Here is a 52,500-nt window from a genome sequence, read left to right on the forward strand (position 1 = left end):
TACTTGTGTTCCACGTTAAGTAGCGCTATGTTCCAGAAGTAGTGTTAATGAACCACTGTACATAAAAGAATGTTTTCTTATTTCCATCCGTCCTGACCCTTAAAGATCTGTTAAGCTACCAAGTTTAAAAATCTCCGTTAATATTCTGTTAACTTATTTAATTAAGAATACAGTTAGCTGTAACAACACAAAGGTTATTTGACAAAAGCGTTTGTGTTATTTTCTAAATTCATTGCGAAGCTGTTTGTAATTTCATATTATGATGTAAATATTACTAGCCTATAGTGTTTAGATATAGCAGCTAATAATAAATCAATACTAATGCTGATAAATTACAATAATTGTAAAAATGATACAATTGACACTAAATAAACTTTTACTATTTAAATCAGCGGTAGATGCTATTTATTTTTACATTGACCTTGTTACACCTTATGTGAGCATACTAATATAATTTAGGATACATATGTCTATAATTGCATGCAAACAAACCTAAATCCTCATCCCAACCCTAACCACAGCAGCCCAAGTAGTGCATATAGTTCATTACTCAATGCCAAATGTATAACTGTATCACTGTAACAAGGAACCTCTAGCCTAATATTAAAATAAATGCAAAATGTGAAGAAAAAGTCTCTTACTTTAGATACTTCTTTCTGCATCACTCCAACAAGCTGAATATTGACGGGGTGCCTTTGCTCGCCCCATGCTGACCAGGTTTCCTGTAGGGAGATGAGTCGTGGTGTCTGATGTTTGACTGATATGGCTCTCTCGACGCGCGCTTTTATTTGTGGCGCCTCCCGTCAGCCAGAGCCCGGGCTCCGCAGTGGCGTCGCGTGGCGTCGCGTCGCGTCCCAAAACGCTCCCCCGTCGTCTTTCACAAACCGGAGTCGCTCTACGTCCGCAAATTTCTTTTAAAAAAAAAGCGCGGCTGTCGTGGGAGTGTCGATCAATCAATAGTTAGATGGATAGCCGTTCGTTTTTAAACCAAATCATTTTCTGAGGTATGTCTAAACGACAACAACAAAAAATTTGGTACATATAGCCAGCTGTAACCAATTTTGCCATTAGTCAGCCTGTAGCCTACTTAAATAACATAGCCTTTATCAAAATACTATTTATCGTGCTATAATTAGGTTAGCATCCGGTTGGGTTTATATATTCTGGGATATTTTGATTAGCATAATATTTTGATTAGCATTACAGTATTTTCATGTAGCCTAACCTTTATTTAATCATTAAACTTTTCTTTTCAATAGCAATACCAATAGGATAATTAACATCTACTTAAAGACATACAAACACATTTACAACACACACACACACACACACACACACACACACACACACACACAAAGTTAAAACGTTGTAGAAGCACGTTGATTTCAGTGGTAGTTCATCAAGAATATAGGTAAGGTGGAGTAATAAAACTGATAGTCACTGGTCCGTCAGTCAACCCTTTGCTTGCCAAAACTATCATCTTCATGTTTTGAACAATCTGAGGGCAAGTGCAACGATGACAAAATATCGTTTTTGGTAAATTATCCATCTAATACTTTATTAATGCAAGTGCGCTTTTAGAAACCTTTAACAAACAGCAGCAACATTCTGATGTTTTCGTTAAAATCACTGACGGCATTAAAACGAATGATTTTCTCAATCGGTGGTGCAGGAAAGGAAATGAAAGTTTCAAACGGACTTATCAGCCGTAATGGGAAATGAAAACATAACGTTAATGATGTAGTAGTTCAGACTGGAAACGAGCGGATTAGACACTTGCATAATAAAATGAGTTATAGCTGCTATATTACGCACTTGTAGTCTTTCGTAATCAGTGCGTGTGATAAACTGCGCCGAGAAACGTAATATCAGGGCGTGATGTGCCGACGAGCACGTAATACAGCCATAAACCTAGATATCTCCATGTGGCCAGAAGACATAATGCTAAAAGAAAAAAAAAAGAAATGGATTCCTCTGGGTTGAGGCGAAGCCTGCAAAGACGTAGGCCGGCTTTCCTCTCAAATCACATCGAAAACTGACACTTTGTTTATTGATGCGTTTTCACGTCTATAAAAACGAGAGTGATCACTCAGAAAACCTATCAATAAAATAATGAGTGAGCTTATGTAATATACGCATGCAAGTACACCCTACACTGTGAATGCGATTATTAGGAATTTGAGGCATTTTGGTATATTATTGATCGTATTAGGTGAGCAAAGCTCCTAATCACACAATGTCGTTATGTGACATACTGTCATTTACAAAAGCATCGAAAATATCATTTTCCTTCTTTACTGTATACTTTTTAATACAGCTATTTATTGCTATTTAATAATATCAGAACATGTAATTCTAATCTATTAATTTGTACCCGTGTGGTTAATCTAATCTTTCTGGTAGAGGTTCTCATGTGGGTAACATTATTTCCTTCACGGTTAATGCTATAAATACTAGAGATTATAGGTAAATTCTGTGAAAAACTACGCAAAGCCTGAATAATGAAAAACTATGAAAAACAATCAAAAAAAGATGTTTTATTAAAATGCTGAAATACCAAATAACAGGTAACGTTTTTTATTTCAATGTTGGAATTTTTCCTAATATTTTAAATTACTCTTTGCTTTCTCAGAGTTTTCTCTGTCATTTTAGTTTAACATGTACCCACTTTTGTGTTTATTTAATTGATATGACAGCAATAACAAATAATAAGAAATAAATTGAAATCATTTTGTTCTCAGAAATAAAATAATTCATAGTTATCTGGGGATAAAACACACTGGAACCAGACAAGATAGAGAACCTTATTCTTAAGAGCACCTGTTTCGCTTTCCATCCTCAGTACTGCCAGCTGCCAGCGATTGTACTCTTTACCGTATTTCTGAATTTCCTGGAAAGAACTCTGCTAGCACATTTGAAGTAAATTCTGTAAATGTTTTAGAACCACACTTCCAGTCAAAAATGTTGTGCTAATATATCGACTACCCAATACTGCTCTAACTTATCTACAACTACTAGAGAATATGTATTGTTGTATATCACACTACAGTCTATCAGATAAAACATTATTACTGTTTATCGGTTCACTAGCCAATGCTGTGGCCTCTACTGAACGAAGCAGAAATTATTAGCTATTTATCTAAACCCCAGACCAGAAACATTAACCATAAGATAACATTTACGCTATATCATCTGATTTATCAGACTCAAATGGTTGTGCCTTTCCATTATGCATGAATCCGTGAAGTCCGACTGCAATAATATATTCCCAGAGATACTGCATGAACATCAAACACACCGACCGTCTGGCGCATTCGCGATTCTCTCAATTCAGGCCTTCCTTGAATTCCACCTGCTTTATCTCTGCGCCCTTTGATCTTCAGAAGCTTAACTGTTGCACCGTTTGAAGCCATACTAATAAATATAGTTTATTTGAGCATCTGACAGGTGGAAAACAGGCAACATCCATTTCATTATAACTCGATCTCTCCTTTAAGACTGTCATTAAGAAAAAGGAGTTGATCCGTCATTTCTGTTGTGAATCATACGGGTTGCATACACCTCTAGGATATCATTATACTGCTATTACTTTAAAGGGTTATTTTGGGTACTGAGTTCATTGTGAAATAGGCAATGTGCTGTAGTTATTTGTTGGTGGTCATTGATGGTTTACTGTTGTTGGCCATATGACATATTATAGTGATGTGATAGCTTATGGAACAACAGATAAAAGTCCGAAGTACATTGCTTGAATTGGCGTACGTATTTTTCACTGGGGCTCTAAATTCATGCGCTGCATCAAAACGTATGCGCGTCTAATTTATCGAAAAGGCAATAGTGAAGGCTTTTGCATTCGTGGGACATGAATGCCGTCCTTTACTACGTTTTTCGCAAAATATTAAGCAGCACGACGGTTCGTACACAGACGGAAACTTGAATTATTCCTTGAGCAGCGGATCAGCGTTTCAAGGACTGGTGACTTGAAGATCGAAGTAATGATGCTAAAATCCAGCCGCATCACAGGGATTTAAATATTTGAGTCATTTGAACTTACTATATTAGATTTTCTTGTCGCATTTTTTTTAACTCAAATAAATACAGCCTTGGTACATACGGCAGAAGGCTGATCTAATGAATGTCTTCTAATTATTTTGCATGAGTCACAACAGTAAATCTGATAATCAATCATGCTTTATTGCTTGATATAATGCATTGTCGGCATGTAATTCTGATGACTGGAAATTTGGGCGTACTGTGACTACAAAGCACATGGTACACTGCATCCCATAACATTATGTGAGTTTGAGCTCATAGATTGCATTGCACAAGAAACTGTCATGCAGGGTGGGAAAATATCGCTACACAGGCTACCATTTACCATAGTCTACCTCTGCATCAGTGACTCACATCTCATATATTCGAGGAGAAAGCTATATTAGAGCTGTCTGAAATAGTCGAAAAGAAAGGAAACATGCTGCATCAGATCAAATACATTTTCACTTGTTCTTGAGTTGTACCAGCCAAAGCAAGCGTCTTCTATCAGTACAAATGGCATGGGTGATCATGCATGCGCTGGTACCACTAGTGTATATATTGGGACATTACAGGATATACAGCCATCAAGATGACTTTTCTACGGGCCTGTGGGTTGTTAGGCTTAAGACAATACTTCAGCGTTAGACTGGTCTGCAATTTAAACTTTGTCAATTCACTCATGGCAAAATCGATTTGTTTTTTGCCGCTTTGCTTTAATAACACGCCACTTTAAAAATCTAAAATAAACAGTAACTCCTTTTAAAACGGTTTAGGTTTTACCATTTTGAATCCATTCAGCCGATCTCCGAGCACTTAGAAGTTGCAAAGCTTAGCACAGATCATTGGTCTGACATTGTTATAACTCGTTTTGCGCGGACTAAAAGAGTTTCAATATCCTATTAAAAAACTTCTTTGGCCGCCTTTTTGATGAGTTAAGCAACGGTCTAATCGAGCCACGATCTATGCTAAGCTATAGCTAAAAATGTGCCATGTTACTTTAAGCAACGAGAGTGTATTAATTGGTCCGCGATGGCCTATGGTGAGAGTAAGAATCAGGCTGCACAAGTCTTGTATCATGCACGGGAAAGTTGGTAATGCAAATCTTAATAACAGTATTCTCAATCCTGATATTATTATATTGTACACCAGGATAGCTGATGTGATGCGCCTCCGTCCTAAATTCTCTTTGTGCTGTTGCAGCCATTAAAATCTCATTTCTGCTATATGAATAAAATACAATTAAGTTTGGCAAGTGAAACCTTCTTTGACTTTTGCAATAGTTAAAAACAAAGAGAACCAGAATCCAGTTGTTTAAAAGAGATGGCACGCCATCTAGTGCTTCAGAGACTTAACAAAAACGGTAGAACAACAAACTGTCGGACAGATCAATAGTCTTTATTTTCATCCTTGTGCCAATAAAAGAACACTCATAATTGTAGAGAATAAAATACCTAAATTTACAACAGCCCTATTATGTACACCTCCTTCTGTACTGTAACAGCATGTGCAGTGACTTCATTTGCTTATGCTTGAAATAAATCTTGACTTCCAGGCAGCAGATTATTAGGTGCAAGCACAAACATCCTACATCTCACAAACACGCTCCGGTTTGAAAGGACAAATAAAAGAAGTCAAATAGAAAATATGTCAAATTTATACACATTCGCAAACATCTCAATTTATTAAAAGTGAGGTATTTAGAGTTCATGTGGAAAATAGCGGATTACCACGGATGAGCGCGCAAATGAAGAATTTTCTACGCACAAATGTCGTTAGACGCCTCAGCATAGCTGTGCTGAAATGCCATGAACTTTGTAGCAACACTTCCACTAGTCTACAATTAAAAAGGAGGTTTGGGCGTGATGAGGTACAGCAATCATTCATTTCTAACGCTTTTTGTAACTCCTCTACATCTCTTATAAGTCTTCTTTCTTTCTGTACAGAGCTTAAAACTACTGTTTAGAAAAGTGGTTTATAGACAAATCTCTGACTTTAAGGCAAAGGGTCTACCAAAGCTTAGTCAATGAATATAAATTTGTTCCTCTAATCTTTCAGCACCGTGAGAGGTCCTTTGAAGTTCAGCCACACATTTTGTGCGCTGTTAGGCTATGTAGACGCCAGAGCTGCCGTAGCATCAGATCATCACAGCCGCCAAAAAAATAAAACGCCATACCAAGCTGATGGGTAGCGAAAATAACAGTGGCCGCCCACCATCTGGACTGTTCGCTGAAAATCTTCCTGAGCCTCCAATAAAACACTCGCGCGATTCACTGCGGATATCTTCGCAAGGGCTGCAAGCCTGCTTTCGACACGCCACACAATGACGCCAATACCCACTAATACTTCCTCTGAGCTGCTTTCAACATTAAAGTGAACAAGCGAGAAGTGATTCTTCAGACCTAAGAGACGGAAGGAAGCCCGCTCTACCTCAAAAGAAAAAAAAAAAAGTTAATCGTGAATTTTTAAAATAATAAAAAAAAAAACACAACTATTAGATGTTAATTTAGAATTCGGAAAGAGAATCACTATGATGAAATAAAAAAAAAAATAGTCTTATATCTTTTGAAATTCAAATTCAAAAGTTGCACGGTACAAAACTTGAAACTGAAGGTGAGAAAAATCTGATTTGCAGATGTTCATTTTGAATTTAGAAAATCTAATTGCATGATATAAGTTTGAAATTCCTGGGAAAAATAATTTAAAATTGAGAGATATAAAATCTAGAATCTAAAAAAATAAGGCCATAATTAATTTGGTAAAATAAATGTGAGATACTGACCTCGACTTTGAGATATAAATTATGATTATATATATAAAATTTGAGATTCAAAGTGGGAAAAAAATTTAACCGCAAGATCCAAGCAATTTCTGGGTGCAAGATACAGATTTAGAACGTAACACGTAAAAATGACTGATCGAGATTATATGATCGAGATGTACTCATTTGCCAAAAATAAATGAAGAATTGTGTCTGTCCATGACGATACTTTGGCAATTGCCATGGTGAAACAGGGCTTCCAAGTATACTCTGAGACTTCTTAGCTTGAGATTTTTCAGGTTGTATAGGCAAAACAAGGAGCGCAAACTACTGAAGATATATATATATATTTTTTTCCCAAACTCAGAGAGAGAGATGTTTCATCCAAAGCATGCTTTCATAAATAGCTTTTACCACTATCGGAGGTTGATATATATATATATATAGCAGTGATATATATATACATATATATATATATATATATATATATATATATATATGTATTCATATATATATATATATGTATATGTTATTAATAACACCTCTTTTCCAAAACACCTGACTCTAGTTTGGCACAATAAAAATATATCACATGGTAGCCGTAAGGACCCAGCTACATATACGTCTTTTTGATGATACAACTACGTTAATAAAAAAATACTGGTCTGAGGCTGCTTGAGCCACAGATGACAACAGAGACTCTCCGCATCCGGCTGATGCTCTGACACGCTTTCAAAAGACGCCTTCCAGCGCCCCCGCCTGGTCTTTTCATACAGAATGATTAAAAACAAATTAAAAACCACCTCAAAACTTCTAGATTACTATGCTTTTTTTTTTTTTTTTTATCAAAAAGGGCGAGGAAAAAAAAAAAAAAAAAAAAAAAACAACGAGAAAACATCACCATTGGTTTCCTTCTTTTCGATCCAGGGCAAAGAGAAAATTGATTTCAATCCTCAAACTTTTAAGCAATAGATATAACAGTTTTCTGAGGTGATGATCGGCTGACAGAGTACGCTGGAAAACACAAAAGGATAAAAACTTAAACGCCACACTGCTGCAGTGATCCCTAATCCCGCTCGCTTGATCTAAGCTTTTGTGCAGAGAGTCTCTTAAAGAGTCCCTTCCTCTTATCGTCCTGCACTGGCTTGTCTCTTTCGCTGAGGGAGAGGACAGCCGAGTCTCTGGGCGGCGACTGGAAGTAAGACAGTAGCCCTCCTCATCTCGTGTCCGCTTTCCTCTGTAGATCTACCTCCAGGACTTCGCGTGTCACCGGAACTCGTGAGATGGGTGCGCTTGTGTTGGACGCAAGAGGTCTCAAAGACTGATACCTGACACGGATTTAGAGAAAATAGGGCCACTCGAGGTGAGATGCGCTCAAAACATCGGAGGCTTTATGTGATTTTTCGAGCGATATACCATCCGGGAGCTTCCTGTGGTAGTAGCCTCTATGGTGGCTTGTAGACTTCTGGAAACAGATGGTAGAAGCTCACAAGGAAGCACCGCTGATGTCTTGATTGTGTGATCTGGAACTAGAATCCACACTGCAAACTAATGTCTATCCATTGACAATTTAATAGATGGGCAGAATCTGAACTTTTATCAACTTGTAGATATACACTACATCGAGGTTTCCTCTGTTTCTGAAAAGAGGCTTACTGCTTGGATTTTAAAAAAAAAAAAAAAAAAATACTGTGAAATATTATTACAATTTAAAATAATCATTTTATAGTTTATAATTAGTGCTTTTAAAAAACAATTAACTATGATTGATTTTTATTTTTATGAAATGTGTATGCTAGATATTTATTATGTATATAAACACATTGTGTATATTTTTATAAATATTTACAGGTATTTATAAATATTTTATCATATATAAAAATATATTTAATATACATAAATAACTTTTCTTAAATATATGCATGTGTTTATATACATAATATACATAGAATAAAATATATTTATTATAATTAATCATGTATAATCATAATAATCTAATTTGTCTATACATTCACACATTACAGTCTTCAAAAATACATGATCCTACAGAAAGCAGAATAAGAAGCGATTTTCTGCTCAAAACATTTTTATAATTATTATTAATGAAATAGTCGAGCTGTTTATTGATAACATTTTGATAAATATATATAAAAACAAAACTATGTATTTGATATAGAAATCTTTTGCTGCAAATGCCTTTGACCACCCAATGCATCCTCGCTTGAATAAAAGGCTTGATTATCTTTCAAAATCATACAAACGCTTGAACAGCACGCATCCACTGCCTAGAAATGATAAATGACTTTCCACCGCGCATGAAAACGAGTCACTGTTCTTTAGCCCTGCGGCAGTCGAAATCATCCGAATTTAAAACTTTTTTGCGCATTGAGGCTAAAAGGTTTGAAACTTCCCTGGGGATGAAACAAAAGAGAGAGAGAGAAAAACGTGATTTAGTGGACTGTGGCTCTACTCGTAACTGAGCTTAAGATCCAGCAAAGATTCACACCACAGTTTGTGTACACATTATTCATTACCTAGTGCTGGGTCAACGTCCCCATCAAGGCCCCATTTCCCTGGTTAAAAAGGCTGCTTCTTGCTTTGGTGATCTCCCAGCGAAGAATGTAATAAGCGTGGGATATTCCTGCAGAGGAAACAGCAGAGCGGGATGAGGTAATGCTTTGCCTCTGATCTGAAATACACATTGCTCTCATTCAGCCACAATCATTTGAATTAAAAAAAAAAAAACAGCCACATCATTTTCTAGTGCACTTAAGTATTTGCCCATTATTCTTCCTACTCTCATGTGAAGTTTTGATGTTTTAATAGCATTATTAAAGTTGTTAGAGTCAATTCATTTCACTAACTGAAAGCTCTGATTTAATGGGTTTAATTAAGCCAAATCTGCACTGAAGTGTTTATTTGTATTTTTATACTCTCGGACTGTTTTAATAAATGTATTCTACTGTACATGTTCATTTATTTATTTTGATTATTTCATGCTTTCAGATAGGGTTTGTTAAATGGATCAAAAAGCCACAGTGAAAACATTTATACTAATCTACGCGTGGTTTCCTCTGTTTCAAATAAATGTTGCGTTCTTTTCAGCACCTGCTCATCAAAAAACAAATTTGTGTCTAGTTTTCAAAAAATAAATACAAATGAAATAGAAAAACTAAATATACGACATTGGATTGTTTTAACATGTAATTTAGTACATTTTTAAAAAAATTCAATAATACTGCAGAAAACACATGAAAATTATTAAATATCATACTTTATCTGACAATTTTAGGAAAACAACAAAAATGTATTATTTTAACTCATTTTATTCCATTATTATATATATACATATATATATATATATATATATATATATATATATATATATATATATATATATCTATATATATATAAATAAACACATACACACATACTGTATATATACTGTACATACACACACACACACACACATACATATATATACCACATATACATATATACATATATATACACATATACATATATACATATATATACACATATACATATATATACACATATACATATATATACACATATACATATGTATACATATACATATATAACCACACCACATATATATATATATATATATAAATATAGGTACCCTTCAATGTTGACTGAAAGCTCTTCATATCAAAATAAATACAATTGTAACATCTGGTTTATAATTCCCTTGACACAGATCAATAAAGATTAGTACGCCAGCTTGTATCTGTGAAGAAATCACTAGCAGCTATCAGGTAAGCCTTGGCCTCTAAAGATCCTAAATCCAAACCACTGCTGTGTGTGGATCTGAACAAACCACAAACTCTCAGGCGAATAAAAGTAGTTTTTATCATCCTACTCTGACTCAGCAGCTACTAAAGGCAGGATCCCAGCATCAACATCCCAAACACGCACGCCCTCACCTCGGCTCAGACCTTTGATCTTGAGGCCTCCACACTGGTGCGTAGTCCTCCATGGTCCGATGCTGTGGGTCCCAAAAACAAAGGTTTCAGTAAAACCACGCTCAACACCCTTCAACACTGCTAGAGAAAGCGGCAACTGGCCTCAGGCGTGAGCTAGAGCCACTGGAAGGGAAGTCCAGAGTCACCACGCGAGCATCATGAACGGAATCACACACACAGGCTCACACACACACACACACACACACACACACACACACACACGTGAAGCGGTGGGCCATGGATTACAACACTAGTATTTCCGTTATGCAAGTCATTTCCTATCTTTGCTGAAGAACTTTACATTTTCAAGCTTTCATGCTTGATGTCGAAGTGAGATTTCTGACAGCCACAGGAGATCTGATCTGACCAATTCAGTCTATCTGAATAGCGTAAAAAAGCTGAGACAGACCACGATCCTGAAGAACTGTGTCAGTGTCTCCAGGGCGCTTCAAGAAACCTCCCCTGAAAAACTAGGACAGAAAGCTGGCTTTAAAACAAACAAGTTAATTAACAGGAAAGAAAATACGTGTTCATGTGGCATTGTTTTAGAGAGCGTCTTGGAGACATAGTATTTTTGATGATGATGATCAGATCAGTGTGGACTAAAATAAAATATCTCTGGATTATTAAGGGAATCAAGGCCAAAATGAACGTTTCTACAAACACAAACTGACATGTCCTACCCCGTTTCCTACTGACTTTTCGGCAAGAGATAGAAATGACTGGACTTAAAGCCCATTTTAGCTGCCTAATAATAAACGTCCTAATAAGTATTTTGCCCGCCGCTGTACGTGAAACTACGCAGAATAAGCGTTTCTAGGCTCGAAAACTACCTTAGTAGCATCCGCCCACGAGCAAGCAAATAACGTTTTAGGACTTCCCACTCGCAAGTGAGCTCCCTACCTAGACAGCAGTTAAGGACAGCGCAGTCGTTTGGATTCGCAGGTGCGCTGAACTCCACAGTGCTGCCGTGGCTTAGGGCTCGCTCGTCGCTAAGCGTGCGTGTTTACCTGCAGGACACCTCGACGTCGTACGAAGTTTCCTTTGCTCTTCTGGTACCACGCGGAACTGGGAGCCGCTGTAGAGCAGAGGGTGTTGACGCCGGGCTGCTGGGTATTGATCGGCGGGGGCGGAACGAGAGAGGCCGAGGCCAAGCAGGCCAGCGGCGAGCCCTGACAGCAGTCGGTACGGACCGGCATAATCGATCGCTTTCGCAGGGCTCTCCCCAGAGCTCGAGCAGCCGAAGCGGCGCTTATCTGACGCGCTGGGACGGGAAAAACGCGACGCTAAACAGCGCGATGCGTAAGTTTAGGAGTTCTCCCGCAGGACGCGCGGTTACGTCCCTTCACAGCAGAACGAAGGCGCTCAACGGCGAGTCATGTGACCCAGCATGCTGTTAATTGATTGGACGACGGAAGTCGAGTAACGATGACGCCGTGCGCTCATTAACTGGCTTCTGAAAAAAGCGTTATGGGATTTGTAGTTCTACTCGCTGGAAGCGTTAGTGTAGAAATAACGTAAGAGCAAGTCAGTAATGTTGTAGATATGACAGCTGTTTCTCAGCAGCGAATTTGCCAGTATAACATAGTAAACTGTCTCTCTTGTTTGTATACATATATAAGCAGTGACATTCTTGTTAGTATTTTGATATGTTTTTAATGTGTGATATTCTGACAAACAAAGTACATTAAACACTTTTTTTGCAGAAAATATTGTGTTAGCTATGGGAATTTAAGTACATTTAGATATGTGTAATTGTAATATATATAGCTGCTAACACCCCATTTGAGAAATGTCCTTTTATGTACAGCTCTCTATTACAGTCAACAAATGAAATTGCTGTAACACTGGTGCTTCCCTGTAGATGGCAGGATTGCATAAAATAAAATACACTTAAAAACATTAAAACTAATCCATTTCAGTACTTAAAACTATAAGAATACAGAAGCACACTTGTTTACTGACAACAAAATATATAAATTAGTTTACAGGTTTTTGTTTTTTTTATTAAGAATCTGACTTGAGAAACATTTTAACGGTGCTCAGACGACTGCATGTCCTCCAGCTCATCCTTCACGTAACCAAACGTAGTTTCGGATCTCTACGATATCGCTTGCGATTCCTCTTCACTTCTTCATCATGTATCTAATAAGCAAACACACAAAGGTTCCAACATTAATAATAAAAAGTCTTGCATGATAGGCTACCCTGTGACAAACTGTATAATATTAATGTATATAAAAAAATGAAGTTAGGGAAGTGTGATCCTAGACAGTTTGCATGGTAGGCTACATGAACAAAATCAAAATAAAAGGGCCTACAATATAATATAATGTATGTATAATTATAATTTTGTACTGAATTCAGCAGTGCGCTCATCCAGCTGTTGATCCGTGTCAGGAGCTCGTCCTCCCTGTTATCAATCTTCAGCAGGTGGGTGTCATGGGAAGCTGCTGACGTTGGTCACTGTGTCTTTATCTACCAACAGCTACATACTGAAGCATAAGAAATGAAGATGAAATACAGAGTCTGGGACATGAATAGTTACCATGGAGTCTTCTTTCTTACACAATGTATATAAACACAAATGTTTTTTTTTGTTTCCAAGTTATGCGGTCAAGATCGCTTTCCACTGACCATTGCTACATCATCAGATATTTCCTCCTCTAGCTCATTTTTTGACCACCTTTCTCCAGCGTTGCCAAGGCAATCTCAAGCTGTTGTTCATGGTGCTGGTTTTCCAGATCTCTGCATTGTGCAAATGTGCATAAAGTCAAAGAAGTATTTTTTTTTAAAAATGTATGTGTGTGTGTGTGTGTGTGTAGGTGTTTAGGATTTATTGAATAAAGGATATATCCCTTGCACATATTCAATAAACCCTCCAACCATGTCTGAGATGTTCCTCTCAAAGTCTTTGAAGATGTCCTTAAAAAAGCAAATTTGTAGGAAACTTAAAATTGCAAATATATCCATATATAATGATACATTAAAGGAACATATCTCCTAGAAATGAAACTTATATATATATATATATATATATATATATATATATATATATATATATATATATATATATATATATATATCTACTATATATATATTCATGAATTCACTTGCTCAGCGATGGATCCTCTGCAGTGGGTGCCGTCAGAATGAGAGTCCAAACAGCTGATAAAGCCCAACAGTTAAGATGCATGTTTTGTCATAAATAAACCAGATCCAAGATGGAAATATCAATAATATTGCTTTCTCTGAATTAGGAGAGAAATATGGCAGGCTGTTAGGGAAAACTGGACCGGAGTTGCTTGTGGATTATTTCAATGTCTTATTTCCTGACTGTTTGGACTCTCATTCTGAGCGGCACCCATTCACTGCAGGTGATCCATCAGCGAGCAAGTGCTACAGAACCTGTTTAAATTAAGATTTTCACTAAACGTTTACATTTTTAGGTCTCAACGATTCCTGTAAAACATACACGCCCGTAGGTTTTTTGTTCTGACCTCCAGTTGGTCCACCAGCTGCAGTTCCAGACCCATGAGGGTTTCAGAGAGCTGGCTGGCTTGCTCCTGGCAGGAACGGATGTGGTCTTTCGAGTAGCTCGACGCTCTGCGATCTGTTGCATCTCCGCTTATATTCTTCAGCGGAATGGGAATTCATTTGTGAGTATATTGCTTGCATCGCGTTTCCCAGCTTGCCTGAGGGGGACCGACCTGCCTCCTGGAGCTTTCAAAGTCAGCTGCTATTTGTGCTGCTTTCTGCCGATTGTCAGCCGCTGCCTCACGGGAACAGGTAAAAAAGGATTCCACCTCAGCCTTTCTCTGAGCATGCTGAGTCAAACCGGAATCAAATATCTGCACACACAGAGCCTCCATCTTGCTCTTAAACACGTACCATGGTCATCAAGGTAAATATATATATATACATAGGTTTTGAGGCCTTTTAGTGTTTTAATATAGCACAGCTTCTATTATATTTGGCATTGCTGACAAGGATATGACTCGACAGAGCTTCCATTCCAGGAGAAGAGCCAGTTTCTCCCCATCAGGATCTTCATCAAACATGCTGTTGAAGAGCTGAGGTCCATTCAAGAACTCCACAAAGCTACCCTGTCAAAAGAAGGAAGCAGCATTTATTCAGAGGCGCGTACCACATAGACTAGCCTCGAGAAAAAAAGTAAAGACCGAAGAAGATAACGGTGGTCACCCCTGCAAGCTGAAGCTCCGTCGTCAGCTGACCTTCTCAGCCTCCGTTGCCTGCTGCTCCATGGCTCGTTTTGTTGCATTCCCTCAGCGGCATACTTATACTTTGCATTAGCAGTTTCACGCTTCATATATGTAAAACATATTCATTTTAATCATTAAAAAAACATTAGGAAAAATCTGTCCCTTATGAAAAAGAAGTGTGCACTTCACAAGTATAATTACAGATAAAAAAAATTTAAATTGTGTTACATTTTTAAGCATAACAAATTACAACTTCATACAGCAAATGTGTAACTAAAATATTAATATTCGGTTCACACTTTTTTTTTTAAAGCATATTTTTGTAGCAAATACTCTTTGCAAACGCATGCTTCCTTTTCACAAGAGATATCAATACGTCCACAAAATTAAGCCAAACAACCACAGTTATATGCAGGTCTTATGAAGAACTGATAAACGTCTTCACTTACCGGGTCTGTTCATCCAGCAGTCTGTAGTCCAGATAAACTAAATCCCCGGAAGATCGCCGCCACAAACGTCTTGTACCTCTCCTCATCTCACAAATGGGGTTTCCCGCAAGATTGAGAGTGCGCAGGTTCTTAACTTTCTAAGTACAACACCTGGAGGACGGGGTGTGATTTTCTTTCAGCTTTACGTTTCGGTGACATACGGACATGCAGAATCGCCTAAAACGTGGCTGGCTTACATTTTTGAGTTGCTGAGCGATCGCGTTGTTTCCCAAAGAGGAGGACGTGCAGGTTTCTGCAGCGTGTCCAGGTTTTCCACGACGGAAATGCGGTTGTTGAATAAACTCAAGTCCTGAAGCTTTGCTGAGAGAGGTCCAGGCCTTCGATCAGCTGATGCTGTTGAATGACCAGGTCTGAGGAAAACGACAAAGGCGGATTATTAAGCGTCCTTGCTTTGATATCGAGGCGAGCTGAACTCACCGAGCCAGACCAAATTAGTGAGCTTTCCTAATCCTTCAATCCTCTCGATGAGGTTATTGTCCAGCTGAAGTTTCGTTAAAGAGGTGAAAGTGCCACAGGTGGTAAATCTTCAGCACGTCTACAAAAATGTAATATATAAATAATAACAATAATAATTTCTAATGCAGTCTCGTTAACGTAACGTGAATTCATTTTCACTTAATTTATTTGAAACGTAATTAGTACTAATTAATTCAGTTTAGCTGCGAAACGATCAGTGATGCTCGTACTCCTGTAGTCTAGCCTTAGTTGTAGCACGTCTTCCTACTGGATGCCTCTTTCCTGGCAATGTCTCAGCACCTGCCCCTGAGGTCCCTGTTCCTCAATTGCTTGTTTTAGCATCTCCCTCGTCTATTACTTTAGGTTCATCCTGTTGCCAGTTCATTCTCCGCCGATTCTGACGACTGAGGTCTTTTTTTTCCTGCAGAAACACATGGCCTCACGGAGGTCAGAAGCGGAATCTAGCGCATGTAAAGCAATTGCTTATTTTGGAACCTGTCAGCGTAAAATCAGTCATAACTTTTTGTATTGCAAAGGTTATTTTTCTGTATTAAAAGCTCACATTCGGCGATAAATTCTCAGTTGATAACAGACCTGCCGGAACAAGCACACGTCTTCTGGACGCCGACGCGCATTGCGTTAGCAACAGCAGACCAACGCACAACTTCCGGAGATTTTAGTAGCTTTGGGGCGGGCTAAAATAATTGAAATATATTTTCGTTACGATGTGATATTTTTAAACCTTGAAATTTAAATAATTTGATATGACAGCAGCAACGCTCGTGTGGCATCAGTGTATCGCTTGTTTTGTTTAATTATTTATTTACGAACCATACAGCGATATTTTTCGAATAAGATTTTATTTATATATGTTGGATAATTTATGACATTAAAGCAAATTCAGGCATTTATTACATACATTTTACAATAATATTTGACAATGTACCAGTCGTACAATATACAACAAATGCTGTTTAAATAACATAATTGCCTAAAGCATTCATGTCCATAAATTAAGTTGAACTGGAATTAATGTTTTATCAGGTAACGTCAATTTACACAGGTTTTCGCAAATCGGGAGCGCTTTTTAGGTGGAACCTGATTCCGTGATTGACTTACGAGTATTGATCAATCAATTAAAAGTTTCGCTTGTTTAGGCCAATCACAGAGCGCTCTGGGCGGGGCTTACGCGCGCCGTCCGCCAGCTCTCCGTGTGTCGGCGGATTGTTGTTGTCATCAAGATGGAGTTCTTGTTGGGGAATCGTAGCAGCACTCCCGTTGGCCAGTGCATCGGTGAGTTGGCGGCTTTTAATAGCTTCTTCTTTAATAAAATTGTGCTTTTAATAATGGCTAATGGTCGATAGCCATCCACCGCTCGCGTTGGAAATGCTTTAAAGTCGTGTATTAACTGGCAGCATCATACAGTCAGCACTGTTAGCTAAATTAGATGTTGTGCTAGCCTGCATCTTCATCCTGGTGCAAACACACAGATGTTACTAGAAAACTCTATTAATTAGTTTTTTCATTATTAGGAAATTCATAACTAGAGAGTGAGAGCGTTTCGCCAGCAGGACTTAAAGAGAAACTGAAGCCTCTGTCTGCTCTCAATGAGACCACCTTTTCTCTAACATTGAACATTTAGGACATTTATAACCTTTTATTTCATATTTCATGCTACTGACTTAGATTACACGGTTATCTCTGTCTGTATAACTCCTTTGATTTGACTCCTAAAAGTTTTCATACTTTGTTGTAATGCATCGGTTTGACAGTTAGTCATTTGCGGTATTTTCATAATCATTACGTTTATTCAAATATATTATTTTTACATGTAGAATACCAACAAAGCCGAAGTAGGGTTTACAACATTTGGACAATGATTAGACATAATGACGAAACAATAGAATCAACCAGAATAAAATATTAACGATTCTATATATACTTTAAATATATATATATATATATATATATATATATATATATATATGTGATTAAATAATAATACATTTTAATCTCAATAATGATTAGTAAACATGAAAGCATTATTTATGTCAATAAATGCCTCTTAAATTAGTCTAATCTTTAATTTTTGTGTGAAATATACACAGTATGTATACAGCCGCTATCAAAAATATTCACTCAATATTTTGTACACTTTTAAAAATGATCATATTATTAATTAATAATATATTTTAATAACATATTTTATTATTAATATATTTTAACACAGTGTGACCGTTTTTTTCACTTATTGACAACTGGTATTCAGTTATAATAGCTTTCACTGATGGTCGACGTGTGATTTATTGATGAATCTGAAACCGTTTTTGCGTTGACATGTCTGGTCCTGAATTTGGTTACAAGCGCCATAAAGCAGGAAGCGATCCAGTCATGTGTGACTTTTGATTCGTTGAGAGCGCAGGTGTGAAAACTCGGTGCTCTCTGTAGCGTCTTCTTTAACCGCTGGGACTTGGCTTTTTTTTTTTTTTTTTTTTTTTTCTCTTTCTTTTTTTAGTACATGAGCGGTCACGCGAGCCAATCTCACGTTCTTGCAGTTGCTTTGCATTTGGGCGTGTTTGCGGCGTCGCATTTGACTGGAGTTCCTAGGTAGCGTTGAAATCTGTGAGACCAGAATAAGTAGCATAACTTGCCTGCATCTAAACAATGGTGTTCTGTATGCGTATGCTGCACTTTGGCACCATGATTTTAAAGCAAACGCCACGTTTAGCTGATAGAATAGTTTCTGCTTGGTTTTACAACTTGCTTGTAAATACGGCTGAGCGATACATCCACGCATGATATACCATGATTCAAGCCCAGATATGCACACGAAGTCTCTCTCAGCTGTCGTGCAGCATCGCAAGTGCGTAAGAGAGTGGATTGTATTATGGACACTGATTTGATTTCGGTAACAATTTGTGAACAGCGCCTTGCTTTTTCTCCTGCCCCCCGGGGCCTGGAGCTCATAAGTTGATCCTGCAGGTTCAGGATGTGCTGACCGCAGGACAACATCCTAACAGATGAGCATTTCGTTATGAGTCAGGTATTGTTTTTTCCCCCCATCGCTCAGCGCTTGTACAGAAGAGAAGGGCCTTCCAGTTAGCTTGAGAGACAAAGTGACAGCGGTGTAGTCGAATGGGCACGACTTGCGATTGCGAAATTTTTATAAATGGCTATTTCCTTTTGAGCGCCGTTCAGCGGCTTCTTAAACACCGCTGATTGGCCAGTTGTTCAACGGATATGACTGCGATTGGCTACAGTGTCGGCAGATGCATAATATATCTGCACGTAGGTGGAGGGTTTCTTTACACGACGGCAAGTTTGTGAAGTATTATTATTAACTGTTTGAATAAATGTAAAAAAAAAAACATTCCTGTGACGTGAAGTTGTATTCCCAGCATCATTTCTCCAGTCTTTAGTCTCACGTCATCCTTCAAGGATCACTCTGATGTATCGAATGGAAACATTTTGGAAACCTTGACACAATTTTATGATATCTTGTTCAATAGAAACAGAGATAAATCAGTTTAATTGATCAATAATGAATTCTTGCCAAATAAATGCAGTAATTTACACATAAAAAGATGTCTTCAGAAGCATCATCTCTGAAATAGATAAGGCTGTCAAAATAATAAAGTCAATGATGCAAAGAAAATAAAATGGAGATCTTGGACCTTCTACAGACTGAACCAGTATCACCGATACCTTAGTGTTTTAATATATTAGATTTATTACCGATTATTACTTGAAAATGTCTTCCTCAAACATGTCTTGCTGTCATTTTGAGCTGTTTGTTAAAGTGGCGACGACAAGATTATGTTTGTCCTAGAGAGAGATCAAGGTGATGAAGTAAAAAGTGTCGGGTCCCTCCTTTCAGACTCGGGTCTGAACCTGTCCCACCGAGGCATGAACATTTAAGGAAGGAAAACACGGACGAGGGGGCTTAATGAGGCTTCACATAAGTAGCTTTGGAATCTGAAGTGTTTGTTAAAGGGCCGGTAAAACGCACTTTCACACGTTCAGAGGCGTTTACGCTGTTAAAAAGTTGGATTCTCAGAGAGTATTTAGTGCATAGTTTTTTCGATCGTTGGTCTCAGGCTATAAAAGATCCTGCTCCACGAATAATTGCACTTAAAAGAACATAATATACGAGTGCGTACTGCGTATTTGTTTTATTTTACAAACACGTGCATGTAAGAGAAAAATATGTTTTTGTTTATTATATACATTTATATAAAAAAAAAGACACATTCATATATCATGTAAACAAATGCTTTTATTTCATCTGATGCTTGACCGTACTCGTTTTCAAGTATCTCGTCACTGATTTAAACCTCGTGATCTTAACATCGTTATTGTTGCTGACTAAAACAGAAACTATTAAAAATGGCATTACCACAAATACACCTGGAAAAAATATTCATCAAAATATTCATCAAATAAGTTAAAGTACTAAAATTACGCAAATTAAAACTGAACGGCTATAAAAAACAAACAAATGCAAATTAAAAGCACAGCAAAATTGCTAAATCTTGATTAAAAAAAATAAATAAAAATGTAAATAAAACATAACTGAAATATGAATAGATATTAGCATTCGATGAATAGTGCATTGCTTTCAGTTCATTCAGGGATGGATTCTGATTAGAACATTAGAGCATTTTTGACCGGTTCATCAAGAAAGTGAATGAATCTGATGAACATCAGGAAGCGCTGCTGTGTACAGGTCTGGCTGTATACGGCCGTCGCGGTGTTTAGCTGAGGTTGGTACGGCCGGTGCACGTGACCCAGCTGTCCCGAGCACTCGCTGTGTCTCCCGCCGCAGGGCTGCACTCGGGCGTGTGTCCACGCTTTCTCTACCTGTCCAGCGGCGCCATAGTGTCCGTTTCTCTCCTGTTCATTTGCTCATTGCCTTCAGTCTTCCACTCCGCAAATCTTCTTGAGGAGATTACTGGAGGATTTCCCGTGAGAAGTTGCTCGGTTTGTTTTTGGAATATTCTAGGCTTGGTTCAGTGAAGCCAAGTCGACAGCATTTGTGGGATAAGGCCGATTACAGCAGGCGCATATTTTCATCCTCTCTTTTTTTCCTAATGAAAAGCGAAAATGTAGATTACGTGGAAGTCGATGAGGATTTCAAAGCAGAAATGTGAATTCTAATATTATTGAGGCACTTGCATTAATTGTTCTGTTAAAATGAGTGTCAATTGAAGTTGTTTTATTTATTTATCTATTTTTTTATTATGTTATAGTATTTTGAAAAGTTTGGGATTTAAAAGAAATCTCTTATTCTTACCAAATTTATTTATTTGATCAAATATATATTGAAATTAGTAATGTTGTGAGATATTAAAGTAACTATGGTTTTATATTTTAACATATTTTAAAATTAACATATAATAAAATACACTATAATGTAAATGTATATAATATAATTGTATAAAATAATAATTATATAAAAAATTAAATAACTTTTTTTTTTTTTTTCAGAAAAACTGGTTTGATTCTCATTTCTTACATTTCCTATTATTATCAGTATAATAAAATACTCCATTCATATGCATTATTTTCGTTAAAATATTTTCTTTTGGTTTCAACATGAGCAGTCTTGGGGTTTGGAGCGAAATTGCCCTTTTGTTCTTCTTCTTCTTTTAAGCTAATCATCTCAAAACGCTACCTATCGAGAGATCAATATGGTGTACAATATGGTCATCCAGTTTTGCTTCAGTTGTAGCGAAGCTCTCCTTCCTCTTCCCGCCACGCAACTCACACGGTGAGTCTGCGGCTTTTTTTCGACGAGCGTCTCCTCGACCTTCGACCCCCAGCCGGCCGGCGTGCGCGGGACAGGAGAGGAAGACGAGCGCCGCTGTGAACCCTGCTCGTGTCCGGTGAGCGAGAAGACAGAAGCAGCAGTCTTCTCTCCGCCTCGTCGTCATCTGTCAGTTTGACAGAAGAGCAGCTCAGGGGTATGAATAAGGCATGAAGTATTTCCTGCGGCTCCGCAGACTACAGGAAGAGGCCTCACCCGGCCGTGAAAGCCGCGTCATGCTCCGGACGCTTCCCAGTTTGCAGAGTGAAAGTTCACTGGTGCTGCCGAGCTGATGTCCAGAGCTTTGCTCCGATTTTACAAGACACTTCCCGGTGCGGTTTGTGCATTTGAAGAAACCGCCAAAAACGCTTGCTGAAAGCCTCGGGCCATCCGTGAGTTTGTTTCTTGGTTAGAAGCGATCGCGGTTATCGTAGACTTGAAATTGAACCGTTGCATGTTCTATATTTGGTTTGGTTTCGCATATGTGGTCAAGCCACCCTGTAGTGACTCAGATATAGTCAAACTTGGAAACGTAGGTGAACGCGGACTCGCTGTTTCCATCCAAAGTTACGAATCGGTTTTTCGAAAGCCTGCTGTTTGAGACCTGCGATTTTGGATCAGTCCATTGGTTTGTCCAGTTTTGCTGTCTCATGTCACATGTCATGTCTTTTTGATACGCATTATAGGAACTTATTTGGTAAAATATAAGAAATTTATCCCATTTAGTTGAGTGCATCTTCTTTTTTTAACGTGCATATGTACGATTCATGCATCTTGGCATTTCCATCCTGCATTAAAAAAAAAACATTTTGAAGAATTCCCCAACCCCATTGCCAGCTATTTTTTCAAAGGACCTCCAGATCTGCAGAAAACTCTTTGGTTTACCCCGCTATCTCATATCTACTCTTTTCCATATGTAACACATTACTGAGCTCGTAAGCCACGTCTCAAATTTAGTTGCAAAATTTTGGTCCACATCAACAAAATTGTCTTCATCTCGTATTGATCTGCCTCTATTTGGTTGAAACCTAATATCGCAAACAAGAGTGTCAGGAGGAAATCAATATCAGCATGTTAAATCCCAATATTGCTCATAAAATAGGTGGATGGAAATATAGCTAGTGTGTATTTCCATTGTTTATACGAGCTGTTCATTGGCTCTTTGTTACCTCATGTACACACAATAAAAAGACTAAAAATAGAGCCCAAAGTATTGCCATAATGAAAGAATTTCCATGTTAAGGTTTCACAGATGTTTTACCTACAGTTTGGACTTTGCATTGCGTGTGTTTTGCTTTAGGGTTAATTGAAACGTCTGCAAACTTTTACCACGTTTTCCCCAGTGAGGGCTTTTCTTGATATTTTGGTTTCAGCGGTCTTGGTGCACTTAGCATAGAATTTTGTCAGGGCTTCAAATAGACACACTGGTTCAGATATATAGGCCTAGTTCACATATATATGCTCATTTTATTTTGACCGCTAATATGCATTTTAGGGTAAATCTAAATTAACTAACTAACAAACAGACGCATGCATCCAGTATGAATGAATGAATGAATGAACGATATGAGTAAGTTTTTGAGACCCCCCTTCTTGAGTCAGACATGTGTTTTAACGCAGCCTTGCTGAGCAGAATTCCTACAAAACATTATAAAATATTACAGATCCCAACTGGAACGATATGTATGAGTTGTGTAATTATTATTATTATCTTTTTCTTATTTTCGTTTAAAAATGCCTGAAAATGTCACGGAGCAGCCGGCTAGTAACAATGATTTGACCTTTGAACCCTGGCTAACAAACAGACAGAGCCGTGTGAGTGGGCTGCATGCAACTCGTATTAGAAAACATAACCGTCTGCATTTATTTACTAATCATTTACTAATTCAGTCATAAGACAGTAACCAGCCACCCTTCCTCTTCTCATCTGATCACGTTAGTCATTGTTCGGCATAATTCATTCGGTCTTTTCAGTTATTATAGCTGTTTTTGTTGTTTTCGGTTTGCGAACATTCGGTCCATCCCTAATGCTGAATCTTTGCTCGTTTTTCATATTTCATTTCATTTCGGACTTTTTATTTCGCACGTGTTCTCGGAAACAGGCTGCAGCATAGAAAGCACATTTTTGCAGCTGCAAGCTGTACGAGAATCACACCCATGTTACTTCACGGCTAATTACAAAGACCGGGTTTCATCACACTCTCCTCTAAAGGAGACCGTGATACTGAACCGGTGCTGGTTTGTTCTGCGTCGGAAAAGTACTACTCGCTGTCCTATTGCGCCTTTTTCTAACTAAAAAAACACAATGGAGTTTGACTTGAAGCCTCAGCAGCGAGGAAAATGACATCTGACAATGAAATAATCACCCAGGCCCGGTCAGTTCAGGTCAAGCCTCAGTAAAGCTCTTCTGCTAGACGCTGATCTTGTCCTATAGCGTCTCAGAAAGAAGTGTTGCATCTCTCATTTTTGTGACCGCGTGCCTTTAAGTATCAGTGAGGTTGCACGTAGCTTACATTTTCATTTTCGATTTTATAATTTTTCTAACTTTGTTGTATCTTATCATTTTATATATTTTTTTATATATATTTATATTTTTATTTATTTTATTTAATTTTTTTATTTTTTAGTTATTTTAGAAAAGCCGGAACTAAAATTAAATCGAAAACAAATAATCCAGATTTTTAAAACTATCTTGTTTTTTATTATGTTAGTTTTTATTACGTTTTAATTTAGGTTTTTTGCAATTTTGTACCTAATCAAAATATCTCGGCTCAGTTTGATCGAGGTGAATTGGAAATGAAATGCACGATGAAAAAAAAACATGATTTTTGAAAACTGAAAAATCTGTTTTTTGCTAATAAACCCGTCATATATTTGTTAGACTGACCGTGGGAGGAACTGATTTTGTCTAATCCTCACTTTTTAGTTTGATTGTACGTGAGATGAGTCGGGAGCAGTGAGATCGGGGTCATGTGACCGGCCGTGTGTTGCTGAGCCGCCGGGGATTAAGTGTTTTGTCTTGCGTGTGTTTGTTTGTGTCAGCGATTGAGACGACCTGCTGATCTGTGTGTGTGGTATGTTTCTCCCAGAGAAAGCCACAGATGGCTCCCTGCAGAATGAAGACTGACGCTCAACATGGAGATCTGTGACATCATCAATGAGACTGAGGAAGGGTGAGAGACACACACTCCACACACACACACACACACACACACACACACACACACAGCGCCTGCTGATGACTCTCACTGACTCTTCTCACAGTCTCACACGGCCCTGACATATATATATATATATATATATATATATATATATATATATAACAATTATTATTTTTCTCACTAAGCTTCATCAAGAAATGGTGTTAATGGTTTCTGTATATATTTGATCAAAAAATACAATGAAACATATTGCGAAATATTACAATCCTAACACAAATATTATTCAAACGTTTTATTACGATTAATAAAATGTAATTTATTCTTGCAATGACACAGCTTTTTTTTCCCCCATCAGTATCTCGGTCTTCACTATGATATGCTGATTTGCTAAAGAAAAACTATTATGATTATAAATATATAGAAATTTATTTGCTGCAAGTGTGTATTTACATACTAAATATACAAAGCGCGCACGCATGTATTATATAAACAAAAACATTTATTTTGGATGCAATTAATCCCGATTAATTGTTTGACAGCAATTATAGTTTTAAGGTTTCCTTTATGAATAGGAAAAGCATTTTTTTTAATATTACAAATGCATTCGGTGTCATATTTGGTCGATTTAATGCAGCTTTTATAAATAAAACTATTAAATAATAATAAAAAAAAAAATCTTATTGACCCCAAAACTTTATAAAGGTGCTGTATGTAGTCAGGTAACAGTCACAAGCAGTCACAGTACAGTTTTATTTGGTAACTGTATCTCGGTTGATCGTTTGTGACTGGTTCACCTGAGATTAATGTTCATACCAGGTATACGCAGAGCCTTTTCAGAGTGCTGTTTATACTCCATATGATTCTTCACTCTGTCTGTTTCTCTCTATCTCTCTCTCACACACACACACACACACACACACACACACACACACTCTGTGGTCAGACTGGCACTACAGGCTAGTCTCTGTTCTGTGTGAGGGGAAAACAGTGCTCTCCTCTGTTTAGGCTGGGGTTTTTTTTATTGTTGCATTCAAAATTGTGGGTGTTTTCAAAAATGTAAACAATCTTCCTTGCTTTTTAACGATTCCTTTATCATTTGTGTAGATGCCTCTTCGAACGGATTATGCCAGATTAAGTGCACATTTGGACTAGAACAGTGTAGACTTACCGTATTGATAGAAAGCGTATTACTCAAATTGCCGGTCCGTTCTGTGTCATGCAGTTTGGATTTTCACTTCTGCTATTGGGTAATTCCCATAATGCAAGATAGTATTGCTGTAGTTCCTTCTCTGTGATCGACGTTTCTGCACGTGATGACTAACTTCCTTAGTATCCAGTAGGTGAAAAACAGTATGTAAAAATGTAGCTATTCATTAAAAAACCGAACCGGACTGATTCCAGTTTTTAGAGGATTTGTGAACAATGACCGCATAGCAAATTTTATTCATCTATATATTTTATTGGTTGCAAGGTACTTATTCAAAAGTAGTACTTAGCGAGCGAGTATGCTATTTAAATCTGAGCAAATTTCCTTTTTAAGACAAGTCAGACGGCGGACATCCTCATGGCATTATCATAAATGCTAATTGCTTCTTTTAAATATGGTGAGATATTGAGCATAATTTCCCCTATAATTCATTTTAACAATTAAATCGTCTCTACGTTGAGTTCAGTTTTCAGTTGCCAATGTTGTTGTTCTTACTTATAAAGGCTCGGAGATATGGGAGCTTTGATCCCACCATGGGGGGAAAAAACAACAAAGCTGGAAGTTGATGAACTTCCTGGCAATTAATTACAGTGTGTTTGTAAGAGGGCTTTCAGTAGTGGTGCTTTGGTGCTGTCTGGTCGGATTGAGTCTTTTAATTCCTATCTTGAGCTCACAGAGTGCTCTGCTTAATTGCATGTTATGATCCTAAATACTGATTGGTCGGTCCACTCATGCTGAAATGCACAACTCGAAAACACGAAACAATTTTGAACTGTAGCTACTTCTCGGCCATTGTTCAAATCCCAACGTCTGAGCAATACAACTGGAAATGGTCAATATGTTATACAGCTGCTTCTACAGAGTGTGTTCATATATGTAGCTCTAAGTCTGTCTAAGTCTCATGTCGTTCCAAACCCGTAAGACATTTGTTCATCTTTAGAACACAAATTAAGATATTCTAGATGGAATCTGAGAGCTTGCTGACCCTTCAGAGACCGTAAGACAATTGAAAGCAGTCGAGACCTAGAAATGTAAGGACATCGGTAAAATAGTCCATGTGAGATCAGAGGTTCATTTATTACATTATAAAACTACGAGAATGTCTTTTGTGCTCCAAAAAAAAAACCAAAATAAAGATTTAGCAATTTCTTCTCCTCTGTGTCAATGGACCCTATATATATATATATATATATATATATAAGAAAAAAAAATAAAAATAATAATATTATTACACACAGACATATATATATATATATATATATATATATATATATATATATATATATATATATATATATATATATATATATATATATGTATATGTGTGTGTGTGTGTGTGTAATAATATTATTATTATTATTATTATTATTTTTATTTTTCTTAAAATACAATAAAAGAGAACAGTGGAGTCATTTAGAAAGTAGAGTATTTTTTTTTCCAACCAATGAATGCTGAAAACATTGACAGCCAATCAAAATTCAAAGTGTGTCCTGTAATGTTGACAGAACACAACTAAAACCTAAGCTTTAAATAAATATATTGTTAATTTCTGCTGTGCATGTGTTAGCGTTATAATTATTCTTGGTGGGAAGAAGCCTTTAAGCTGTTGATAAATCATCTAAACTGTGTGCTCTCACAGGCCTAAAGATGCCATGCGTATGGTGAAAAAAGAGGCTCAACGGCAACAGGAACTTCCGTGAAGTGATGCTGGCTCTTACCGTGAGTGACACTGTGCTGGACATTCACATAAACCCTTAATGAAGTCATAAAACGTCATAAATGAAGGTGGAGGAGCAAAATCTGGTGTTTAGTCTGCTGCTTTGCGGCGTTAATCGTTAATGACAGCTGAGTACTTTGTAAACCCCCCACCTTCAGGCATGCCTGAGGCTATTTTGAAATTTGAAGAAGGTTTTTGTGAGGATTTGAATGCATTAAGTTCCTGTTTTGTGTGGGAGCTTTAGCTTTAGTCTAAATAACCAGTAACGTTAGCTGCTTGTATAATTGTCTTTTCTAGGTTCTGGAGACTTGCGTGAAAAACTGCGGCCACCGTTTTCACGTCCACGTCGCCAATAGAGATTTCATCGAAGGCATCTTGGTGAAGATCATCACTCCGAAGACCAACCCTCCGGCTATAGTACAGGACAAAGTGCTGTCACTGATTCAGGTGAACTGAGTGAAGCGAACTTCCTCCTCCGCTCTTTCTTTGTTTCTGCAGTGAAACCACCACAGCATTTTCATTCAGAATGGGTGCGGGCTGGAAACTAGGTCTGATGGACTTGGTCTGTGAGGCTGCGTGGGATTGCATTAATTCTAGTTGACTGGAAGCCATTACTTAATCAGATTGACTCAGTTTAGAGTAGATCGCTGACAGCTTCCTTGATGGTATACAGAGCATAGCTGCATTTAACTGTCTCAAACCAATTGGTTACATTTTAAAATTGTTACACAGAATCGTCTTTATTTTATTTTTATTTTAGTTTTTGATTTGACAGTATTTCATCTATTTGTTTGCTTGACCCTCTAACTCTCGCACTTTATATTCATTTAGCTATTTTTGTAAAAAAATGCCTTCCTGTTGGATAGTTCCACCTGAACCGATGGCCTTTCTCTGTCTTTGTGTTTCGGGCCCAGGCTTGGGCAGATGCCTTCAGGAGCAGCCCGGACCTCACTGGAGTCGTGCACATTTACGAGGAGCTGAAGAGGAAAGGAATTGAGTTCCCGATGGCAGACCTGGATGCTTTGTCGCCCATCCACACGCCACAGCGGGTCAGAAACCGCACAGCTTCCGCCCACACCAGGCTCTTCGATACGATTTCGTTCATTTGGCTTCATTCTGTCTCGTTTGTCGTTCTAGGGTGTCCCAGAGGTAGATCCAGGCACGCACAAGTACAGAGCGTCTGCTCAGCCAAACGCGGCGTCTCAGACGGGCCCTACACCTGCAGCTGCCGCCACAGCTGACTTCAACCCCGCCCAGATCCCACCCGTATCAGGACCCATCACAGCAAACCCAGAGCAGGTCGCACACACCTCAGGATAGGCTTTGCTGTATTCAGTGTTAAGGCTGTGTTCAAACCCGTTCCAAAACCAATGAGCTGACTTACACTGCATCTTAAGATACCAAGATACCGCAACAACAATCAATCTGGATCACTTGTTCCATTCACGGCAAACGCAAAGCGACATAACATTTCACTTCGCTGTCAGGACTTGGACTAAAACACAGATGAGCGTAGATTTTTCTGAATAATGCTTTACTGTGAATAAAGTTTGGGGCATTAAGCAAGCGTGCACTAAATTGGTCAAAAGTGACCGTAAAGACATTTATGTTTTTAAAAAATATTTAGTGTCAAAGCATCACGGTTTCCACAAAAATATTAAGCTGCAACTGTGTATTAAGAAAAGCTTCTTAAGCAGCAAATCAGCATTTTAGACTGGTTTCTGAAGGGTCATGTGACGCTGAAGACTGAAGTAATGATGCTATAATATTCAGCTTTGCATCACAGGAATAAATTACGTCTTACAATATATTCGCAGTTTCTTTTAAATTGCGTAAAATATTCGACAATATTGCTGTTTTTGCTGATGTGGAAGCGTTTTGTTTGTGTGTACAGATCGCAAGGCTGAGAAGTGAGCTGGACGTTGTGCGTGGGAATATTAAAGTGATGTCGGAGATGCTGACAGAGATGGTGCCGGGCCAAGAAGACGCCTCTGACCTCGAGCTACTCCAGGTCGGAGAGTTCTCCCCCGGCGTATAAACAACGCCGTATTTTTACCTAGAGCAGCTGAACACAAATGAAATCCAGCTGATCTGTGGTCTAGCGGTTAGCTTAGCTTTCTCGGACCTCTGCGGTGCTCATGTTGGCTTTATGGGTTCTAATCCAGCATGCAACTTCCCGTCCTCCTTTCTTCGCCACAAAAATGTTCGTGTTCTTAATAGAGAACATAGATATTTTCAATCTAAACAGCACCACCAGAGGGTGTAGCGATACAGTGTTTTAAAACAGACAAGCAGCTCATCCACCGCACGTCTGTTCTGTGCGTTGTGTAGGTTTGTACTGTACTTTCTCTACTTGTCCGTAATGATCTCGACTGCATGTTGTGCGTCAGGAGCTGAACAGGACGTGTCGAGCCATGCAGCACAGAGTAGTGGAGCTCATCTCCCGCGTGTCTAATGAAGAGGTCACCGAAGAGCTGCTGCACGTCAACGATGATTTAAACAACATCTTCCTGCGTTACGAGAGGTGAGAAGACGTGTCCGTCAAGTTTCTCCCGTCTGCCTTTATCTAACGGCTCTCGGAGGAAGCTCTGACTTCACTCCGCTCAGGTTTTCGCTTTGATTTCCTGCCCTTTGCTTTGGAGCAGAGCGCACAGGGTCTGAAAACGCGTTCACGTCTCTTTCATCTCCATCGTGTTTTTGATCTTTCACAGGTATGAGAGATACAGAGTAGGCAGAGCAGCACAAAACAACGGGGTGAGTTTGATACTGCAGTACTGTCTTCTTAAAATACTGTAATGTTTGTCTTTTATTTGTTTGTCTTTGTTGAGTATTTTATTGTTTCTTGTATGGTATACACATATGTCCTGTGATTAATATGTGTCTGTTAATTGCATGCTCATGTTTTTTTTTTTGTTTTTTTTACGTTATTTTATTTCCTTGTTTGCATGATGCTTAGCTGAGAGAGGCAAGTATAATGCATCTCTGTTGTGTAGATGTGAGTGAAGTGGAGTGGTAAATCATGGCTGACTGTCTCTCAATTTTATAGCCTTTCCATAAAAAAAAGTATACTCCTCTCCTTTGTATGTGAATTTGCAGGTTTCTTACATTTCATTTAACGAATGTTATTAACATAAAGTATGGTAAATCAGGATATATAAATATTACTATTATTAAAGTATGTTAAATAAAATAATAAAAAAAATATATATATATATATATATATATATATATATATATATATATATATATTTATTTTGTTGGATATGATTAATTGCATTAGTGCTATCAAATGATTAATTTTGATTAATTGCATCCAAAATTTTCCATCTAAAATGTTTTTTTATTTATTTATTATGTACAGTGTTGGGAGTAACGCATTAGAAAATTAATGAAATATCAGCACGGTTCTGTCAGTCAGATGCACATGAGAGTTGCATGTGTTACTATAAACACTTTTCTTGCAGAATTATCACTGGCTGGTAGAAAGACAAACATCAGTTACATAGACATTTTTTACCTGAAAACTAATATACGTAGGTGGGCCAAAGGTGTTAGAAGGGCTTAGAAGAAATGTTGTGCGTCTCAGATCGACACGCAGTGGCGTTTCATTACGAATCAGTGTTTCTTAATCGATGATTCAGTGAGCCATCAATCTGAACGAATCCACGAACGACTGCCATATATATGTGCTACGTAACAGGTGAAGTAAAAGCGAGTTGCTTTGATTCTGATTGATAACCAAGCGTGTATTGTGAATGCACAGGTCCTGAATGAGGCTTCAGAGGAGGATAATCTAATAGATCTGGGTCCTGCTTCTCCAGCAGTGGTCACTCCTCGGGTCAGCACTACACCCACTCGTACACCCACATCCACCCTTCAGCCCGCTCCCCCTGCTCCTGCTGCAGCGTCTCTCTCCACGCAGCTTGCTGGACTCGGTGAGGGCCTCACACGCGCATCCTAATTAGGATAGCAACATGGATTAAATACAGCCAACGAACCTTAAAGTCAGTTGATTTAAATCCATATTCATAAACGGTAAAGTAATCAACGCCGTGATTTCCTTCTGGTAGATGTGGGTGCAGACAGCGTCAGCGGCACTCTCAGCTCTCTGAGCGCTCACAACCCTCAGGACGACTTTGACATGTTCGCCCACACCAGGTCCAGCTCTCTGGCCGACCAGCGCAAAAAGTGAGTGCCATTTCCACACCGCTACAAGCAAACCACAAAAAAAAAAAAACCAACATCTCCAAACTATCCTCTCTGCTTACTTCCAGCGTTAAATATGAAGAACCTCAGGCTCTGGTGGGCCTGGCATCCGCTTTGGACATCAGACAGCAAAATGCCACTGGGGTGAGTTTCTTACAGCATGGGTATTAATGGTGATGAATTGTGATCACTGCATGTTAATACTTAACTTAAACCTCGTTGTTTCTCAGAAGGTGGGGAATCGCGCTAATTTCGAATGGCAAATTTAACCCATTTCTTTGTCTTTGCATGCCATTGTCACTTTCGGCATTAAAATGCTCTTGTTCTTCCTGTGAGGTCTTCATGAAAGAGTATTAGTTGCCGCCTTCATGAGACTATATATAGTGCTACGTATATTCCTTACAAAGTACCACTACAAAAATTGTTGCTGTAAGTAAAATGTGATATTTTGAATTAGCCACCGTTAAATATAATGGCATTATAGTTGTTCTGAGTGTCTAAAGGCACAGAGCCGTCTCTGGGGTGATAACCCAAACTGATGTTTGTACCATATATTGCACATATCAGTACTTTTTGTAAAGGACATTGCCCCAGTGACAGCTTTTGTACTGTACCTTTTTTTGTGTAAGGGGTCAGTGACAAATAATGGTGCCTGCAATAAAGGAAAACTAGATCTTTGTCGTGGCCACACCACAACATAACACAACATTTTGAGAACATTAGATATTAAAGCACTATTTTATAAGGTTTTCATTCTTTTAAAGGTATAGTTCACCCAAAAATGACTCTCTATTTGATTCATTAATTACTCACCCTCAAACCTGGAAGACGTTCGTTCATCTTCTGAACACAAATGAAGATGTTCTTGATGAAATCCGAGAGCTTTTTAACCCAGAAAGGTAGTAATGACATTGTTAAAATAGTCCGTGTGACATCGGAAATTGTTGACTGACGTTATTTATCATTTTCTTTGCACACAAAATGATTCTCATAGATTCACGAAAGTAAGATTGAACCGATGGCGTCACATAGAATATTTCAACAATGTCTTTGCTACCTTTCGCGTCAGAAAGCTCTTCGATTTCATCCAAAATATGAAGGGGAACGAAGGATGGGCTTGGGTTTGGAAAAAAATGAGGGTGAGTAATCAATTACAGAGTTTTCATTGTTGGGTGAACTATCCCTTTAAGAAATCAATTCCTTCAATGAGGCTTTTTCCCATTATGAAATAAGGACAGTTTTATCATCTTGACAAAAAAACCCCTTTGAATTTAATTACAATGAATTTAAACTGAATTCACATGTGATCGTCATCAGTCAAGTGGTGTGTTCAAATTATCGTGTGTATCGTTTTATATTTATTCATGAATAAATGCATACATCTGGGTACAAAAGGAGCACCAGCTCTTACATATGATCCCTTATTATTCTGTTAGAGGTGTTTTTGAGCAAAGTATTGTTATGAAATCTTTGAGGGATATTAGGAAATCGTTATAGACCGATTGTATCTCTGGTTCCAGACATATGTAGAAATCATCCAAGGTTACATAACGGACGTGGTTTCGAGGTGCACCTCATAGCAATCAGCCCATGGGTCAAAGTTTACACCTTTTTCCCCTCTTTGTTTGTTTGTTTCTCCACTCCATCTACCTTAGTTCATTGACTCGGAGTTACTTTCCCTTGCCTTAAATGACACCCGCTTCAGTTCTTCTGAAGATGGAGGTCTATGTGTTTGTGGTGGGTGCTTTGTTCTTCTTCTTCTTCTTCTTCACATCTGTAAGGTGTTTTCTGTTGTTGATTTAGCCGAATGTAAAAGGTCCTAACGCTGAGTTGGAGCCCATAGACAGCTGGCTCATTACCCAAGGAATGGTGAGGATTTCACCAGAACCACTGTCCCCCCCGTGTCCACCCACGTCCGTCCACTCAGCCCTGACCTCGCTCTCCATCCCTCGCCTCCCACCACCACTAAAACATACCCACAGTAAAAGGGAGAGGCGCTCCCGTGATCCTGATCTGATACGCTGCGGAGGAGATCAGCCAAACACGAAAAATCTGGTTTTATTTACCCGCCCTCACGTCGTTCCAAAGTTCTGTGCCACTGCTTTTCCAAGAAAACGTCTCTTTTTCGTGAGATTTTTATAACGACAACCGCTTTCAAACTACGCAGAAGCGCTATAAAGGTATGGAGCGCAGCGGTCGGGTTAAATAAGTAAAAACTACATTCGTTTTATCTGGAGGAGAATGGATTTTTGGCTGATGAGCCTTAAATTGAAAGCTTCACCCAAAAAAAATGAATGTATTCACCCTCAGGCCATCCAAGACGTGGATGAGATTTGTTTCTTTATCAGAACAGATTTGATGAAATGTGGCATTACGTTACTTTCTGCAGTGAATGGGTGCCGTCAGAAGATCGGCAAACATCACAATAATCCACAGGCGGTCCACACCAGTCCAGTCCATCAATTCACTTCTTATGAATTAAAAAGCTGTCTTTTAGGAAACAAATCCATTATTCAGACTTTTTTTTTTGGCTATATTTGTTGTGTGTCCACAATAGATAGATTTTTTTTTTTTTACAAACATGCAGCTGTTCATGTTAACTGATGGACTGGAGTGCTGTGGATTATCGTGACGTTTTTATCAGCTGTTTGGACTCTCGTTCTGACGGCACCCATTCACTGCAGAGCACCCATTGCTGAGAAAGTCACGTTTTTATTTTACATGATGGGAAACACGGCCTCTTTTCCTTCAGAATCTCTTGAGTGGCTCTAGGGCCGTTTCTTGGCTCTTCTCTTTGCTCTGTTCCTTTTACTGTGAATTTCTTCATCACCCCATTTACATTGTTCGTCACAGGTAGGAAACCCCTTTTTTTTTTTTTTTTTTTTCAGTGAAAAATCAGTAGATTTCATCTCATACGTTTCATTTCTAGCTAGACCCTGGTCTTTAACACGAATTAACAGAATTAAAACCGGCCCTGCTCTCATGGAAGGTTCCAGAGACGTTCACACTGATAAAAGTTTCACACTGTAAAGTTCCCTGAAGTCAGTCGTTTTTATCGAGGGCTGCTGATTCCAGGTAACATGAGCAGCGGTGACTGTTGACGATGCGGTGTGTGGATGTGTCCGGGGGTGCAACAAAGTTTAACTTCAACAAATAATCTGCAATTCCAATAAGAAATTAAGATCCGTCTCCTACAGGAGAATGTTAGGTTTAGTGTTCAGCCCATCAGTAACATTACGGCACCCAACACATTGAAAAAATGCACTACCGTTCAAAAGGGTAGGGTTTGTAGGAAGTTTTTATGCTGTCTTTATTTGACCGAAAACATAAAAAAAAAAAAAAAAAAAAAAATTAGTGTATGTGTATATATATATATATATATATATATATATATATATATATATATATATATATATATATATATATATATATATATATTTTTTTAATTATTAGTCTTCAGATCCTTCAAAAATCATTCTGATAGTTAGTATCAATGTTGGAAATATTTGTATGGCTTAATATTTTTGTAGTATTTTTTTTTTCCTCGGAATCTTTTTAATGAATACATTTTAAAGAACATTTGAAATAGAATGTTGTGCAATATTAGAAGCATATTAAGTGTCTGAAGAATCCAATATGATAAATAAATCTTACTGTCCCCAAACTTCTGAATGGTAGTGTGAGTAAAGTCGCTGTCAGTGTGAGCAGGCTTTATGCCGTCCCGTGTCTTATCACTTCTATTGACCGTCACATAGAAAAACTCTCCTCCTCACCTCATTAATTCACTATATTCTAATCCGAATGAGTCCTCTTCTCACATTTGTAGATTAAACTTAATCAAAATAACCAGAAAATATAACCTGGCACTAAATAAATATGAATGAATGCATATTTTTATTTATATATTTTATTATATTATTGTTTGGCTGCTTTTGTGATGTCTCTCGTCACTCTCGTAAAGGAAAGTCATTCATTTCTGCAATTAAAATATGTCCACAAAACAAATTTCATACAGGTAAATAAATCATTTACCTTGATTTTTAACAGATAGAAGAAATGTCACACTTTCTTGTGGATCTTGCCTTTGATTTTTTTTAAATAATAATAATAATAATGTACAAAGTACGACCAATCCTGTCCATAATGTCGACTGTAGAGGGAGCTCTTGTGCCGCTGTCATCAAGCTCTGATTAAAGAGCTTCTGTCACGCAGTCTTTCACCACAATCCTGTGTTCTTGATCATAAACGCTTCTCTATTCATTCATTCCTTCAGTGTCTTTTCATTTTTCACCCTCACAGCATGTGAAACAGTGTTGCTCCAGTTCTATGTGCAAGCCACATAGTGTGTGTGTGTGTGTGTGTGTGTGTGTGTGTGTGTGTGTGTGTGTGTGTGTGTGTGTGTGTGTGTGTGTGAGTGAGTGAGAGAGAGCGTAGCATGCGTGTTTTGGCTCGGTTTGACTTCGATTGCATTTTTCTGTTGTTGTTGTTTTCCTCCTAGACCTTCTGGTGATTTTATTGTTTGTGTTTTTGTTTGTCGGGGGTCTTTTTTTTTTTTTTGTTCTTTCGTGGCTTTGGGGGTCTTTGGTTTGTCCATGGCTTTGCTCCATAGATCCCCGTATCGCAGTCCTCTGTCATGGATGACATTGAGGAGTGGCTCTGTGCCGATGTGGTGAGACTTCTTTACCTTGATTTCCATTCTCTCTGTTTTTGTTTCCATGGTAACATCACGTCGTCGTCGTACTCGCTTTCATTTAACCGAGTCTTTTTTTGTCTTCTACCTCGGTAGTATACTAATCGTTCATTCCCACCAATCACCTTGTCGGTCCATCATACGCCACTCAGTCACGTGACGCTAATGAACATTAACTAGGGATGAACTGTTAGCAAAGCTGCGGCGTTGGGTTGGTTCAGATGCACAGAGGAGTGTTGTTGTCGAATGTTGCAGCTCGCTGGCGCCGGATGCTTTCTTCATCTGTTGTTATACGTCATCTTACGAAGTCGTGTTTGTACCGATATTCAGATAACCGCGTAGTCAATAAATGTGATGTACGTCCGATGAACAGTGTTGGGGAACTACAGGGATTCAGAATCTCGAAGGAAATTTGTTACGATGTAAAACTGAGCCATGTTTGCTTTTAAGCAGCCAATACTTTATTTAGTCATAATACCTTAGAGAAAAAAAAAAAAAGCTGATCCATATTTCCTTCAAAAGTGACAGCAAACACATTTATAATGTCAGGAACCATTTCTATTTTAAATGAACGCAATAATCCTGAAAATATATATTTAAATATACGCAATTTCTGCAAAAGTATGAAGCAGAGCAACATGAACATTGATAATAAGAAGAATAATTTTATTAATCATATTAGAGCGATTTCTAGATGATCACGTGACACTAAAAAAAGGAGTAATGATGAGGAAAATTCAGCTTTGCATCACAGGAATAAATTAGATTTTTAACACATATTCCAATAGAAAACTATTTTAAATTTCATAAATTTGCTGTATTTTTTTTTTTATCAAACAAATGCAACCTTGGTACTTTCATAAACATTAAAAATATTATCAAGCACACATTTTGACCGGTAGTGTAAATTTACATACAGCTGATGGCAAATCTGTAAAACAGTAGATTTTTTTTTTTTTTTTTTAAATCCGATCCTCATCGAATACAGGGCCGACATATTCACTGAAATAAAATCACTTCACTAAAGAAATAAGCGAATGGTCACGCCGTATTTGTCAGACTATAACAGCTTACCTATTGTCACACTTGGTTAAGTTAATGTCATCGCTCCCCGACACTGATCTATTGTCATAAATAATAAGGGAAACGCATACGTACATGTGCACCTCTGTTTCTAAAAATGTCCCTCTGTAAAGTGCTTTTCCAGCTGAGTGGTAGGTGCTTGTTGAGTCTGTGTTGAGCGGTCTCTGAGGGGTCGATCATTTCATTCTCTTCACTTCCTCTCACAGAAAGGTGAAGAGGCCGAGGAAGGAGTCACGAGTGAAGGTACGGTGGTTTTAGGATTTACCTGCTTATCCGTACGTTACGGAAATATCTCTTAATCTCATCCAAAATAAAACGTTTTTGTTCACATAATATCTGTGTATTGCTGTGTATAAAAATGCACGTACATTCACGCGTTTTTATTTATAGAGAGAAAAAATATATATATATATATATATATATATATATATATATATATATATATATATATATATATATATATATTTATATATATATATAATATATATATATATAGAATTTTATTTATTATTACTTTTGTCAGATTAAAGTTATTTCAGTGACCATCTTTTGGCATATACAGTATATATTTCAGTAAAATATTTTTACATATGAAATATATTTATTTCTAACGTAAATATAAACGTGTAGATGCATGTAAATAGTTTATAAATGTATGCAAATCGTTTTGACATCACTGATTAAATTTGCATTAATTATAAAAAAGCCTACCGTATTTATAATATTCATATTTACCAATTAATCAAGTTCACTTTCCGTTTCGATCAAATAGATTTAATTTTATCTTATAATAATGTCTCTTCAGAGTTCGACAAGTTTTTGGAGGAGCGGGCCAAAGCTGCAGACCAGGCCTCACCGCTGGCCCCCGCCGGAGAGCCCCGGCCCCCAGCGAGCGGCCGAAAGAGGACACAGCAGACGGAGGACAATCTCTTTGCCTTGTGAAACATTCCCCCGAGCGCTCCTCCCGTCCCTTTACAACCCCGCTGGTGTTATACGTCTAATACCCCCCCGCACTGTGAGCGTCCAGCTTGGTAACCGCAGACTCTGAGCTAAGCACACATGTAGCCAGAATGATTCTCTTTAGAGAGCTCGCTGCTTTCACTCCTGTCTAATAATCGTCAAATAGAGTATTTATCGTTCGTTAACGGACTAACGCTCTTGTCATTCCGTGAGGTGAGGCGTCGAAGCGGTTGGGCTGTGGGATTCAGTCTGTCTCTGTGGTAAACATTAGATCTCACTCGGGAGCGAGGAGACTCTCGTTTATGAGGCTTCGGCGGCCATATTCTCGTGATCATGTGCGGATTACCAAAGACAGAAGAATAAAAGCGTTTTTCGTCGCTAAAGGTTTTTGCGAGCAAGCAAAAAAGCGGTTTTACGGTTTAAAAGGCACCGTTCGAGGGCATTTAAAGCGTCCGCAAATGCAATTTAATGATCCAAAAATAGGAAAATGCATCCTAATTTTGGTGGTGATGGAGGATTTACTGGAACATTCTTGTTTAAAAACAAATTGCATATTTCATCCCAAAATCAATAGAAATATTTAGATTTGTGCAAAACTGTTTTCAACATTGGTGAACAATAATAATAATAATAATAATACGTACATATGTTTAGCTGTTTCCGACATTGAAAATAATAATAAATATTTTAACTCTTCATAACTGTTCAACATTATTAATAATGATAATAAAAATTATAATAAATATTTCAACACTAATGATAATAATAATATTTTCAGCTGTTTTTAACATTATTATTATTATACATATTTATTATTATCAATGTTGAAAACCGTTTTGCAGAAATTGCGGTTATTATTTTTTTATTTTATTTTGTTTTTAAATAGAAAGTTATTTTAAATAGTAATGATATTTCACAATATTACTGTTTTATTGTATTTCTTTCAAAGAGTAAGAGACTTAAAAACTAAATAAAACCCCAAAGTCTGCTAAAAGCGTTTACACATTTATAATTCACTCATAATAAACTTCTGGCTCACATACAGACTCCACATATTTAAAGCGATGCAATATATCATTTCAGAAATTCCCTTTGTTTTGGGGGTTTATGAAATACGACAGACATTTCTTCATAAAACCGCCCCCTGGCTGCATCTTCGTGTCAGCTTCCCGTTTAAAAATGGGCGGATTTGTTAACGAAGTTAGGAAATGAACGGATATTTAGCTTCGTCCTAATACTCGCTAGACCTAACCAAGAATTATATTAGCCTAACGGCTTTTGTAAAATATGTATCCATACGTATACAAAAACAAATATGTATATACAATAGAAAAGTGTGTATAGTACTTAAAGTTTGTATTAACTTTGGTGTAAAAAACAAACAAACTATCTAAATGTTTAATTGCGTCCCTCTTTTTATGTTTTGTCACGAATGTTTTTAAGCGGCGTGCTTTCAGGGCTTCGCGGGACCGCCGCTGTTTTTCACCCCAGTCGCTAACGGCTCTTCGTTTAAATCATGCTACGCGTCGCGCTGCTGTCTTCCCGACAAGAGGAAGCTCTTCACTTCGGTCTTGTATGTGTATATAAAGTAACAGCAGCCGGGTCAAGCGTGGTGCATTTTAAACTGGAAAAAAAACCTCAAACGTTAAGCGTCTAACGATGGCAAGGGCTTAAATTGGGTTGCCAGATATTCCAGCAAACCTCCGTCGTTCCCCTAAATCGGTAAATCGGCAGCAAAACACTGGAGGGGTGTACGCTTTACTTGAATATAAGGAGCAGGTTACTGCGGTTCTGCTTGAAATGAAATTACAGCGTGGTCTGAAATCAATAATGGCCAAGGCTGTTTGAAGGATGGTTATGCCGTAATGTATTGACGAGCAGATTACTGTTAATCTTAAAAGACTTGCGCTGTCTGTTTTCGTTTCCAGCTTTCTAATTACTCGTGAGAAGAAGAAAGCGTTAGGCCTGTTAGTAATATCTGGCTTGTTCTGACTGGAGGGCTCTGCTTCCATCCGGTGGCAAGCGTTATTTGGATTAACTGCTTAAATGAATGTTGCCATGCGATATTAAAAGTCTTAACTATTTTGATTATTTATCTCATAATGTCTTAAATGTATTTTAGAATGATGAAATGTAATAAATTTTCCTATTGTCAGATTTATCGTTTAATCCAAACTATTTTATTAAAGTGATTCATTTGCTTAATGCAAACATTTTCCCCCGTGTGGTTCATTCGGACAAGCACAAACAATGACTTTTTCTTTTTTTACTTTTTTTAAATACTTATTGTATTCTTCGAGTTCAGTTAAAACGTCTTTGGGTGCTTTGGAGTGATAAAACATTTCGTTTTATATTTATTGTTTTATTGTGACGCGTAACTACTACGAAGTTAATTTTAAAGTTTAAGTTTTCTATTTTTATCTCCACCTTTTTCAGCGAAGATTTAAGATATTTTAAAGCGTGATACACCTTTAATTATTAACGCTACTGTGTTTTTGACTACGACGCTAAGCTACCGGAAGTCTCGCGCATAACTCACAAAATGGCCGTGCGTTTAGCTAAAACCTTAATATAGTGTAGTCTGACAAAACAAACATTACGAGTGGAGATACTAACAGAGTACGCTTAAATAAGAACAAACGAGAACTACACGTCGTCTGCAGCAGTTGTATTTTGGGAAAATGTTCTTGTGCGTTGTTTAAAGTCTCTTTAACCGCCGATGGCATTGCGGCAGAGCTGCTGAAGAGCTTCACGGAGAATCGACCGAGGCCTCTGGACTCTTGAATCACTTATAACCGTGTTTCAGAGTTTCAGCCGGTTTTCCTGCAGTGGTGTTACTCTCGGTCACTGACCCACTTCACCTCAGTCTGTTGATATTATATGCGAGTTCAGAGACATATAGAATTCTCTCTATTTAGGTCAGATCAAACCATCCTATATATATATATATATATATATATTTATTTATTATTATTATTCATTTTTTTATACAGGAACGTTTTTATATGTATCGTATTATTTCGGTATTATTTAACACAAATCCCCGTTCGGGTTTATTCTCCTTATTCTATGAGAAATACATGATGTAATCGCGGAGCCACACGCGTGACGTCATATCACCCCACTCGCTCTCTGACTCCTTATTGGTCGTTTTCTCTGGTTCTACGGGCGGAGTCATCGCTGCGGCTCAGACGAACTTGATCGCCCAGCGCCCTCCTCTGCTCAGCTCTGATTGGCTGACTGAGACAAGCCCACCGAAGAGCCCACCATGCCTTTGCCGACTGAGATTTTGTAAACAAAAATGGGGCGTTTATTCGGCGCTTTAAATTAAAAAATATTTAAAATAACTTTTAACGCACAATGACTGTGAGCGCATTGATTAAACAGTTCGGTATAATTATTAACCCGTTAAATAGCTGACAAATGCATTTAAACATTTAGGTGCTTGAAATAATACGATAAGATATGAAAATAAAAAAATACAGTACAACAAAGATAATAATACATTGAAAACATACTCTAATTTAAGTAAAACTGGTGAAAGTCAGCCTCAAAAAAGTGACTTTAATTGCATTTTCGTATTTTTCCAACTTTATTATCACAAGAGGCTCGAATGGCAGCACGGAGAGCGCGCGTGTCACGTGAAAGAGCGTCTGCTGAAAGAGCGCGCTCTGATTGGTCGGGCGGCGTGTCAGTCACTCACAGCGCTCTGGGGTTTGCCTGGCTCGCTCTGTTAGCATGCTAATGTGCAAAGCAAACTCTTAAGTCAACTTTGCCTTGTGCGGCAGTATGGAAACGAACGCGAGCAGGTAGTTGACTGAATCAGCAACAAAGTTGAATTCAAGGAAATTAAGCGGACGGATCCTGCGAAACGCAGCCAACAAATGTCCGGGCACATTTGCTCTTCCGACAAGTACGAGAAGTTCCTAGTTTACATGGAATAGCGCTTGTTGTGTGTGTGTCGCCGGGACTCGAATACTTCTGAAGTCAGCTTAAAAGAGCATTTGAGGACAATGAATCTGTCTTTTGACGACCCGTCACTGGACACCTTGGACTCCAGTATGTCTTTACACGATCCGAGTGATATTGACACGGCTCTGCTCAATGACATTGATGGTAAGACATCGTTTGTTTACACTTGCGTTGCTGGTCGGCAGGCTGGACAAAGTGAATCGTGTCTTTTGTAGTTTATGGACGGATACATATTTACATATGCAGACGGTGTCAGACGCGTACACGTGTTTGTGATCACCAAGCACGTTTGATCGCTGTTGTTTTTAAAACGTATAATGCACGAGTTATCGTGTTGGACCACCGTGCCGTGATGCAGGATGCTTGTTTGTTTTACTCGGTCATCTTTATCCCTTTTTATAACAATACCAACACTGCAAGGCAATAGATGCGAGCAGGTCTGATCAGGTGGGCGTCAGCTGCGAAAACAAATAGCAGATGCCTGGGTGCTCTATTTGCACATGGTTATTGCTGCTTTGCGTGTTAGATCTAATTAAAGCGAAAATAAAAGGCAAAGGTGTCGTTAGATTATGTTCGTTGTTGCATTCAAGTCGCGTTTAAAGCGGCCCCGCCCCCTTCAACTTGGAGCGGAGAGGTTACTTTCGGCCATTCCCTCATATTCTGACCCACCAACACAGTTTCGACATAATTCACATTTAATAAAAAAAAAACACAAAATCGACGAGCGAAACCCTCATTGGTTTGGTGTGTCATACCGACACGCGTTTTAGAAAACGTCCTCACACTGAATTATCTCCAAAGTGCGCGCGCGTCTCACTGCGTGGGTTTGTTTGCAAGTATATATATGTTTTTTGCGCTATCGTAGTTTTTCGTATTGAAGTTTTTGCCGTAAATGTGCAGCGAGTGTAAGCGAGGTGACCGACAGTAACCCTGCGCCGAAGCGGCTCGTGTCCGATAGTAACCTCGCAGCGAGCATAGCGAGGCGCTTTCCCGGCCTCTGATTGGCTGAGCGCGATCACCTCATACAAACACACTGGCCGCCGCCATGCTTGCGCGCGCTGAACGAGTCTTGTGTTATATTGGGTCACATCACGTGTGTGTACGCGAAACATATTTTGAGCAGTTAAAATTGCGTTTTGAACTTTCTTTTATTTGTTTTTATCGTAATAAAATTAATGTAAATAAGTTCGTATAATTAAACTGTACGTAATTAGTCAATGTACTGATTATACTGACACTAAAATATCAGCAATTATAGTATTAATAATAATTATACCTAGTAGTAGTAGTAGTAGTAGTAGTAGTAGTAGTTATGCATATAACTCTGTAACATGACTAATAATAATAAAAATAAAAGTCAGCAGGTTACTCTTCTGGAGAGAAAGTTTTCTTTTGAACTAGTTGAACTTTATAATTTTTTTTTCTTTCTGATTTTAACAATTTTGTAACGGTTTAAGTAACATTCACTACGTTTGTTTTGTGCGTAATATGCTTGTTCTGTGTTTATTTGTTATGAATACATAAAAGCCCATACAAGCACTATATGTTTTGATATACTTTGACATTAGAAATATATATATATATTTAATACGAACATGGCATATGTTTCTGACACATACACAGTACACACACATTATGTAAACAAAAATCATGATTATTTGACAGCAATGATTATATGTGAAATGCGTGTCTTTTTTTTTTGTTCTATATCTCAGATCCTAATATTATTTAATTAAAAACAATGTGGCGATTTAAAATAATGTGTTGTTCGAGTAATAATAATAAAAACCTATTATTAACTGTAACTGTGATGTTATTTTAAATGGATGACTTGTGCCTTTAGGGTGCGTCTGGAGTAAATTGTCTATTAATGTCAAGATGATTAAAATGTCATCATGCTGCCACAACTAAATGAATGTGATTTATATGGTCTTGATAAATGGTCACCCGGTGTGGTGATTAATTATCAAACTTTAAATTCTTCAATGTTATTGTAGCCCGCAGGGTTTTTTAGTTTCATAACCAGGTGTCACGATTTCCTCGAGTGAATGTGTTTTGGCTGAAGGAGTTTGTCAGACGGATGATCTTGAGCAGGCCGTGTCTCTGTCCTTGTGTGAGAGGATTTGCGGTGAATGATGAAACTCTGTAATGGGGCACTCTGCAGTCAGATCAGCGCCTCCAGCCTACAGCTGAATTAAAGCCAGGCAGCATGAGCTGAATTCGTCACGGTTTAGTGCAGATGTGGGATCAGACCCGACGAGTGTGAAAATGGACCTTAGTCGCGTCGAGATGGAAACTCTAAATATGCAGCGACGTATACAGATCCTATAAAGGGTAAAATCTTTGTAGAAAATAAAATCGGCAAGAATAGGGGTGTGTGTGTGTGTTATACTGAACATCAACTGTTTATATTAAAGTTAATTTAATACACAAAAAGATATTATGTCAAATGCATTTTTACAGTTACTTTATTTTCTACAGAAAGTATAGATTAAATAATGCAAAAAAAAAAAGTGACAGTAAAAGACACGTATATTGTTGCAAAATAGTTCTATTTCAAATAAATGCTGTTGTTTTGAACTTTTTATTTGATCGAATAGGTCTATTTGTATCGTGTGGCATAAGCCCGTTTGCGAAGTACTATAAAATCGTGTTAATTTTGCAGTTTCGCTCATTTTGTGGGTCAAACACACATCGGTACCTCTGATTAAGTTCGTGCGCTCCCTGGGAATCAAACCCATGGTTGTGGTGTTGCTTTGAACGCTTGGAGGAGCCCATCGCTCACTGTGTCCGTGTTTCAACAGATATGCTCCAGCTCATCAACACCCAGGACATGGAGTTCGGGGGGCTGTTCGATCACGCTTCATTTCCTGCCCCCGCAGCCCCCACGCAGGACCTCTCGGCCCTGCCCCACTCCAGCCCTTCCTCTCCTCCACCCGCCTCTTCCACACCCACCGCCACCTCCTCCATCCTCAGCAGCAGCCCCCACCTGGACGCCCTGCTGGGGCCCCCCATCACCCGCAGCTCCTCTATCCCGGACAAGGTGTTCCACCCTCCCACTTTCCAGCAGTCTCCTCTGGCACAGGTGGCCTCCACCCCCGCTAACCCCACCACACTACAGACCACGCAGCCCAAAGCTCAGCCCGCTCCATCTCCCAGCCTCCACCCTTCCTCTCCGGCGGCCCCAGCCGGGAAGAGCCCTGCGTTCGGCGCTACCCAGCAGGCCCTCTTCAGCTCACCCACACCTCAACCGCAGCAGCCCGTGGTCACTTACACCAACCAGAACGTTTATACCGGTAAGTTTTAATATCTAAAAACATATGATTCGTAGCGGAGCACTCAAATGACCACTAAAGACTGAAAACCTTATGCATTTTAGCCATCCATTTAAACAGACGGCAACATTTTGGTGGTTTGAAACCGGCTTATTGCGAAATGGCGGCGTTTCCATTGGTCAGTGTTATAGGGCTAAACGATTATGACGATCCGTAATTGCCGTTTATTCGCTTAAAATTTTACTCTGCGATCAATTTATTTATAACACAATTTAAATTAAATGATGTAACTTCATGCCATGTTTATATTAAAATAAATAAGGTGAAAACATTTAAATTGAAGCCTCAAATGTCAACTATTGGATTGATTTTGTCAAATAAAAGAGAAATGAAAACAATTCATGGTGGTATAACGGTTTAAAATCTTGGAATAATGGTATTATGAACTAAAACTACAATTAAAACAATGCCTTTAACAAAAAACCCTTAAGATAACCTGTGGAAAGAAAAAAAAATTAACCTTTTATATTTTATTTTTTTTAATATTTTTTCTTCTTCCATATGAATGTTGTTCATTGTGACTACCACTATTACTAAGACTATAAAATGCATCACCTTTGATCAGTCATATGTCAGGAAAGGCAATCTGAGTTCAAGGTGCAGACGGTGAAGTCACTGTTGTCCGTCCTGGAAACCTAGTGAACTTTTACCGTTCGTGTGTAAAGCTGCCCAGCCCACATTCTTTGTATACGCCTTTTATCATTTTCTTTCGTTCTGTTTATCATTTTCGAGCCTTGGGTAATGTCATCACCTGGCCAAAGAGACAATACAACATCACACTAGATCAAAGTTCAGTCAGTTAATTAAGTAATGAATTTCAGCAGTTATAAACGAACCTTCACCCCCTTATGGTCATTATTGTATGTTTTATCATAATGAACTGGAGATTTCTATGATAAGTTAATGGTTTGAACGTGGCCAAATAAAAGAAATTCAAAGGATGATATTAATCTTGAAACATAGTTCACAAAAAAGTGTACTCATTCTTAGGCTGTCCATGATGTTTGTTTCTTCACGGGAAAAAGTTTTGAGCAGTTTAGCTTTACATCACCAATGGATCCTCTGCAGTGAATGGGTGCCGTCAGAATGAAAGTCTAAACGACTAATTAAAAACGTCATATTGTCTCCCTGACTGATAGCGTGTTCACATATCGGTAGATTTCAAACAATAACAACATTTCCTCCATTTACCAAAGGGTGGATAAGGTTCCTGCCGGAGTGATAATTTGTGGTTTAGTGCAGCTTCTTGCCCTTCTTTCCTCTCACGATCTGATTGGTTCTTGCAGCTGTCACTCAGCAGAGCTCCCCTCAGCCAATCACGAGTCTCTCCACGTCTGCACAGAATGTTCAGCCAATGACCATCCAAGCTCAGGTGCAGAGTCTCTCGGCTTCGCCGATCCTGACCACCTCGTCCAGCCCTCCCACACAGACCATCTCCCCTCAGGTTCAGCAGGTTCCTGTAAGTGCTTTAACTGGCCTACTGATGCCCACAACACTCGTCTTTATTGTGTGCACTAAGCGTTCTTCGTGTGCTTTGCAGGTTTTGTTGCAGCCTCAGTTCATTAAGGCGGACTCTCTCTTACTCACAACTCTAAAACCTGACGCGTCTATGGTAACAACAGTGGCGTCACCCTGCATCACGTCGCTGGCTACTTCCACGGCGCCAGTCCAGAACACCCCACTGCAGGTACACAAACCTGTAGTGTAGAAGTGACCTTTTTTTCCATTATGTGTTTCTGAAGTAATTTTGTATATCTGTGCATATCTTGTCTCAGGCACTGATGAGTGGAGGCACGATCCTGACCACCGTCCCCTTGGTGGTGGACACAGAGAAACTGCCCATCAATCGCATCGCCATCAGCGGGAAACCAGGCGGCCAGCCGCACAAGGGCGAGAAACGTACGGCCCATAACGCCATTGAAAAACGCTACCGCTCTTCCATCAACGACAAGATCATCGAGCTCAAAGACCTGGTGGCTGGGACAGAAGCTAAGGTGAAGCCAGAACACAATTACTTTGAAGACCCTTGAAGTTCACTTGAAAACTTTAACTAGATGCGCTAACCAAAGTAGATGTTGCAGCTCTTATCTTGTCTGGTAGATGCCTTTAACATTATGATGAATTTTCTGTCTTATTCAGCTCAACAAGTCTGCCGTGTTAAGGAAAGCCATTGACTACATTCGCTACCTTCAGCAGTCCAACCAAAAACTAAAGCAGGAGAACATGGCGCTCAAAATGTCCATTCAGAAGAACAGTAAGTTCTTTTTATATGTATATTAAATGTAACATGATTTAATATGTTGAACTTTAGAGTGCTTTTTTTGACCCTCCGAAGTAGGACTTAAGTGCATTTTTAGCGCAAATAATACTTCTGCTGTTTGTGGTTCTTTCAGTAGAAAGAGCATATCATATATTAAAATAGTTTAAATTGAATTAAATTAAATTGCAATTTAGTACATTAACACATTACAAGTGTACTTTAATGACAAAAGTTTAAAACATGTAAAATGTACTTCAAATAAAACCTCTAGTTTGACATTATTACACAGTGTCATATCTTTAAAGTGCACTTAAACTACACCTAAAAGACCTTTTGTTCTATCTGCAAGTACATTTTTCCAAGTATACTTTTAAGATTTTATCAAAAGTACACAAACGCACTTCTTTTTTCACACGGGAAGCCTGGTTGTCTTTTCACCGCCTTGCCTCTTCTTTCCCTCAGAGTCTCTGAAGGACCTTGTGATCATGGAGGTGGACGTGAAACCAGAAATCCCCACCCCTCCCGCATCCGATGTGGGCTCGCCTCAATCCAGCGGCCCCTTCTCCCACAACGGCAGCGACTCCGAGCCGGACAGCCCGATGGGAGAAGACACGAAGGTAGCAGGAGCTCAGCTCCTCCAGAGCTCCTATCATGGCGTTTAATGAATTGGCTTCAGTTGTGGAGTAATTGGATGTGTTTGTGTGCGGTGGATAATTCGATTTGCTCGAGGTCAAGAACTCGGATGAATAGCCATGTAATGATCTAACGGCAATTTCTGTTTCCTCTTCTCTCTCTATTAGCCTGTGGTCGAGAGGGCTGGAGGAATGCTGGACCGCTCCCGAATGGCTCTGTGCGCCTTCACCCTGCTCTTCCTGTCCTTTAACCCGTTGGCGTCTGTGCTGTGTGGCGGCTGGAGCAGCTCTGGGACGACTGTCTCTGGACACACGGGAAGGAACATGCTGACAGTGGATGATGCAGGTGCTCATGCTGACGATAGAGTAGCATCCCGTCCCTGTCTAAACGCTAACGATGCCATCTTTTGATGCGTGTAGCCAAGTCTTGGGGTTGGATGGACTGGATGTTGCCCACTCTTCTGGTTTGGCTGTTGAACGGTGTTCTGGTCGCTGGTGTTTTGATCCGCCTGCTCGTGTACGGAGAACCCGTGACCAGACCTCACTCGGAGTCATCTGTCCTCTTCTGGAGACACCGCAAACAGGCCGATCTGGATCTAGCCAGGGTACAAAACGCTTTATTACGCCGTTTATTGATATTGCAGGACCCTCTTCGTCTACACATCTGATGTTTTTTGTTTTTTTTCCGCAGGGCGACTTTGCTCAGGCCTCTCAGAACCTCAGGACGTGTCTCAAAGCTCTCGGCCGTCCTCTGCCCACGTCTCAGCTGGACCTGACCTGTGCAATGCTGTGGTCCGCCCTGCGTCTGTGTCTGCAGAGACTGTGGGTGGGCCGATGGCTGGCCAGCCGTGCCGGAGCCCTCCGTTCAAACCGCCCCCTACAGGAAGATGCCCGTAAGAGCTGCCGGGATGCCGCCTTGGTCTACCACCGTCTACACCAACTCCACATGACCGGTATGTCACCCTAACCTTACAAAGAGTAAACGTTAGGCCACCTTTTCGCTATTGCAACATACAAATTTCCACATACGCATATGTGTGACGGAATAGAGCTAGTAATTGCATATAACGACATTGAGTTAAAGTAAATGTGAAATAATTCCTTTAACTTGTTGCCAAGTATTTTTTTTTTGTTGTATTTCTAATAACATTTATTTGAAGCAGCAACATTTTATTTTTGTTCTGGTTTTAGCTAACTATAGTAACCCTATATCTCAAGCTCCAATTGAACCCAAAAATTCTGAAGAATTTACCCATTTGTCCTTTCTGCTCATGATGTTTCTCTGTGCAGGCAAGCTCGGAGGAAGCCACCTCTCTGCGATCCACATGGCACTGAGCGCTCTCAACCTGGCCGAGTGTGCAGGAGACTGTCTCCCTGTCGCCACGCTGGCAGAAATCTATGTGTCTGCTGCCCTACGGGTTAAAACCAGCCTTCCCCGTCTGCTTCACTTCACTACTGTTAGTACGCACAAGTACACTCTCACAGCCCTGATCCAAAACCTAGCGGGCTGTTCTCTCTACAGCATGCATATACTGACTAACATCGAAAGCAAGTGACCCAAGGAATATGTCAGTATAGGCTTAAACGGTTAAATACACAGTAATTTAGGTCTTAAGAGAGAAAATCTTAAAATGCTGCCTTGGTAGAGAGCTCACTAGGTTTTGGATCAGCATCAGACTCTCTTTTCATCCTATTTGAATGGCGCTTGCTTTCATTTTTGTTTGACAGTGTATTCATGTTTTGATGCGGGCTGCACATGGTAAGCGCAGATATGAGGTTATTCTTCTTCTGTCCTTCAGCGAGTGTTCTTGAGCAGCGCCCGGCAGGCCTGTCTGTCGCCCAGCGGCAGCGTCCCTCCTGCCATGCAGTGGCTGTGTCACCCGCTGGGTCACCGCTTCTTTGTGGACGAGGACTGGTCCATTCGCAGCACACCTAAAGAGAGCATCTACAGCCAGGCGGGAAACTCAGGTGAGCGCCATACAGACTAAAGCAGGCTAAAGGGAGCAGTTTATTTCTCGTTAATGTGCTCCTGATCGCGGTTCCCCCGGGCTCACCCTGGTGTGTTTCTGTGTTCGTCTGTAGTTGACCCGCTGGCTCAGGTGACCCAGGCTTTCCGCGAGCATCTGTTGGAAAAGGCCCTGTACTGCGTGGCACAGCCGCGAGGTGACAAGAACCTCGCCGATGGAGACGGGTGCGTGATCTTTCTCAGCGCTTGTGTACACACGGTCTGTAGGGAACAGAGCTGCACTGGTTTCTAGAGCTGGTGTTAAACGGTTATCCACGTTTTCTGCACCTTTTATAATATTTTGATGATCTGATTTCACTTGAAGCACGTGAAATTCTTGATTAGAGGTTAAGTGTGAACGTGGCTGGGGAAAAATAAAGACAAGATGTTATGCGTCTATGCACTATCTGCCATAATACATTAATTGGCAATGGCCAAATATTATACACTGATACATCATATAGTAATTATGGGAATTCTAAAATATATTAAATGGAAGTTTATTTCAATGTGTTCGCAAATATGATTCTTGTTGAATCAGTCTACCAATATTGCCGGAAAAATGTTATATCTACTCCAGATATTCTAGAATTAATTAAAAAAAAAAAAATAAATATATATATATATATATATATATATATATATATATATATATATATATATATATATATATATATATATATATATATATATATATATATATATTTAAATATATAATGACGGTTTAATATTTAAATATTACTTTTACATTATTATTAGTAGTATTTTTTTCTTTATTTTACAAATAAATAGCATGCATGAAATTAGTTATTATAGTAATTTTTTTTTATAACATTTTGTTAGTTTTTTTTCAATTGAAAGAAATTAATACTTTTATTCACCAAGGATGTGTTAAATTTATTTAAAGTGATAGGATAGATTTACGTTAGAAAATATATAGATTTCTTATTTTTAATTTTTTGCTATGATTTCTTAAGGATAATTTCAACATTGCATCACAGGAATAAATTATATTGGAAATATAAGATATAAGGAAAAGGAAAACGGTTGCAATTGAAATAATGTTTTGTTTTGGGGGGTGTTTTTGACAAGTAAATCTTCTAGATCTCAAACTTTTGAATGACGCACAGAAGTTTTAAGAATAATAATAATGTTTATTATTAAAACTAAATTAAATCAAGTAATTTAATCCATTTTAACTAATTGAAATAGTTTAAATTGATGTAAATAAATTGAAACTAAAGCTAAATCTTGAAGAAAAAAATGAAACCGTGCACTTAATATGTAAAGAAGTATCTTTTCTAGGTGTGCCAGCTGCCTCATCAGTTGCCAAATTGAACAAATTTAATACTCTCTTCCCTTATGTACTTTTTGAATCAGTCTTCTAACTGTGCTAATCTGAGCTGTGTGTGTTTTGACAGTGAATACTCCGACTCTCTGGAGTACCTTCAGTTGCTCACCAGCGCCTCAGACGCAGCAGGAGCCACGACGCAGTC

The 52,500-nt window shown here is 38.6% G+C and overlaps 2 protein-coding genes and 1 pseudogene across 4 annotated transcripts in view; 2 read left to right on the top strand and 1 right to left on the bottom strand.

The window, feature by feature from the left end:
- Positions 1 to 12,814: 12,814 nt before the first annotated feature.
- Positions 12,815 to 16,369, bottom strand: LOC122341387 (annotated as a pseudogene).
- An 8,542-nt stretch (positions 16,370 to 24,911) lies between these two features.
- On the top strand, positions 24,912 to 39,588 carry LOC122341388 (TOM1-like protein 2). Its single transcript, XM_043234719.1, is given in 16 exon segments — positions 24,912 to 24,949; positions 27,784 to 27,808; positions 27,810 to 27,863; positions 28,159 to 28,308; positions 28,776 to 28,910; positions 28,999 to 29,160; positions 29,756 to 29,872; positions 30,252 to 30,385; positions 30,573 to 30,615; positions 31,625 to 31,796; positions 31,932 to 32,049; positions 32,136 to 32,211; positions 33,871 to 33,936; positions 36,677 to 36,736; positions 38,047 to 38,083; positions 38,646 to 39,588. Coding segments are annotated over 16 exon segments (1,524 nt in total). The 3' UTR covers positions 38,783 to 39,588.
- Positions 39,589 to 42,507: 2,919 nt separating this feature from the next.
- Positions 42,508 to 52,500, top strand: part of srebf1 (sterol regulatory element binding transcription factor 1) — a 16,520-nt gene continuing 6,527 nt past the window's right edge. The window contains exons 1-14 of one of the 3 annotated variants that reach the window (XM_043233807.1): positions 42,508 to 42,916; positions 45,577 to 46,068; positions 47,394 to 47,566; positions 47,648 to 47,794; positions 47,883 to 48,101; positions 48,247 to 48,361; positions 48,830 to 48,984; positions 49,168 to 49,345; positions 49,420 to 49,604; positions 49,691 to 49,952; positions 50,290 to 50,456; positions 50,799 to 50,967; positions 51,082 to 51,190; positions 52,426 to 52,500. The exon at positions 52,426 to 52,500 is cut by the window's right edge and continues 35 nt beyond it. In XM_043233807.1, coding sequence (XP_043089742.1) covers positions 42,814 to 42,916; positions 45,577 to 46,068; positions 47,394 to 47,566; positions 47,648 to 47,794; positions 47,883 to 48,101; positions 48,247 to 48,361; positions 48,830 to 48,984; positions 49,168 to 49,345; positions 49,420 to 49,604; positions 49,691 to 49,952; positions 50,290 to 50,456; positions 50,799 to 50,967; positions 51,082 to 51,190; positions 52,426 to 52,500 — 2,549 coding nt within the window. In that variant the 5' untranslated portion in view covers positions 42,508 to 42,813. Of the gene's footprint in view, positions 42,917 to 44,923; positions 45,107 to 45,576; positions 46,069 to 47,393; positions 47,567 to 47,647; positions 47,795 to 47,882; positions 48,102 to 48,246; positions 48,362 to 48,829; positions 48,985 to 49,167; positions 49,346 to 49,419; positions 49,605 to 49,690; positions 49,953 to 50,289; positions 50,457 to 50,798; positions 50,968 to 51,081; positions 51,191 to 52,425 lie in introns of those variants that run through there. The other 2 variants (XM_043233804.1, XM_043233806.1) reach the window with 2 other exon arrangements.

This window comes from Puntigrus tetrazona, chromosome 3 (assembly GCF_018831695.1).
Source record: "Puntigrus tetrazona isolate hp1 chromosome 3, ASM1883169v1, whole genome shotgun sequence".
In the NCBI taxonomy this organism is placed as follows: domain Eukaryota; kingdom Metazoa; phylum Chordata; class Actinopteri; order Cypriniformes; family Cyprinidae; genus Puntigrus; species Puntigrus tetrazona.